The 66,111-nt window shown below is 54.0% G+C and overlaps 3 protein-coding genes and 1 pseudogene across 5 annotated transcripts; 2 read left to right on the top strand and 2 right to left on the bottom strand.

Annotated features, from left to right (window-relative positions):
- The first annotated feature begins 5,608 nt into the window (after positions 1–5,608).
- LOC119106406 (tetratricopeptide repeat protein 1) lies at positions 5,609–13,101 on the top strand. 3 transcript variants are annotated; one of them, XM_037230054.1, is made up of 2 exons: positions 5,609–5,697; positions 10,437–11,780. In XM_037230054.1, the coding sequence occupies exon 2, from the start codon at positions 10,452–10,454 to the stop codon at positions 11,646–11,648; it is 1,197 nt and encodes a 398-aa protein (XP_037085949.1). In that variant the 5' UTR covers positions 5,609–5,697; positions 10,437–10,451; the 3' UTR covers positions 11,649–11,780. The 3 variants fall into 3 exon arrangements, 2 of the variants coding, with proteins under 2 accessions (XP_037085949.1, XP_037085956.1); XR_005095135.1 differs by lacking the exon at positions 10,437–11,780 and adding an exon at positions 12,923–13,101 and having other exon boundaries at positions 5,639–5,697; XM_037230061.1 differs by having other exon boundaries at positions 5,646–5,693.
- A 160-nt stretch (positions 13,102–13,261) lies between these two features.
- Positions 13,262–14,765, top strand: LOC119099089 (methionine synthase reductase; the record flags this gene model as incomplete). Its single annotated transcript, XM_037222154.1, has 2 exons — positions 13,262–13,798; positions 13,862–14,765. Coding segments are annotated over 2 exons (1,008 nt in total), but the record flags the coding sequence as incomplete, so codon positions are not given.
- A 9,142-nt stretch (positions 14,766–23,907) lies between these two features.
- On the bottom strand, positions 23,908–52,662 carry LOC119099083 (equilibrative nucleoside transporter 1-like; annotated as a pseudogene).
- LOC119108871 (frizzled-7-B-like) lies at positions 41,322–42,469 on the bottom strand. The gene has a single exon (XM_037232417.1). It carries the CDS (start codon positions 42,446–42,448, stop codon positions 41,777–41,779), a length of 672 nt encoding a protein of 223 aa, XP_037088312.1. The 5' UTR covers positions 42,449–42,469; the 3' UTR covers positions 41,322–41,776.
- Positions 52,663–66,111: the final 13,449 nt, after the last annotated feature.

The following is a 66,111-nucleotide window of genomic DNA, read 5'->3' as shown; positions in this document are numbered from 1 at the left end:
GACGCACAACCGCCGCAAACAACCAGCAGCCCCCGAACATGCAATCGCCCCATCAAAAAGGATTGCCGGGCCACCTCCAACCCTCCCAACCTCACACCGACGCTTCATGCACGAACCACGCAGCAGGGCCCCGCCGCGCCCGCCGCCCGGGTCAGTGTACTCACACACGTCGCTGATATTGAGGTTGCCATTGCGCTGGCTCTCTGCCGTCGCCGCCGGCTCCATGCCGCTCTGGGTGCGCTGCAGCACCGGCTCTGGAAGCACGCTCCGGTCAGACGCTGGCGGCGCTGAGGCGCTGGCCGACACAGCCTACGGCGGGCCACCCGGCGGCCGGCGCTGCACGGGGCTTTTGGCGACGCCCGCTTCCGCGCTAGCGCCGCACAATAAGCTGATCGCCCGAGAGCTTACAATCCCATCGTAATACCCTCCCCCCCCCCCCCACACACACACATGAAAGCAGTGTGAATTCCCGTACCCGCATGACCTGACGTCATCAGCTGCTTGACGATTTTCTGATTGCCTGTGTCGTATGCCAGGGACACTAGTCAGCAGAGCAACAGTAAACAAACGCTTCGGAATGACGTCTTCCCCGTTCCAAATCCGTGAGGGCACGCGTCAACTGGACCACGTTCAACGCAACTGGCATGGCGCTAGAACTAATATAAGAGCGCTAAATACAACCCTGGGACGCACAGCGGCCGGCGACGGCCTCACCACTCTCGGCCGAGCAGGCGGGCGGATGCGAGGGGGGGGGGGGCACTCCATCGGAGGGGGAGGGGATGACGGAGGCGTGCCGACTCTCGGCGCGAGCGACAAGCTGGTCACGTGCCGCCCGCATGCCCTGTCGCCCCTTGGCAGCGGCGCGAGACCCACGCCAAGCCGGGACCGCTCGGGCGCAGACAAAGAGGCTCAGCGGAGGGAGGAGGCGGCGGCGCCCACCTCGTGTGGGCGTGCTAATGCTACGGAGCTCCAGCAATGACCGCGCCAGTGATGAGCAGTTACGACTACACCCTAACGACCAGCCAACACTCCGCAGGCCACTCGAGCTGTTCACTGTGTGCTGGGATCAGTGACCTATTGGGAGGGGGGGGGGGGGAACCAACCGTGTGGCGCCCCTGTCTCATCTAGGAAGAGGAAAAACGGGGGTAGAATGCCACTAGTGTGATGTCAGTTATGAACTGGGTAAAAATGATAATTCCACAAGTATCACAAGCCCCGTCACCGCCGCAATGAAAATTAGCAGCAGAGATCCAGCGCCAACCTGACCCCCGGTGCGTAAAACCAGTCGGAGTCGGGCCGACAAACAGCCAAATTACCAGACATGGAGAGCCAAGCCAGACCTCTGGCTTTGAAGCCGAGTCCGAGCTAAGGCAAAGCCATGAAGCTGAAGTGGAAGCCGATGACTGTGAAGTTTGGAACTGCGAGACCTAGACTGTAGCCAGTTAACTCGTACTTTTAAACGTGAAGCCGAAGCTGGACTCAGTGGTTTCCAACCTCGTGCATGCGAAGGTGAAGCCCAGTTAAGTGAATTCCAACTTAAAGCGAGGAGCTAAAGCCGAACGCACTAGTTTAGAATCCCAAGGCCGCCACCAAAGTGGAATTTAGCAACTTTCGTTGTTTTGCGAGACCAAAGCCATTTTTGCGCCTGTTTTAACTGTATGGAGTCGAAAAATATCACCACGGCTTTTTGGAACGACTGAAACTGTGTTGGGATTATACAAGACTTTTCGAACCGTCGTTCGCCGTCTTGTGTGTAAGTATAGACCTAACGTTTTGGACATTTCGTTCTCCGGCCGTCGGCAGTTTTTAATAAGTGACCAGAATGACATACTTGTTTGGCTCTCAACCATGTATACGTCGCAGCCCCGAAAATAGACGTCTATTTGATGATAGAACGGGCAGTGCTATTTTCGTAAAGCACAGCTGCGGCTGCGGAGAACAAATCGTCATGAAAAAGCCAACGCCAGCGGTTGAAGAGCGCATCAAGTCAAAACCATGGCTTTCGGGGTCGTCGATATATTATGCCACGCATGGGTTGGGTTTTTTATGGGACGTAGTCGAGGCGTAACAAGAGGGATGGGGGCAGCGTAATGCTACGCCCAGGTGAGGTTGCAAAGCATGCCCGTCCTCCCAAAAAATATCTTTAGACGTTTTACCGTAAGGCCGGATACCATTGGTTTTGTTGCATGGCGAGCGACACGCCCGTCTTTGCTTCGTACCTCTAGCTCAATTAAAGGCCAAACGGCCGTTACCTTTCTGGGACGTTGCGTTTAACGCAGCGTAACCAGGTGGGAGGGGGTCTCGCCCAGCGCGGCCAGTGCGTAACCAGGCAAACAGGGGATGGGTGGATTAGAAAATGACCCATTATGTATCCATCGTCGGTTCTTTAATTAAACCAGCCCAACGAATCCAGCTGTTAAAGGGAGCGTTCTACATTCATGTGAGGTTTTGAACTGAAATAGTCATCTTGAAGACCTTTCGGTGCTGTTCACAATCCTGCCGTCCCTTTTAGTTTCTACACCACACGCCCGCGAAAATGAGGAGAGTATTTCGGGAAGATTATTTCAGCCACCTTGACATTCGTGACGTTATACTAACGTCACCGAAATATTGTCACTCCATTCCCATGCGGCGATCAAGGCCAATAAAAATATACTTGTCGGGGAGTTCATATCTGGCGTTCGTGAGCACGATTTACAGATATTACAGCCGTCAAATGGCTCTCAATCACAATCAATGAGGATTGTGCTGTCTACAGCAGTGTTTCCCACTTAAAACATACCAATAATTATAAGTGAGCTTGTTTCATCAAATATGATGCTCGCTTCAATATCTTCAAATGTGAAACATTCCTTTTAAAAAGTGACGCGCACCCGATGCATGAGCCGTCGTGCGACTCCCGCGTGTGCGGCACGCTGGCTCAAAGCCGAGCCCGAACCCGAAGCCAATGGCAAAACTAAGGTTTGCAAAGCCGAGGCCGAAGCTGAAGCCGGAGCCGAGCCCGGTTTATCCTGCGCCGGCTCAGCACCGCACCACGTGACAAGCAGGCCGTCACACTGACACCCGGCAGTCCGGCGGGACCCACTACTGACCCGGCAGGACGGGACGGAAAGCCCGCGACGCACCGCGTCACGCCTCGGCGCCCGGCGAGCGCTGGACCGCGGCCAGCACCACAGCCGGCAAGCCCAGCCGCTGTTGGCTGCTGACGACAGACACGTGTACCGAGCGCAGCGCGGTCCGAAATGGCCGCCCAGTCGCATGGTCTGAGGTGTTTAGTGTGTGCGCTGCCATCTACCAACCGCACCATGCTGGTGCACTGATTGAAGGCAACTAAGATTTGCCTGATGCCAGACCTATCTGTCAAGTGAGTCACAACAATGTGCCTGGTGTTTGGTGTTCTGTGTATGCAGTGAATAAACTGGGCTGAATGGTACGGCACATCCCTTCATGACTGGCAATATATCTCACCAGCTACTGGTGTCAGTGGGTTGACATGGTTGTAAATCACACTAGCATTTTTCAAATTCAGAGCATATTATGATTTTAAAAATCCATAGCATATTTGAAATTCAGGTACAGTTGCCACCCAGGTTGGTGTTCTAACTGATATGGTGACAATGACAGTATTAGCCATACACTGGCATCTGGATGCATGCACAATAGGCATGACTTAGGAAGTGTCATCCTCCACACAACATAACCCTACAGCTGCTGCTCTCCTTTAGGTACACCACCACAGTGAAAACATTATTTTAATAGCCACTTGCATGGTGAATTGAGTCTTATATTTAAATTTTCTGACAACTTTTTTCTGACTTGCCATATTCTGTGAAGTTTTCCACTTAACTAAGCACTGCTGACAGGAGAAAGGGTTATCTTTAAAAAGTGCTTTCCTTGCATTATTTTAGTCTGAGCCAGCACCAAAAACAATATACAGAAGTGGCTGAATCTTGGGCACTCAGGGTTTGCTGGGTCAGAAATGTTTCGGCTGTGACCATAATTTGTGTTGCTTGCTTTTAAGGAGAGTAACTCATTTCTGTTTTGATAAATGTTGGTCCTAGGTCCATATGCAGATTGGGTTCATACAGAATACATGTAGTGTGAGATTTAACCATCAGATGCACTGTCTATGCTGCTTAGGCTAATAGAAGTTCCATGGGTGCCTAGTTTTTACTCCATGGTGGCCCAATACAAATAAACACTAACCCAATATCTGTATCAGTAATAGCATCCTAACCAGCAACAATATCTATACACCTGGCCTCCACCTAGAAAATCTGGTATACTTATTACAGATAGGGCACAAGCAGGCAAATACATACAATAAAGATCCCAATCCTATCAAAATCCAGCCATTTTCAGCATTTCAGATCCATACAATGTCCCAGCAACAAACAATAGGTACAGACTACTTTGCTTTATCCTAATGAAATGACCAAACTCCAGGATCGAAAGTAACACATTGCAAAGCTCCACACTGGACCTGCATGTCAATTTTAAAACCCGAGAAACGAAGAGCCCACATTCAGTCATCCACAGCAGGACACAGAATTGTTCTGATTCCAAGACACTAGCCCACATCCCAACATGCCCACACACCCATCATGTGGCAATGTGGCTGAGTCAACACCCATCTCCAACAAAACAATTTTCCCTTTGTTGTCCTGAGTATTTTTATTCATTTCACATACCTGAGTTTATCAAAAAACAATCATGGTTTACTGCATTTCAATATACATCCTACCTAGCAGGTACAGTCATTTCACCTCAGTGATTGAGAGTTATGCCACAGCTCGCCTACAAACCTGCTTCAGAACGAATAGTACAACGAGCGAAGGTCCTTAGATGGGTAATGCTTCAAATAAGATGATGCATGCTTCTTGTTGACATCACTTCCGATTATTATGATCGTGCCCAATGCACAGGACTAAGACGAGTCGACGTGGACCTACTAAGTTTTTGAGGGACGTCTGTACCCTGACGCCAAGAACACCGTTTGTCTCGTCTTCACCCTTCCCTTCAAAACCCAGCAAGGTTACAACTCCCAGGAAAAACGGGAGCACGCACCGCGCGCCCACAACCCCACAGCGTAGCTCTGAAACTGATGCCTGCGAGCGCCGGCGGGCAAACTCGACCTGATATTTTTGGCGCTATGACGACATGTGCTATCTGTGTAAAACAAGATCTCTGGGTCCGGATTGGTGGTGAGTATGACGTCATAGGAGGTCGATACCACGATGATTCATTCTGAATCACTGGGCCCCAAAAAACATTCTATCTATGCTATAATGGCTAGATATCTGATCGTAAGTATCTTCGCGTATTTCTATCTTCTAAAAATATTTTATATTAAAATTTAAAATTTCGGCACAAATACAATGAATACAATGTTGATTGATACATATTTTCGTAAACAATAATTTTTGCCAAAATAAAATAAGGAATTATCGGGGAAGTATTTTAAGGCAGCGCAGGAATACTTTTCCTTCAGCTCGCTACCATATATAATCTACAAAAACGGAGCATGTGATACAATATGTGCGCATTTTGATGCAAGCGCCCATGCCTTGGTGTGATAACGTGGACAACAAAGCACACAAATCTCGCTCACCGACCTACGCAACAGTGGCGCAGTTGGCGACGAAGCACCTTTGTGGACGTGGAGTACTGGTTGCAGCCGCTTGAAGGACTGTGTAGGTGGGTTTGCGGGCAGTCAGATCGCATTTGTGGTTGCTGATCGCGCAATCTACGAGATGCCTTGCTGTATGTCATGACTTGTAATTGCAGTCGTCCGTGAAGCCTTGGCATTTTATGCCACGAACATGTGTACCATGGCTCTAAGATTGTTTTTTGACGATGGAAAGGGTACTTCCAGCTGACGTATGATAGATCCTGGTACTTTGGGCACAAGGGCCAGAATATATGTTAGGCCAAGAACACATATTCATGAAAGTCCATATCAGTTCAGAAGCCTGAAAATGATGTAACATGATCACATATATCGACACAGATGAAATTGCAAGTAGCATGAGCAGATGATGTTACCAGCATATCAACCAATGACTCCAATGCAGACATTGCCAATTGAAGAAGACTGTTGTCATGGTCAGCAAAGCTAATGTGTGAGACCAGTATGTTGGTAACCTTATGGTGGGCAGGCAGAGGGTGACAGATTTCACTCTTAACATACTAGCACATACTAGCACAACAGCACATAGCATGTAGATAGCATACTAGGACAATTACATGTGTGTCAGATGGCCATGGAGCCATTTCAGAGTACTCAGGTATGTGGTATATATGTACCAAAGTTGCTCAAATTGTTGACATAGCATCACCCTCTACATGCAGATTCCAAAACATACCTGCTTTGCCAAACACACTTGACATATAGTGGGAATTTGTCATAGGTAGCAGTGCAGCAAAAAAATTGTGTGCACACCATTCCTCATGTGCACACACCATTATGCACCAGTTTTTGAGTGCTCTGAGTTTGTGCACATGGTTGCCATCAGCTTCAGTGCATAGGGAGCTAATGTATCAAGGAATTGTCATGTTTCTAATATAATTTTAGGCAAAATACCCTAAAAACACTTTCAGAATGTGCAGCAAATTTGAAAATTAGGCACAAGGTTACCTGACCTAAGTTCAGCATGTGAGAGCTCCAAGTTCAGCTCACAGATATTGCATAGATGTTTAGTACATTGAATGGATGTGTGCAGACTGACTCTGCACCAGACAAGACATAATCTATTGTCAACATGTTTAGTGGAACTTGTATTTTTTGCAGACTGTTAACCACTTTTTAAAGTTATTTCATGCCTATATATTATATAGACCTGATATGTCACATAGATATGTTGTGTTAATTGTTTTAACTAGCAGCACTGATATAAGGGACAATGTATTGGTAAATCTGGTGAACACATAAATTACACTCCTTGTGAGCCTAGGAGTTCCAGAATGCTCTAAGTGCCTGTCTGCATCCACTGTTCATCAGGGATTGAAACTTGGTTTTAAAAAAAACTTGAAACTTATTGTGGGCCTTGATCTTTCAAGAGTTCAGTTCAATTTTTCAGCTGCTCTGTGATAACTACTACAAGTTAGATCTTGTGGAAGGCAAAATCAAACAGGTCATTAGCAAGCACCATCAATGGGGCATATTCAGCCAATAGGACAATGTCAGTCAGGACAGTTACAGGTGTTTACCAGAACTCTATGTCATCAGCTGTTGAGAAAGCTAAATTTGTTCTGCACAAGGTCATTACAGATAATTGTACTCTGCTGGTCCCACTGACTGCCTATATTATATATGCCATGAGTGCCCACTCATCAGTCATCTGGTGAGAACAATATTGAGTCTCAAACTTACTTACTCAGGTCAACTAATGTAGGGTATGAGTTTAATTAGGCTGCTGGTGATTGTGTGTACCATCCGAGCTCTACCTACATCGGCCACGCTACAACAATGTTGGCAGATAGACAACCAGCATGTACAGGATGGAGCCACCTTGCAGCACTTGACAACAACCCATCATCAAAACCTAGGACAACCCATTATCAAATCCCCACCAGATAGATAATAACAGAAGACATGATCATCACCTGGCACTCAGCAAGAGAAAGCTTCAGATCCAGGCATTGTCTACACTGTCATACAGACCTGTCATTAATTGCCACCTGATGGTTCATGGGACACTGAAGCTCTTTGATGGAACACCTCCCCATGTAGGCTATAGATAGGAGAATGCTAAGAAAAGTTTTTGGGTTGTGTCTTTTTGGGTCCTCGTTTCAAGCTGCTGGAACTCTTCAGGAAATGTGCATTTTATATCATGAGCTGTTAATTACCTGTCTGGGTAGTGTACCTTACAAACAAGTGTAATACTTGCATCATAATTTTTTCCTCATCTCTCCTAATTGTTTGCCAACTTTACCCAGTTTTAGCAATACTATGTTCCCTTATCTAATCGCAGCTTGTTAACATAAGCACAAGTAGCCAGTTGAAAGGTGACATGCCCACTGGCCAACAAGGTCAACTGGCTGGAGGGATTAAGTTGCCCCTGTTCACAAGATTTTAAAACTAAAAGGGCTAGAAACACCAAATTCACAATGTATGCAACCATGTATGCCGACCCTTTTTGCCAAATTTTGAGATTCCTAGGCCGTGTCCTTCATCTCCAATAAGACCAGACTCCAGATTGGTATCTGAAGTTCTTCCAGAACCCCTCATGCAACCATCTGTATTCAAGATACCTGTTCTAAGTCAACATTTACTAGTGTTCATTTTGGGTCAGTGACCTTATTTGATCTTTATATGGTCACAGAGGCCAAGAATGTGGGAGATTGTTTTAAATTCTGAATTGAGATCAGCATGAAGGGTTGGGTTAGGTGGGATGTGCCTAAAAACAAAACATCAGGGTCAGGGTTGGTCTAGGTCAATGACCCTTTCTGACCTTTAATAAGCCCAAAGAAAATGTGTTGATGCTCCTGTGATGAATAAATTATAAATGAGCATACAGTACTAGCTCATGCAACAAGTTCTTCAGTGACAAAGCAATTTAGTTTTGACCTAGGTCTGACCTTTATACCTGACCCAAGGTCAACAAAATTATTTAACCTCTAGTTTAATCAGTTTATTGTCTAAGAAACTATCTCAGAGATACATGGGCTCATCAGGCACTCTGTTGTCCCCTCAGATTGAGTGGTTCCCAAGGAATTGCCTTTGCTAACAATCATGGCCTGACTGACCTGCCATGGATCATTGCCTGTATAAGGTACACCTAACTTTTGTGCTAAAAGATCCGCCATTCAATCACCTACAACTTTGCAATGCTTACCATGGCTTTGCTGCCCCAGTCGGAAGTTATTCTGGGAAAGCTGTTGGAACAGATAATTAGCCCCCATCCATCCAAGTGCATGTTTAAGTAATTCATATTCGTGATTTCCATCTGTATGTTATTATGTATATTTGTGTCCCTGTACGAGACGTTTGGGACGGCTAACGTGTAGGCCTCAATGGCCAATGGAACAACATTCTATCACTTTTGCTCATCATGGTGAAAATAGCTAGCCCCTGGAAATGTGATGTTGTTGGCTGCATATATTGGTGTGACTTTTTTAATCAAATTATCTGTTGTGACCTTGTGTTTCTATAACTCTATGTGCTTTGATATTGTAGGTCCAGTGCATTTCTAGAGATTATTGTAAGGTCCCAAAAAGCAAGCAGGCCAAAGCTCTCCATGGGATGATGATTTTGACACATCTTCATAGCATTTATGATGAACTTGCACACAAAGTGAATTGGTCAAAGTTCACATGACCACCAAAGGAGCTGACCCTGGTGCCTTTGCATTACAAAATACAGGACTACCCAGTGTCATTACTATTACCTAGCTATGAGGCAGCGAATGGAAACAAACCAGCTGAAATATCGCCATCCATTGTTGGTGAGGCATGCACCCGCTAACTTTCGGGGACCTGTGGAATGACTTGTGCAATTTTTAACTAAGGTATCTCATTTTAAATTCAGTTGACATGGTTTCCTTGTTCTTGGAGGAAGCACCATCAACTTGTTTTTGCTGGCTGTTGGACATAAACAAAATGAACTTCATGTTTCTTACCAAGTTTCACAGTTTGATATCAGTATATTATCATGTTATCAACAAGATGCATGGCCAAGATGCATGATCAAGTGTTGGACCACTATGAGATCATTTGAATTTGACCCAGCAGTAGATGTACAGCAGTTTCACCCAGAACCTCTTTTGGATCAGACTGCCACACTCCATCGCACTGCCTTACAGGCACCTGTGCTTCTGCTCATCTGGTCACAATTCTGCAATTTGGCAGATGAAGCATGACATGGCCTGCGTGTGTCCCAGGCTGTGGCGGGGTCAAATCGCATCTGCTTGTGTGGCAGTCAGGGTTGGCTGCATCACAGTGGCTCGCTTGTCATTTGGTCAGGCTGTGCGACCATACCTGTGTACCCAGGACGGGAAACTCGACATCACTGTGGTGCTCCCAGGAAGGGGCTCTACTTTGACTTAAAGAAGGAATGCCCGTTCCTGGCATGTGTTGGTGCCATTTGTTTTGTTATGTGGCTCACCTGATATGCCTGGATAATGCGCATCCTTTGCTTTGTTTGGTGAAGGAAGTTGAAAAGTTCTGATCCTTTTTTTGAGCAACGTGGTTGAGATGCCTTTTTACCATTAGCGCGATATTGATATCCTCTATGACAGAAGCGCGACTGGCGGTCTGGCAAAAAATCTGCCGCAGCAAAAAAGAACACACACAAACAAATGTGCTGGCGAGGTGTGGTCTCGCCGTAGGTGTGCTAGCATGCGATGTAGTAACCTCGGTGACTCCAGAAACGGGAGGCACCGGCGGGAAAGGGCTCAGGCAGCGAGGTGTGACGTCACCTCTGTCTGCCCCGGCAGTGACGGTGTGACGTCATGGCGTCGGAGGAGGTGTTCGAGGACTGTTGCAGCTCGGCCGACGAGCTGTACGAAGACTGTCCGAGCGGCGCGGACTTAGCGGCCGAGCGCTGCGCCAGCCGGCCCCCGGCTGCGCCTGTGGGCAGCCGCGTGTCCGCGCCTGTGGACAGCGGAGTGTCCGCACCTCTAGACAAACGAGTGACGTCCCCCGGCGGGGCCGCCGAAGAGGCGGCGGTGCTCGTCACCGCGGACGGTGCGAGCGTCGACGAGGTGCGCGACTCGTCGGCGTCGGAGGGAGAGCGCGACGCCGGCGACCGGTCGGCGCACGGCGACTGGCACGTTCTGAAGAACACCACGCCGCCTGGTGACGCCGCCTCGTCCGACGAAGGCGACGCCTCAGAGTCCGACTCGGCCAGCCGTCTGGCGGCCGGGGACTGGCACGTTCTGGCGCCCGGCGCGGGCGCCGCTTCGCCGCCGGCCGGTGACGCGCGGTCGCCACGGACCGCGGACAGCGCGGCGGACCTGAGCGTGTGCAGCGGCAGTGCACAAAAGCGGGCGGCGGACGGTGACGTCACGCGAGAGAGCGACGGCGACGACGAGGCCGAGCTTCTGCCGGATCCGGACGCTGTAGACGAGGAGGCGCTACGATTGCTGGACGAGTCGCAGCCGGCGGCCGAGCGCGAGGCGCGCCGCGCGCGAGCCGCCGACCTCAAGGCCGAGGGCAACCGGCTGTACGCGGCTGAGGGGTACGACGCGGCACGTGAGCGGTACACGGCAGCGCTGCGGCTGTGCCCGCTGGCGGCCTGCCGCGAGCGGGCCGTGCTCTTCTCCAACCGCGCCGCGTGCAGGGCGCGCGCCGCCGACGAGGCCGGCGCGATCGCCGACTGCAGCCGCGCGCTGGAGTTGGACGCCGAGTACGCGCGGCCGCTGCAGCGCCGCGCCGAGCTGCGCGAGCGCTCCGAGAAGCTGGATGAGGCGCTGGAGGACTGGAAGCGGCTGCTGACGCTGCAGCCTGGCCATGCCGAGGCGCGTCGTGCCACCGCTCGCCTGCCGGCGCAAATCGCAGAGCGCAACGAACGGCTCAAGGACGAGATGCTCGGCAAGCTCAAGGATCTGGGCAACATGCTGCTTCGGCCGTTCAACCTCTCCACGAATAACTTCCAAATGGAGGAGAACGAGGCGGGCGGGTACTCGGTCAAGTTCAACCCCACGTGAGGGGGGGGGGGGGCACGGCCGGGCGGAGCGCGTGATGACTTGAGCCCGCCCGGCGGCGGCGCTGTGTGGACGGGGACGAGTCCTGTTCCACCGCGAGCCGTGGCGGGCAGGGGTTGCCACGGAAATCTGTAGGTAGTCTCGGTGTGTGTTTGGGGTCGGATGCGCGGGTCGCACTTTCTCGGACAGTGCGGCTCACGTGTGTGTCGGCGCTTGCCGCCCGTGTGACACGGCCGCGCGCGCCGAGAGACCTGTATCAGCTGACAGCTTTGTTCGTGACGTCAGACGAGGCTGGAAGAGTGACAGGGGTCCGCGGAAAGGATATGGAACGCCTTGAGTTTGGGCTGAAGCTGGTGTTTAGGAGGTGATCAAATGTATCGTGCATATCCAGTTTAGTTTAGTGCTTAGTGCGTCGAAACGATGGTAGTCGCAGATAACGAACGTTTTGTGAACTGCGTTTGGTCAACGTGCTTAAAACCGTCTATAAATGTTTATTTTGGCATGGTTGAGCAGCAATAGGACCGCATTTTGCGACGCCAAGTCTCAGTTCGGAACGCCGAAAATATATTTGTGTGTCGTAGCGGTTAGCCTGGCTTGAGCCTGGCCACGAGGCACGAGTACTAGTCGGAAATCAGGCCCGATGTGAAAGCGGCTGTGGCGATGCGCCCGAGGCCGCTGGATTGCCGATGTTGACGATTTGTCTTCTTCGTGTGTGTCTGAGGTACTTGCATAAACAGACCATTGGTGCAAATGTGGTGTGCTTGTCGCCCGGTGGCGCTGTTTTTCGGTCATACTGGACCACCTACCCATATAGGTTCTTCTCAAGATATGCTCATGCTAGTATCCTGTCCGGTATCGTGGATATCAGCAACAGTTTGGGTGGCATGTTTCTTTCGGGTGGGCTGCCCGAATTATGTTTATGCTACCGTGAAGGAAATCATGATGCAGACCGGACGGTCGCGGGAAGGCATTAAAAACAAAAACAAAAATGAAACAAAAGGGATATTGTGCCACCACTTTGGATGGCAAGACAGGTCGCGTGGCACGAACCAACCCACCTTCCTCGTTCAGTGTGGCGCGTTGGTTCACTGAGACAAACACGGATGGTGCTGAAATGACACGCGGACGATGTCTGATAACACTCCCACCCTCTTTCCTCTGTTCGTGAGATAGACGCGGGGACAGTGAACGGTCTGTAGCCGGATGGTCTCCCAGTATGTCTCCCGCTTCCGGGGTTGTCTCGTCGCCAGATGGCTGAGCATCCGCTGCCCCGGCAGATGGTCACCGCGTTCAGCTGAGGCTTCGCAGACGCTGTCGACATGACCTCGGCGCTGGCGGAGCTGTCTGAGGCACTGGCCAATGTTGAGCTGACCGTGCCGGCCGCCCCTGCCCGCTTCCTGCGCCTCGAGTTCCTCGAGGACGCGCCTGAGGAGGCGGCCGCCGCTGCCGGGGACGCGACTGGCGGCCCGAATTCGGGCGGCGGCGCGCTGCCGCTGGCCGCCGGGCCCGTGTGCCGCGCGCCGGTGTTGGAGGCGCGACTCCTCACTGCCGCCGGCGCGCTCAAGGACGTCTGGTCGGTGACGCTGGACGTCGGCGGGCTCGACGCGGTGCCGGCCGCCGGCGACACGGTCGGCCTGCTCTGTCCGAACGCGGCCGATGAGGTGGCCGCCGCGCTCGACCTGTTGGGCGCGGAGAGCCGCGCCGACCGGCCCTGCCGCCTCTCACTGCTGCCTGGCACCACGAAGAAAGCGGCGCGCGTACCGCCCCACCTGCCGGAGCACGCCTCGCTTCGCCACCTGCTGACGCACTGCGTGGACCTGCGCGCCGTGCCCAAGAAGCCTCTGCTGCAGGCGCTGGTCGGTCACGCGGCCGACCAGCGCGAGCGGCGCCGGCTGCGCGAGCTAAGTAGCCGCCAGGGCGGCGGTGAGTACCTAGAGCTAGTACGTGGCGCCGGCCTGGGCGCCCTGCAGCTGCTGCAGGCGTTCCCGTCGTGCCGGCCGCCACCGGAGCTGCTGCTGGAGCAGCTGCCGCCGCTGGCGCCGCGACCCTACTCGGCGGCCAGTTCGGCGCTGCTGCGGCCCGGACGGCTGCGCCTGGTGTTTTCGGTGGTGGCGGCGCCGCGGCGTGGTCTCTGCACCGGCTGGCTGGACGCGCTGCTGCGCGCCGACGCGCCGCCCCCGCCGCTGCGGCTCTACCGCCGCCAGCCGGGCGGCTTCCGCCTGCCGGAGCGCGACGACGCGCCGCTGGTGATGGTGGCCGCGGGCACTGGGCTGGCGCCGCTGGCCGGCTTCCTGGAGGAGCGGCGCGCCCGTGGGCAGCGCGCGCCCGCCTGGCTGGTGTTCGGCTGTCGGCACCCGGAGCTCGACTTCCTGCTGCGCGACGAGCTGGAGGCGGCGCTTCGCGATGGCTTCCTCTCGCGACTGGACACTGTCTTCTCGCGCACCGGCGACCGGCAGCGCTACGTGCAGCACGTGCTGGCGGAGGAGCAGGCGCGCCTGGCCCGCTGGCTGGTTGACGACGGCGCCGTCATGTACGTGTGTGGCGACGCCAAGGGCATGGCAGTGGCGGTGCTGGACGAAGTGGTACAGGCCGTGGCGAAAGCTAAGGAGGTTCCTGTATCTGAGGCAAAGAAGCAGGTGCAACAAATGCAGAAGGACGGGCAGTACAGATTAGATGTTTGGTCTTGATAATGTTCCCACCGGTAGCCCGGATGGCAAGCTGTGTGGCTCGGATTATGGCTTAATCTGAACATAATGTGTGACTGCCGTAAGCTGGCTCGCAAATGCCTTACAATTTCCCGTAAGTTTTGTGGACCATCCAGCCAAGGACCGTCCAGCTTTGACATGACATTGAATCACAATGTCAACATCGATTCCGAAATACAAATCATGAATGCGGCAAATGTTTATATTCTTAAGAATGCTCTTTTCTGTCGTCATTGACAGGGTATACAATAATTCCATGAAAGAATTAATGATCTGGGAAATTAGATTGCATGACCTAGAAGCGGCGGAAGTACTACCCCGAAAATTCGCCTACGGGATTTGACTCCGTTTTCTCAAATTTTTTTGGCTGGGACCATGTTCTTGGAGGGGCGCGGAAGCTTCCTTCCCCTTTCCCAACTTAACAGGAAACTACATCGCTACTTACACCAAAATCGAACATGTACCGTTTCCCGCACCTTCAATACTTTCCATGTTTTCCTGGCGTCGTAACGAGCCAACTTCCTTACTCTGCAATCCTGCCAGGTCCCTGATAGCCTAGAGGCCCCCTAATGTCCGTACCGGTGGCTTGTTTCGTTAGAGCGACCCACCCACCCGTGGCGGGGTGGGTTGGATGCGTATTGAAACGTCCGGAGTTCACAAAGTCCAGTGCTCAAAAAGCCCAGAATCACAGCATCCAGCGTTCATAAGGTCCGGTAACGTCCAAAACCCTGGACAGAGGAGAATGATAAAGTCCAGTGTTCATAAAGTCCACCGTGCGTGAGATCCGCGGGTTGGGATCTATCCCACCTCCCCGCAACCCTTCACCTAATGGTTCGGATATTGCCCGATAGAGGGCTACCGGAACCGACTTCGCCCGCCTCAGCCGACGAGTGAAGTCATGCGGTGCAGTGCTACTCAGTTAAACCACTGTGCATGGATATGGACAACGTTTTGTTTGAACGCACAAACTTTGCCGCGTCAGCACGCCCTTGGCGGCAGGCGCATTAAATAATTCAAAACTTTGATCCCTGGCTCGTGCCATCGGAAATAGCTGGCTATTCGGCAGCGGCTGCACGGTAATCGTGGAAAGCACTTGTCGGATTGCCTGCTGTTTGGTATTATGGGCTATGGATAAGATTATCCGCGGTATTTGGTTCCGTTATTTACTGCATGTGTTGGTGATGTTTCTCATTTTTTGAAGGAAATGAAGACTGATATGTAAGGCTGACTGATTTGATATCTGCTCCAGGTAGGCGCGCGTATAGATCTCCAGCTCCTGGCATATATTGTTAGTGATTTTATTTGCCTGATTTCCCTCCCTCCTCCAATTACACATTATTTCACACGCTCCTGCAAACGGGACTTATTCTTAATTATACATGTATTTACTCTCAAAGAGATGGGGTGGGGCTGTCTCCTCAGCTGAACCCGGATACTACTCCCTGGTGAAACACGTTCAATGGCCCAGCTTACTCGTTTCTTCGATTAAGCACGTTTTAAACCGGCGTGGTTTACGAAAATAAGGTGGTTGGCTGGGCGATGAAAACACAACGAAGAGTACCGTGATAATATACCAATGAATTGGTTTCTCTCCGAATTTGGCTCAACCGCGCTCAAAGGCGCTGTTGATTCACCATCTGTGCAGCGGAGCCGAGTGTATATCACTGAGCTGGTTTGCGATAGATAAGCTGAATGAATTGGGAGAATCATGAGCTTGTATGCGCCATCCACTTCATTAATTTTGACACGCTTTCTTCCTTTTACGCTTCAGAACCTCCAAGTGTAGAATTTCGGGTTCAGCAACACCAGTCTGGAGTTTATCGAGACGGGCGCAGTTCACCCGCAGGGGGGCGATGGTGGCATGGTGGTTAGTGGTTAGGGCGCTCATCTCTTGACTTTTCTATCCTGGGATGGAGTCCTAGCCACACCACTACAGCATCCCACGTACCCAATGCCTGATAAATGCGTAAAAGAGGCGTACCACCTCGAAATAGCCATAGCAGCCGGTGAGACGTCAAGCCCCAATTAGTATTGCATGCCGCCCCGACAAACCAGCCGCCGCCCGTCAAATTTGCAGATAATGCTTCCTCTCAATCACTGTATATATGTGGGAATGATAATGTGTAATCGGTTGGACGCGGAGCTCGGACATACAGGCCTGCCCAGAGGCTGCCCAGCTCGACGGTCCGGCCGGCAGCCACGCTCGCGGCGGGCCGGCGGACGAGGCAGCCCGGCCGCCAAAAAAAGGACGCATTCACGCGCGCGCCGTCCTTCGCCCAAGAACCAAACCCTGCCACACGCGCGCGAGGCCTGTTCGTGGGGCTGCCCGTCCGCGTTCGAAACGCTGCCAGCTCAGTCGGGCAAGCCGCCATCTTTGCGTCAGAGCCCGAGGACCCTGACTCGGTTTCACTCGGTTCGTCGCGGTACACATCCCGGCGGACCGGACATCCGGACGTGTCGGACATCTCGGGATCTCGCTCGCGCTGTACCGGAGCCGTTCCCCCCTCCTCCTTCTTGACGGGCGCCTTAATGGAAGAGCCTCATGTCAGTCAAGAACCAGCACCGGACAGGGTCCCTCTGCCCGTTTTCTCTAGGGCCCAAATGCGTCGGACTGTTAACCCTGTGCTATTTATTAAACCCGCTGCTCTTGGGACCTTTTTGAAACGGTGAGTGGCCCGGCGTTGGTCCAGGCCCAACCATCCCGATCAGAGGGTTTTCGGCGTCAGAGAGGGGACTAGTGCACAATATGTAGTAACAGTAACCGATTGACAATCTGAAAGGGGACGGAAAGGTCCTTCAGCCCTAATCGGGGTCTCAAGTCTTGGCTGAAAACTCTTTTGGGGTCTGGCAGTTGAAGGGAGGGGGCGGGGGGGGGGGTGGAGGGAGAAGGTCGAGGGGTCCAGGAACCCCCTGGGAAGAGCCCTTTTCGGAACCTTGAAGTCTCATAAATGACCATACTGAATGAGAAGAACAAAAATATTGCCTAATGAAAATTCTGACAATACCGTAGCAGCGTCTAGCAGTCCAAGAAGCCCTCGCTGGTAAAGTTGTAGACTTCATCTGGCCGCTCAGTCGGGACATAAGGTTAAGTCATGCATCAGATTTCGCGCCAGGTAGTGATCCAGAATCGGCCAAGACAAAGGGCCATTGTAGGTTAAGTCGATCGGATTTGTTATCGAAAATTAGCTTCAGTGCGTGTCCTTGTTCACTGGCGATAGTCTCATGGCAGGGCACTGCGAATACACCTTAAAATATACTTATGTCTCAAAAACGCTGCCACGCCAGATGCTCACATGCATCATATGTATTTTCCTGATTGACGGTGTCAAGTTATTTCAATGACTCTTTCGGTGAAAATGACACCACAGCGTGCAATTTTCTGTTTCTTGTAAATATTGTCTAGCCTCCGGAATAGCTAGCTGAATTATGATGACCAGAGTGACATAACGGGGAGAGCTTTGGCACCCACAGATCGGAGAGCAAAAGTGTGGATTCACGTAATGTTGCGCTCAGGAAATATGTGGCTGATGGTAATATCCCTTCTGCATGTGCGTTGTGTGTATGTTTGAGCAACCTATGCTCGCTGAAATGTTCTTAGCCAATCGCCATGATTCACCGTTTTGCATATCTCGGACCGATGGGGGGAGAGGGGGCTTGATACGACCCTCCCCCGGCGTTTCCAAGCTTATAAAGATAGAGCTTGCCGAGAACAGCAGTGTATTGTTCCGTACACGATCTCACGATTGGTACTAGTTTTTATGTTGTTTACAGGTCAAAGGTCGAATTTTACAGAACAACGCACTTTGTAGCTTTATTTTATGTTGACGAGAGCAAGCCTTGCAGTGACACGAACCTTAAATTGGCGTGTGTCTTGTTTCAATTCTGAGCACGTTTGCTAGCGCTGTTCCCTTGCCGCCCGCCGCTGAGCCAGCCATAGATCGCCGTCGAGTGCCCATCACAAACTGCCGCTGCTCCGAAGCCAGAAAATCTAGGAACACGTTTTGGTATCAAAACACGTGCCATAATCTGCGCCTATCATGGCGAGGGTCAAACGTCATGTTATTGCTGTGTTGGGTATCGGCAACGATTTTTCGTGAAACTGAACCCATGGCGGGCAAACAGGAAAAATTAATGTTTACTGTTCCATAACTATTTGATCCTAGCTTGACCTCACGCTGACCCCGTCCCAAAAGACAAAGTCCCTCGCAACAAGTTGTGCTCTGTCCATGGGCTGGCGCCGAACGGTTCCGATGCTCGCGAAACTTTTCCCGTCCAAGTAGCTTCAGGCACTCGCTATTTGCCCTTGACATGTATGGCCTGCGGTCGGTTGCAGCGGTCGCGCTAAAGGTCAGTGGGCGTCAGAAGGTAGGACGGACCGCACCAAACATTGCGGCGCGTTAAGCTTTCGACACAAAATTATGTCATTGCCTGGGATCGCGGGATCGGATGGTAGTGGTCAGTGCTCACACAACAAGCATTGCTCTTGCGAGCCCTGATCCCAGAAATCTATCCATTCAAAAGGTTCGGATAAAATCTTTGAAAAAACTTCAAGTGGCCCAAGGTAATGGAAACGCCAGCTAGGAGGTGGAATAGAACACTGAACTAAGGGGTGGTTTATTGGGTTAAAATGTCGCACACAAAAATTGGGTCCGCCCATGTTTCTTTTCTTGGCCGCCCAAGCACAGTGGACTTCCTTTACTAATCCTAAATTTGGGTAGCATATTCTAAATCAGATAATGGCGCAGTAGCGACAAAATAAGAGTTTTTGCTGGCGTTGATAAAAATAGGCCGTTTATCGTAATGTCGGATGTATTTTGTCACACGCCTGCTCCAAGTCAACTATATTTAAACCTGGTTTCTTGCTGCCAGAATTCAGCAAGTGTCTTCGTGATATCAAGCCTCTTGATATATATTTCCACAATCAGATGAAATTTGTTTAGAGCATTACCCATCGATGTCAAAAATGTGCAAGCTCATCATTTTCCGCTTTATTTGACCGACGAAACCATTGACCACCAGATTTTAACCTGAGAGCTTCTTGCAGTCTCCACCAGTCTTAAAAGCTTGTGTTTAGCCGTTGACTTGTGTGAGACTGTTGGTTGCTCAGATTTTGCTGCTTCCCATTGTAGTGAAAGGTTTTGTACACTGCTGTGGATGTCAGAATTATTGCCTGATTCAATATCAATTGCACCGATATTTTCCACCCTTGCTGCATATGTAGTGTGGTATGAAGGTGTTTATTTTCCTTTACTTTTATCTCAAAAGTGTAGAGTTGAAATTTTGGGGTTCATGTTTGTGTTATTTGAAATTGGCATTTGATATTGTATTTTACTATGCTTGTCCAAAATCCACATTTGTACTTTGTTTCAAGATTTCATAGGCGATCATGGTTGGGGCCATTTCCTCTGTCCAAACTGGGAATGCTTATCATCAGGCAAATTAGTAGACCAATTGCAAACTCAATGAAGGAAAGAGCAAAAAAGAGTTACTTTTTCCGCACATATGTTTGCATGCCACCTGCTCAATGTAAGTGATGTTGGATAGACATTTAGTTTTCTAGACCTCATCTTATGTCAGCGCCTACATGTGCTGGTCTAAATTTCTGCATTCCAGCATGCACAGATGTTAGATCACAGAATGCTAGGTATTTGCAATTGGGCTTGCTTCCTTGTGAGGACTGTATATACCTAATGTATTTTTAGACATCATTGAGTGTTAGTCATGCTACATGTGTTCAAAAATGTTATGAAAATTTTCCAAACTTATTTCAGTCAGAATTCATAGATGTCAATTTGTATTCCCTCGACTAGTATAATGTCATGGTGTGTTGCATTCAGAGTCAGGCATCATGCTGATAATGCACTGTACTTACTATACTCTGGTGTGTACCAACATGTTCTTTTCTGGTTGGTGCATTTCAGTTTACCATTGGTGTGAGGTGAGAACCAGGATGTGGATCATGGGAATGGAAAGGTCTGGTGCAGTACCTAAGTTAAATGAAACAATGGCCATAGAACTGGGTGGCAACATGATTGGTGAAGGTAAGCATTTGGCTTTGCAAAACATTTAAGCACACCACCACTCTGGCTGCACCGTTATCCTTGGGTTGTTGCAACCAGCTTCATCAGGTATTTGTGAAATGTTTATTGTAAAAATTGTTCTCATCCTTGATGCCCAGATAATGCTTAAAGTCATTTATGCCCTGGTAGAAGGAGTCATTTTTTTAGGAATGCTACAGGCTTTATTTTGGTAGAATTTCATGTTGGCAAACAGTTGTAGGCTGGCCAAGTGAGTGGCAACAATCAATCTGAGCATACTTGCTCATACAATGCAGTGTCATAGTATGATCATAAATGCCATAAATCATATGGTCATAAACTGAATGGGTATGATTATGCTGGTCTTCATGCATCACCTTTGGCATGTTTTAAAGCTAATGTTAAGTAGTGCAGAGATTGTTTTCTCAGCAGAACTTTGCCTTTTGCATGTCTCAACTACACCATGCTCAGTTCATGGTGTTCTCATGAAATACTCTGTTTGTGTCTGTCAAATGTTCTGTGCCCTGTTCAAAGGCCCTGAACTCGGATCTGGGGGAGGGTGTTAGATGTATGATTCCAAATTGTGGAAACTGGAACCTGTGCTTTCATGAGGGGGCAAGTCAAGCACCATTAGGGACATACCTTGCTTCCTTCCCCCCCCCCCCCCCCCCCACTGACATTGTTTGCACCATTTCTCTCTTTGAGTCAGACTGATCCCAGTCCTGAAGTAGCCACAACTGAGCACATTCCACTTAGGGCACAGTCGTTCCATTTTGTGTCGTTCTTGCTTTTGTGGCCTCAGCATTTTCGTGTCCAGTCATCGATTTAGTTTCCCAGCTTCTTCCGTGATCCCACCGAACCCGCTGCTGACCCGGGCCGGACGTTCGGCGCTCGGCTGTCGCGCGCCCCGCAGGCATCGTGTTCGGGATCGCGGCCACCATCCTCGTGTACGAGTACAACCGGTCGGCGGCCAAGGAGGAGGCGCGCGAGGCGGACCAGCAGCAGCGTCTGCTGGAGCTGGACAGCCGGCTGGACGACCTGCGCTTCACGTGGAGGAGCAGGACGCCAAGATCCGTGAGCTGCGCCGGCTGCTGGCGGTGCCGGCCGGGCCCGGCTGGACCGAGCCCGGCCGGCGCCCGCCCAGCTGATCACGCGACGGAGCGCGCTTTAGCCGGTAGCCGTTGTGAGCGTGGCGAGCTTGTCTTGAGAGCGTGGTATACTGTTGCCAGCGAGCGAGCTGGATAGCCGGTGACGTTACGTTACGGGTGGGCGGTTTGGGTGACAGACTTGTGCGTTGGCGATGACTGTTGTTGCGGTCGGCGTCCAAAGGGTAGTGATGGAAAAATTGTCGATGATGTGACAATTTACCAGCGCGAGGTTTGCATACTGAAAGCGCTGCCGTCCTGCACATTCTTGCACAGCGACGGGGTTGAGAATGTTTGTTTATTCCTCTTCCTAAAGAGGCTGGTAGATTCTGTAAAAATGGCATTAGCTCGACGTGGAACAGCCGGTGTTTACCGTGCTTATTGATCGACTCGTGTTAGGGCGAATACCATCGAACCAGTTTTTGCATATGCGGTCTTTCGACAATGTTGTGTCCGTGAGTCGGTCACATGCGTAGCGGTAGCGACTGCCAGTGCGGGAATGGCCGGTGTTTTACACGCCGGCGTACTGTGCATACGGTGGAAGTCATCGATTCGGTTTTTGACGTTGCAGCCGTTCAGTAATGTTTTCGTCTACGGGTGCGTCATTTGCGTAGAGCCGCTGCATACACGCGGGACGTCCTGCCCCGCCGCCACCAATCTTGAAACATTGTTTGCCGCACATTGCGGCACCTATAACATTTTAAACTTGACATAGGTACGTGCTGTGTCAGCAACTTCATGGCAAATTGAAGTGATGACGTGATATGGTGTCTCGGATCTATGCGCCAGGTGCTTACGAAGTACCGCGATTCGGTGGACATCTCTGCTTAGAGATGGCTACGGTCCCGACTCGCCACGTGCGCTGGTGAGACTGTGTCGCGTGGGGCCCTCTTCCTGGCGCATATTTTACAATGGCCTTAGGCACCCAGCTGTGATTGTCGCGAGGTCCGATATTTACAAGCCGTCATTGAGAGATGCGTTGTGTACTGTGCAATACACCACAGCCAACGAGATGTGTTGTGTACCATGCCCGTACCCTGTGCAATATACCACAGCCAACGACTGCTCTAGTCTACGCTGCCCGGCCGGCGGCGCGCGCTGCTGCCGCTCGCCGCCTCTAGCCGGGCCTTGGTCACCTCCGTCCGACTGCCCAGAGCTGCACCACCGGCCGCCAACGGGGCCGCGTGCTCGTGTAGGTTTCGGGGCCAGTCGGACAACGCGCGTGCAGATTCCGCGCATCCAGCGAGGTCGTATCGCATGCAATAGGCGATTGTTGTTTTGGAGAGCACTTGCAGCCGGTGGCCACCTGTATGTACATTTCGGAACACCGCAATGCGTGCGGGCTCGCCCCTGGTATATTATAACGCATCGAAAACCTGTGGAGACAGGCTCCATAAGGCACAAGTGGTTTATGACGCACTGCACCGCACACAAGTATGAACCGGTAGCGGGAAAGGGTACTTCCCGCGTCTATCCAGTCCCGTTTCTCACTACCGAATCTCGCGCCGCGTTTTCGCTCACGATGAAACCGCAAAGCGCACGCCCGACCCCTTTGCAAGCCAGTGTGTGACAGACGCATGCCACTCGGCTTCGCCATGGTGACACCGCGTCCCATCCACTGAGGCACACGGCGCGCCGGAGGAACCGGCTGGTCGCAGCGGCGGGCCTACAGCCGCTGTCTCCGAGGCCTAGCACGTCCCCTGTGACAATGATGCCGACACATCAAGGCAGAGCTCACTAAACGCTGCCGCACCATGCAAAGCTGACGCAGAAGCAGACGCCTGCCTCAGTTCAGGCCTGCCTAGAACAGGGCGTCTGCCTGCCCGAACACGAGCGCCTGCGACGACGCACGTTTATTCTGAAAGATTGTTCGTCAGATTACTACACAACAGGAATGGAGCGTACCTGAGTATGGTGGGTACAGTGAGTCGCAGCTGTTTCGCATTCCTGACGGCCTTACAGGTCATCGACAAACGATGCAGTAGCCGGTGCACCGACGGGAAATACACGGCCAGCTGTATACAATTCAGCGAAGCCCCGTCAGCAAGTCATTTTTAAAGCAAGCTCATATTATGCCTTAGGCCTTAGCAGGCTTTGGCCTGACGCCTGCTTTCATTCCCGACCAACCGACGCCGCTCTGCAAGGAAAGACCAATTCACAGAAAGCACGTGATTTTGTGATTTGTGAGGCGTCTCGAAGTCATTCTCCACGTCAGTGCGAACATTATCATCGCCTTCGCCGCGTTGTCTGCTGACACTAGTCTCTCAATCGCTACAGTACGAAATTGAAGACAGGCAAGACGGTCACAGCACATCCAGACAGCTGTCTGCCCCGCCTCTTAAAGCTGTCTGCCTCGCCTCTTCGGTGACTGCGAGTCATGCATCGCGCGTGAAATACAGTCTGGACTGCCAGGCGACTGATACATGCACAAGCCAACCACATGGAAATCAAACGATCCCGTAAATACCTGGTCAAAACCTATGACATTGGAGCCAGTGTACGGCTTCTCCACGGCTATGCCACGTGCATTGTCGCAATATGCACATGATCATTTGAAGTCCACCTGATCAAACCTCCAGGCCAGCGAAACGGCAGCTCCTGCCATGCACAAAGGACAGGAACGACAGCAACGACACAATTAATTACAAATCGCAGTGGCTGCCTTAAAACTGCGATCCCTGCGTCCCGACATATACGACGCGATGTACAAAACTATTCCACGAGCGCTCCACACTCCAAGTGGCACTGTCGGCCGAGGGGAGGAGGCAGGGACGAGACCAGCCGGTCGGTCTCGCTGGAATGCGGTCACGTGACGCGCTCTGCTCCAGCCGGCGGTCCGTCCACCGATCAGATGATCTGGATGGAGGCGTTGCTGAGGAAGGCGCCTATGCAGAGGCCGGCACCCAGGAAGGCAGCCATCATGGAGCTGGCTGTGTTCTGCTCCTCCCGCTCCACCAAACTGGGGTAGAGGTCCGTGCGAGGTCATGTTAGAAGTTGTCCCTGGTTCAACCCGAATCGGCCTGGGCTTGGTGACATCTGACTAAGAGGTCACCCCTCGCCCTAGTTGACTGTGACAAAAGTCAAAACGAGTTCAGAACAAGGAGCATTCCCAGGCCCCGCACTGGGCAGAGGTTAGAACAAGGTCACACTAAAGACGCGCTTAAGGTGATGTGCACCGCCCAATGGCCCAGAACTGCAACCAGTCCACGTGTGCGCGTTGTGATTTTGGACACCTGAATCTTGACATGGCTCGTGATCAACTTCCTGGACATCACTCATTAGGGACACCACTCACTACCGGGTGGAGCTGAGTTCAGTACATGAATGCAGTAAAATACTGGAAAAACCTAATAGGTGTGCAGTGCAGGTTATGACTTTTAATTGTATTAAATATTTTGCGGCCTGTAACTGAAGCCAATGTGGTGCAAATGCTCCAACAGCGAATGTACCACAAATTCAAATAATTTTGTGACCACAATTTTTGCAGGAAACTCAAGAAATTGTACACTGCATTACACTGATAGCATATATGGGCCGTGAGCAAACAATTCAGCACATTCAACAGTGATCTGGTAGAAACGTTCTCGCCCGTCCTGGCCTCAAACGCACTTTTTACTTTTAGTTACAGATTCGGCAAGTTCCCTACTGAGTCACTGAGACCATGAGGCACGTCCTAGAAAAACGGGAAATTCATGGCGCACCGTACATTAGAACTTTGACCCGGCACACCATGAAAGTTTGGCTTCTCTTCTCTGGGCCAAAACAGATTAAAGGACCGGCGCAATACCATCAAATAATCTTTCTTTCGGCACCGCGTTCATCAATAGAATTCGGTTCACAGCTCGGCGAAAATCCGGCCTTCATTTAACACGTTAACCCTGTGGGCTGGCAGGAAAAGTAGGCCGTCGGGCAATCGCGCTGCCAACGTCCTTCGACGTCCGCCGGCCATACACGACTGTGTTCCCTGCTGCCTATTGCCGGTGCCAACCAACGAGCCTTTTCTACAAAGAGTGTGCTTCGGTCATGCGGAGGAAGTCTCACCCAGGCCCGTAGATCATGCACAGTGTGGACAGGTAGCCGTTGCTGAGGCCGAACAGCGTCATGAAGGCGATGTAATAGATGTCGCTGTAAAGACGGTGTCCAGGTGCTTGTGGTCCACGTTTGCAGTACATCAGCAGTGGGAAGAAGGCCAGCCGCACCACCGCCATCGCCAGCACCAGGTACCACTGGTGCTTCCTCGGCTGAGACGGCATAGGCGGCGGTTAAGGCTTGGGATGGGATAAACATCACGCAGGCTTAGTGCATGCGGGATGACATGGGCAGAACTCAGGTTAGACTGCTCGCATATAACGGGGGACGTCGCCGAGGGAGCTCTACCCCACCCCCTCCCCTGTGTCAGAAGTTTACGCACGACTGGGCGATTCAGCAGAAATTTCGTCGAAAGCCGCAGAATTTGGGAGAAAGTGCGGCATTCGTTCGCCCTATACGTCAAAACTTGGCTACGTGCCTTGCAGAAAACAGAAGAGAACAATGGTCAGGGTCACAGCGGCAAGTCGTCAGTCAAACCGAGACAACAGTACAGGGGAACTGGGAAATCGGATACAGGAACGTGTGAGAATCAAACAGAAAACTGGTGCGCAAGTGACACAGCATGAACATTTATCCGCAATCGAGGCAGCAAAAGCCACCTGGCGTAAGTTTGGAGAACTCCAGTTCAAAGGAGGACGACATGAAATTTAAAAAGTCATCCGCAGCCAACGCAGAAGCATGGCGCGACGCCGGACAACACCTTACCCAAACAGTGAATCCTCCAGCAATGCGACCGAGGTAGTCGCATCCGTTGTAAAGGAGAAAACAGCACACCGGTACAAAGTAGTTCGCTAAAAAACACAGCAGCGCCACAATGTTGATGCTCTTCGATACACAAATTCAACGAAATGATCACACTGGCATAAAATGGTATGGGAGTAAATCGAACCGCATGCGTGATGTAAATAGCGAAAAACAACTTTGAGCAAGAAGCAAAACAATATCATAACATAATATTGTAGTTTTGTCATACACTACGTCAGTGACAAAACACACCAGCCTCATTCGGTCTAACAAAAATGAGCCTTACGTAGGCGCACATCACCAATAAAGCTTTTCCTTGGACTTCGCGGCAGCTAAACTGAGTATACTTGACGCTTAAGAATTATTTGAACAGCAGTGCAGAGCGCGTCCAGTTCATACATTGCAGCAGCACGCACTGGCCCAAACCGAATGCTGGTCCGCTGGGCCGGAGCCGATCCACCTGATCTTGGCCGTGACAGCCGGGAACAGCGCCAGCGTGACGCTGTACCCAGGAACACAGAGAGCGCGTACCACTTGATCTGCGGCAGGCGGGCCAGCAGTCACACCTCCGAAGTGAGGGACATCCGGAGGGACCCGAGACTAGGGACTGGGGATGGCCAGCCGGCACAAGGGATGAGCGTTCGACTTCTCTGGCTTGGTTTGGCGAGAGCTCCTCTGGCCAGCAAAGTCCGTCTCGCAGCTATGGCTGAGGGAGGGGTGATTGGCGGGATAGCATGCCGGCCGTCTCCGCTACCGAATCCACCCCGCACTGGGACACGTCTCCGAGGCTGTGGCGGCGCTCGGACGGCACTCCCGCCGGGCCGCTCGAGAGGCCGACTCATGCCGGACGGTCGCCGCCCGCCTCAGGTGAGACGGAATGTCGGCAGGGTACAGGGGAAGCCGTGAGTGGAAACGAACGACGGGTGCGCAACCCCGTGCAATGAGCCAGACGTTGACCCACACTCGAAGCGCCTGAAAAAATCCGACAGCTGCATTTCGACCTCGCATGATAAGTACAGCTGGACGAGCACCTACGCTTTGGCAGCTGAGCTGGTAACGATCGATCACTGAAAACCCATCGAGAGTGAGTCAACTCTGGGAGCGTTCGCCTCTGAGAAATCGCAGAAGATGCTCTCAACACAAACGTCTGCGCAGGTCGTTAGATGGCGGTAGTGATGGTGGCTTCAAACAAAGCCCCAGGCACGGGTGCGCCACCATGACCACGCAGGGTCGGGTCAGGATCCACAAGCACCAGGACATGTTAGACAGTAGACTGTCTATCGGAACATACCCTGCCTTCCTCCAAGTCCTCCCCGCCGGCACGTACACAGCATTCTTCCACGTCTTTTCCGGCACGTCACTAGCATTCCTCAAAGTCCTCTCCGGCACATTCCAGCGTTTCCCTCGGCCAGCACGTACCCAGCACTCCTACAAGTACTCTCCCCGCTAGCGCACACCAGCCAGCTGGCACTCTCATCGGCAGTGCCTTTAAAGCGCAAAAAGACATAGCAGACAACGCGCATGGATTGTAACGTCGACCACCGTCGACCTTGTGCTTAAGGGAAGCAGCGGCTGCGGGCGGAGCAGGCTAAGCTCGTGATCACCGCCATGGCCACTCGGAGTGTGCCATTTAGACCACCAGGTGCAAACGTCAAATGGTGCAAATGGCGCGTGGTACAAATGTTTGGTATAGCTGTTTTACCATACCCCAGCAGTGACAAGTGACCCCAGCGGGGGCCAGTTGCCCGGATCACCCCCGTCGATCGGAGACGTGCCCGCCCCGCAGCGCACGGCGCCGCGGCCGGCTCACCTTGAGCAGGATGGCCCAGGCGGAGATCTGCGGCGCCTTGTCGACCGGGGATGGAGCGAGTGCGTCCTCGGGTCGTCGACGGCGCCGTCGACAGGGCGGTGTAGTACTCATAAAACGACTGCAACGAGACGTCGACGGTGTCAGTCGGCGGAGACGGCGCGTGACACGGCCCGCCAAAGCCAACACGGCGCGTGACAACGGCTCGCCAGAGTCCACAACGGCGCGTGACACGGGCCCGCCAGAGCCAACACGGCGCATGACAACGGCCTGCCAGAGTTCACAAGGCACGTGACACGGCCCGCCAGAGTCCACACGGCGCGTGACACGGCCCGCCAGAGTCCACAAGGCACGTGACAAACAACGGCCCGCCAGAGCCAACACGGCGCATGACACGGCCTGCCAGAGTTCACAAGGCACGTGACACGGCCCGCCAGAGCCAACACGGCGCATGACAACGGCCTGCCAGAGTTCACAAGGCACGTGACACGGCCCGCCAGAGTCCACACGGCGCATGACACACGGCCTGCCAAGAGTCCACAAGGCACGTGACACGGCCCGCCAGAGCCAACACGGGCGCATGACACGGCCTGCCAGAGTTCACAAGGCACGTGAACACGGCCCGCCAGAGCCAACACGGCGCATGACACGGCCCGCCAGAGTCCACACGGCGCGTGACACGGCCCGCCAGAGTCCACACGGCGCGTGACACGGCCCGCCAGAGCAGACACGGTGCGTGACACGATTCGCCAGAGCAGACACGGTGCGTGACACGATCGGCCAGAGCAGACACGGTGCGTGACACGGTCCGCCAGAGCAGACACGGCGCGTGACACGACCCACCAGCGCCGACAGATGCCGACAGCGTGACACACGCGGATGGGGAAGGAACCAGGTGGGCGAGGCCCGCCGGCTAGACAGGTTAAAAGGGGAAACAGGCACCGACGGACATCGAACAGTTGCCAAGCATTCAGTCGGTATGCACGCGTTCCATGCTTGGCAGCGCATGTCCCATTCGTATAGTTCAGTGTCCCGATAGCTCGGGCGAACTGTGCAGATACGACGGGTGCAGGGGTCGAGTGGGTCGCCGCGGCTCATCATATCTGCCTCACAGGTGGCCTCTTATCTAACTGCATTATCCATAGCATGAACACTGCAATCTGACAAACAAAGTGTGACTAACATGTCAAACTTTTACAATAAAAATGAAGACAGAGGCAAAAGATGACAAAATATTACCCGATGCGTTCCAAATATGTCCCATAATGATGCTCTTTTGAGTATTTTCTACTCCACGCAGAGGTCACCACAGTCATGGTAATAGTCCACGAAGCCGTTCAAACGAAGGCGATTTGGGAACCTCCCTAAGGACGCAAAAAAGCTTAAGTCCGCCCCCCCCCCCCCACTCCGATGGCATCAGCCGCGGATCAGCACACCTGACGACACAGAGGCGCGCACCCAGGTCTCATCCCATGCAACACCCCACTGATAGCACCTCAAGTGTGGCCGTTGCCCGGATCAAATCATTAGACTCGAGAGGCTGATACCGGTCCACGAGCGATCAACGGGCCGAAGGTTACGGGGGCCCGCGCTGGCACGCATATCGCAGCTCATGAACGCGCCAAGCGAGCACGAGCACCGACCGGACGACACGCTGCCACCTCTCACCAGCGCAGCGTCTGGCGGCGCTCACCGCGATACCAAACCGCGGCACGGGACGACAGCCGGCAGACGGTGGAGCCGGGAGAGCAGCGCAATTCGGGGACAGCGAGACCGAAGCGTCCTCGCCATCAGATCACAGCAAGGATGTCCGCCATGCAGACAGGTCCAACGACCGCGCGCCTGCGCACGGCGGTCCGGGCGGCGGCAGCCGTGGCCGCGTCGGACGGGCTCACCATGCGCGACATCCAGATGTAGGAGGCGATGGAGATGACGAGGGTGACGTCGGCCAGGATGAAGTAGACCAGCGCTGAGTTGACAGCCGCCGCGTCCTGGTCCTGCCCCGACACGGCTATAGAGACTATCCTGAGGCGGAAGAGGAGAGGGCTGACCGGCGGCGAAAGGAGCCGCCAGCGATGGGCAGAGGGCTGGCGCGGCGCTCTCGGCTCGCAGGCCACTCGCAGCGGAGCGTGCTGGGAGGCGTCCCAACATATCGGCACACGCGGCATCCCGTTTTGAAACCGGTCCTGATACACACGCGAAAATAGGCCCTCTGGAAACTGGACTGAATAGATGAGCACCCATAAAAACCAGGCAGATCTGGACTAACCAAACAGGGAGACGTAACCCCAGTATGGAACCCAAACATGGCGTACAACCAAAAAGCACTTCCATATCGACCAGCAATGAAAATAATCTTAACGCACAATCTAAAGCAGTTGCTGTAGATTGTGTGTTAAGGCGAGTTCATGTAAGGTGACAACCTCGACTGGGTTATCCTAAGTGCTATCCTGGGTGCTAAGTGGACGTAGGGACGAAGCCAGCTTCGGCCTCGTCTTCGTCTTCGAAAGACCGATGCACCTCCCCCCCCCCCCCCCGAGCGGCCTCCGCACCACCCTTGCCGCCCGAGTGCTGCCTCCACTGACCTGGCCACGCAGGCGAACACAGCGCCGAGCGGCCTCCGCACCACCCTTGCCGCCCGAGTGCTGCCTCCACTGACCTGGCCACGCAGGCGAACACAGCGCCGAGCGGCCTCCGCACCACCCTTGCCGCCCGATCGCTGCTCCCACTGACCTGGCCACGCAGGCGAACACAGCGCCGAGCGGCCTCCGCACCACCCTTGCCGCCCGAGTGCTGCCTCCACTGACCTGGCCACGCAGGCGAACACAGCGCCCGAGCGGCCTCCGCACCACCCTTGCCGCCCGAGTGCTGCCTCCACTGACCTGGCCACGCAGGCGAACACAGCGCCCGAGCGGCCTCCGCACCACCTCTGCTGCCCGATCGCTGCTCCCACTGACCTGGCCACGCAGGCGAACACAGCGCCGAGCGGCCTCCGCACCACCTCTGCTGCCCGATCGCTGCTCCCACTGACCTGGCCACGCAGGCGAACACAGCGCCCGAGCGGCCTCCGCACCACCTCTGCTGCCCGATCGCTGCTCCCACTGACCTGGCCACGCAGGCGAACACAGCGCCGAGCGGCCTCCGCACCACCTCTGCTGCCCGATCGCTGCTCCCACTGACCTGGCCACGCAGGCGAACACAGCGCCGAGCGGCCTCCGCACCACCCTTGCCGCCCGAGTGCTGCCTCCACTGACCTGGCCACGCAGGCGAACACAGCGCCGAGCGCCTGACCGGAGATGACGGCCGACAGGTACCTGGCTGGGAACTGAGCAGCCACGCCGAACAGGCCGCCCTGGAACACGGCCGACCCCACTACGACCGGCGCCGGCCGCACGCACAAGTCAGGTCCGGGCGCCAGTGACACGCACGAGACGCAGGTCCGAGGTGCAACGGCCGGCATCACCACAGCGCGGACGACGACATCGACAGAGGGGGGGGGGGGATCCTCATCCAGCGCGGTCGGATGGTCATCGCTCTGCGCATATCATCGAGCAGCTTCTCGGATACAGTGCGGAACGTCACAAGCAGATCGTCAGGCAGCAGCGTTGCCCCTGCTCGTGTCGCAGCCCTACTCAAATTTACATGTTTCGCGAATGCATACGGAATCATCCCCACCAGTGAAATTCACATCAAATCCTGGATATGAAATAAAGGTGATGTCTGACCCACCGTTCAAGATCACAACCATCACCATAGTGATAGAAAAGAAGGTGATTTGCCAGTCGTCTGAGTTGATGGGCACCAACACCGTGGTCAAGATGAAGAAGACGATGACGACGACCAGGGACAGGACTAGCTTCAACTGCTGGCGTATTCTGGAAAAAGGTGACACAACAAATAAGGTGCGAAAAAAAATCACGCCACTCAAAAGAAGCTGGGGCGGCAAAGAACAGGTGGACTCACCTGAGACGATAGTCATAAGGGCCGCAAGGTTCGTTCTACCGCTGTGCATGACATCGCAAAGGGAGCGCAAGCAACCACGACGAGCACTTCAACGGACCATACCGTACGAGTGGACCGGCGAGCCGGGCGGGCCGGCGGGCTGGGCGGGCCAGGGGCCGGGCGGGCCGGGCGGGCATGCGGGCTGGGCGGGCCAGGGGCCGGGCGGGCCTGCGGGCTGGGCGGGCCAGGGGCCGGGAGGGCCTGCGGGCTAGGCGGACCAGGGGCCGGGCGGGCCCGCGGGCTGGGCGGGCCAGGGGCCGGGAGGGCCTGCGGGCTGGGCGGGGCCAGGGGCCGGGAGGGCCTGCGGGCTGGGCGGGCCAGGGGCCGGGCGGGCCGGCGGGCTGGGCGGGCTGGGGGGGCCGGCGGGTCAGGGCCGGGCGGGCCGGCGGGCCGATGGGCAGGCGAGCAGGCGAGCAGGCGGGGTGTCGGGGCGTCGGGGTGTCCGGGCGTCGGGACTTCGGGGCGTCGGGACGTCGGGACGTTGAGACGTCGGGACGTCGGGACTTCGGGGCGTCGGGACGTCGGGACTTCGGGGCGTCGGGGCGTCGGGACGTCGGGATGTCGGGGGAGCGGGATGTCGGGAGAGCGGGACGGCAGGCCGACGGGCGTAGGGAACCGGGCATCGGACCACGGACCTGGTAACCCGTCGGCGATGACCTCACCCCCCCCCCCCCGACCCCAGTCAGGCAGACGTACTTGTGGCCGAAGGCGGCGTTGAGCGTCAGCATCAGCGTGTTGGGTACCATGGACGCCACGCTCAGGTAGCCGAAGAAGTTGTCTTGCAGGTCAGTCTGCGCATCCGCCGAAGAGTTGGTGGTGTTTCGAAACTTGTAGTTCCAGTACTGCCAGAGACACCGGCAGGCAGGTCAGTGGCGCTACGTCCCATCCAAAACGACGGACATGGGCACATACAAAAGAGTAAGGTCTGACCTATCAACATCTTGAACACGAGCAAGTTCTCAAGCTCTTGGTTCCCGGCATTATGAGTTGCAATGCTGAAAATAATTTATTTTGACTATCCTAACCGGTAAGAAGCAAAGGACATGGGAGCTATCATTGTGATACATGATGTGCCTGTGAGTTGATTTTTATTCATTCGTAAGGGCTCTGGTCGTTCAAATGTTTGTTTGGGCCACAGCACTTTTTTGCCCGCATATTGCAAAACTTGAGGAAGAGGTTAGGTTTATACAGGCCTGCATTCTATGGATAATGTGTGATGACAATGACTAATATGGCCTCAAATAAAGGACTAAATGAAAAATGGCACACCAATTCAAAACCAAATTTATCGGTCGCCGAAACAAAATGGTCAAGATCCATTGGTACCCGCACACATCTGGGGCACACGTTAAGTTGTCGGACTCTCAGCGCGGACACCCTCTTCGCTCCCGACGCGTCCCGTCGCCAGATCTGGCTCACTGCGACTTCCTCCTTTCCTCAAGATAAAGTTCAAGCTGAAGGACCGCCGTTTTTACACCGTGGAGATCTAGCGCGAATCGCATGCGGTGTTTGACACCCTTGGGGAGAGCGGGACTTTCCGGTACAGTCCCGGGCTTGGCAGAAGCGCTGTGGACGGCGTAGTACGGCGCAGCGTGTCGAAGGAAATGGCGGTCAAATGTAAATCGGGCACGTCTCCTGCTTTGAATCAAGATAGTCTCTGAACTTTTAGACCGCATCTCGCAAGTAAATATATATATATATATATATATATATATATATATATATATATGCACATATACAAAATAAGGTCGGCATAGGGCCTTGACCTAAGGATACGTACCAAACAAAATCAGGGTATTGACTCACCGAATCAGCTGTGATAAAGAAGTTCCATGGCAGAAGAGTGCCCATTCCAAGCAGGTAGAATATGCAGTAGACAATAGTGGACCTGAAATAGGATGGATTTAGCCAATGACTAGGCCACGTCATAAAGTAAAAACGGCGGTAAAAATATGTTCCGACGACGCATACATGACCGGTTGCGAACTGAAATGTGATCTTAAGCCGGGGTGAACATGCACATCGAAGGCGAGGTCATGAGTGAGGTTTGAACTAACCTGCTATCACGAAATTCTATATGATCGGGTACCACCCTGCCTGGTCAGCTTCGTTTGACATCATTGTCACGTAAAATGTAAATGTATGTACCAATGTTCATATCACCGATTTACCATATTTGAATGTTTGCATATTTGCAATCGATTTACCCTGTTTATGTACTGATTTGCATTAATTAGTCAGCATTGTATGTCCATGCGTGTAAAAAAATTGTCACCATTGGGACCAGACTGCGTGATCTCGTTTCGTCTAAGCTGGTCCCATCTGGTCCATCTGGTGTTACGCAGATTAGTCTCGGTCTCTGTCTCCAGGCTGACCTGGTCTAAACTTTTCTAGTTTGGCTGGACTCGGTGCCATTGTAGATAAACCGATCAAATCTGGTGCATAAAAGTTAATCTTACAGGATTCTGACACGACTCTTGCTCGGAGACTGAACGCGACGGTAAGGATTTCATTCATGATCAAAGTGTATGGTATACTCATGCGCGATCTAAATCACTTGCATTTAACATGCCGGATAGCAAAATGTTGTTACTTTCATTGGAAATTCTAAATAATGCCACAATGACTTTCCCTAAGAGATAGCCAACATAAATGCTGATAATTATATCCAGCTCACAGAATTTCATTTGAACACGACACCCATACTGAATAAGTTCTCGCAAGAACGGAGTTTCACAATGAAGGGGCGGGGTGGGACAGATGCCTATCTCTCCAGAAAAAGTCGTTTTGTCCTGTTAAGCGTTTTGAGCAATTTTTGGAGAGCTTTGGACTACAAGTGTGTGCGGGGAGGGAACAGCAAAGGGAGCGGGAGCCACAAGTGAGGTACAAAGCTTCTGTCGTGATAACTGGCGACTGAATATATATATATGTGTATATATATATATATATATATATATATATATGTGTGTGTGTGTATACATAGCGAAACGTATAATTAACATTTGGTAGTGAGTTAGTACCAGGAGAACTAAGGCTCGCCTCGTCTTGCTCTTTAGGTGCATCAGATCATTCGTTCTACATCCACTTGGATGCAGTCTTCCTCCTTACGTTTAGAGCCTCATGCTTGACAGTCAGCTCCTCCAAGTCTCACACAGAGGATGGAATCCAGGTATGTCGGGGTGAATTGGAGAGTGCTACGCGACTTAACGACTCCATTCTGACAACAATTAAACGAATCAACCCAAACAAGCCCGTCCAGGCGGCTCGTGTGCCGCCATTCGCAACCCCGCTCTCTACCAAGTGTCACCGAGCCGGGATAATCTCGCACCTGTGGTGTGCCAGACCCATATCGACAACAAAGTGAGGACGACCAGCCCTCGTCCCACAGCTTACGGTTGTTGCTGCTGGCCGGTCTCCGCTTCCTTCTGTTTGTCACGTTGCAGCGAGACGATGCTGGCTCGGCCCCAGCTGGCCGGCACCGGCGAGTCCGACAGCGCCTCCATGTCGGCGCCGACCTCAGCTCCCGCACAGCCCGACCTCGCGTCACGTACACCTGACCTCGGTCGTGTACGCCTGATCTCGGGTCACGTCCGCCTGACTTCGGGAGCGTGCAGGCGACCTTGGTTGGCGCACGCCCTGACCGCTGACCCCGCTCACGCTTCCCTCAGGTGCCGCTGGCGTTTCCAGAAGGCCACACCAGCCGCAGCGGGTCCCGTGACCACCCGAGACGCCGACGGCGGCCTGAGCTCGTACCAGCGCCGAGCTCCGGTTCCGTCCCGGGAAAAGGGAGGAGCGGCCCGGCGGCGGTGACCTGGGGCGCAGCAGTGCGTCCGTCTCAGCGCTGGCCCACCTCTTACAGATAAGGGCACGGCGCCGCCGAACAGCAGCCGGCACAGACCACCGGTCAGCGGCACGCTGCTCTTGTACTCGACAGATAGCGACTTCATGAGACAGTCTCGAGAGAGAGTCACATCTTAAGCAGATCTCTGTGTAGACCTCGCCTGTAGCCTTGGCAGGGAAGCATCAAAACGTACAAGATGTGCAGCGTGCAAGTTGCACGCATTGGTACAAGTAACAATTTTACACGCTGTACGCCAGCAGCCAGGCACGCAGCCAGGGCATTGGAAAGGGAGAGGCAAAGGGTTGACAAAGGGCTCCTTGATGACGATATGTTTTCTTTTATATTTTGCATTTTTCTTTTGGTTCCCGGAAAAGAAGCCAGGAACTAGCGCGAGATCAATACTGACGGTATCTTGTAGTCAATCAAATGAAGAAATGATGCATTAAGCTACTGTATGAAAAAGCTTACCGGCGCTGTTCAATTTTCAATGGGACAGTGGACAGAGAGAACTCAGGCATCAGAATCTTTATCAGCGCTGTGCATATATGAAGGACCACGTGCATATAGATCGAAATGGGTCAACAAATTGCATTGGCATAGCCAAGACATGTTTATGTGAAAATGTTCCACATTTAGCCAGACTTGATAAGCGATATAAGTCATGCGACGTAGTTTTGAGCATGTGTGCTCGCAAATCTTAGCAACACAAAACATCGATGCCAGGCGTTGCAGTCTCCATAAGCCCCGCCGAGTCCGTGCTGGGCTTAAAATTACGTTGTGTCCAATGGGTGGACGAAAATGATTATGCATTCCAAAGAAAAATCTCTCAACTATTTCAATTATTTCTGTCATCTACAGCCAATCCTGTGGGCACTTATGCCCTCCAACCGTGCCTTTGATAGCGTGTTCCGTTGGACCACCTCAGCCCCTCTTTAAGCCTCATCGAACCCTGTCATTTTTCGCCTCGGGGCCCCTCCGAGCGCAAAACCCTCTGTTAGGCGCTGTGGGCCTGTGACAGATGCAAGGGCCCCAGCCAGTGTAAACCACTGGCCCCGGCTTTGCAGCTGGCTGGGAAGTGCGCTCCCAGGTCCACACCGATGGGGAGTGGACTGCGCGGTATTGATGGCATCCTGACAAATATCTGGGCCCATACCGACTCAGGGTGTCGCTGATCAGCGCAAACAGCCCTCTGCCTGTGATATAAGAGCCCGTTCCCGCAGGCCGGGGCCCCTCAATAAGACTCCGACCAGGTCTTCGCGCCTTTGGACCCTCCAATCGAGCCCTTGATCGTCGGATCCGGTGGGCCCTCCAGGCTCTTTGGGCCTCCTCGAACACTATCTCTGGGCTACTACGGGGCCCTTCCCAGCACAGGGTTCCCGTTAGGCGTTGTGGGGTCGCGAAAAATTTAAGTCGCTGGCTCCGGCTTTGTACCTGCTTGGGGTTTTGAAAACAGGCCCTCTGGACCATACCACCACGAAGCCGACTGCGTGCTACTGGTGTTGTCTGACCGGCATATATAACCTTATCGACTCAGGCGGGCCCTGATCAGCGCACAGGTCCACCTGGCTGGCATAAGACCCCGAGACCTGCGGGCCAGGGCCCTTGAATACGACCTCCGGCCGGCCTCTCGGGACCTTCTGGCCTTCAAATTGGGCACTTCATCGTAGTTCCCGAGGGGCCCGAAGGCTCCTCGGAAGCCAAGGGGGCGGAGTTAGGTGCCCCCCCCCCCCCCCCATCTGTCTGCGCTATCGCCTGCAGGTTTTGGGAAGAGGTCCCCACGCACGGTACCCGTTACCGCCATCTGTCGTTGCAACCCACCTCACCATTCACCCAAACCAGCACCAGAGGGCAGGAGCACCCACGGCCCCTGCCTCACGCAGAGCCCCCCTGGCGCGTGAACTGTGCACCGTAACCCTCATCTCAAGGGATCATATCCGATAAGCGGTCGCAGTGGCAGAACCACGGGCCAGCAGCTAAGGAGAAACCGAGAATGTACATTGGAAAGGCGTTCTGCGCCGCCACACGTTAGACTCCACAAAAACAAGAACAAGGAGAAACGTCTTCCGATGTGGCGGAGCTCACGAGCGGGCCCCCTTGCCTTTACAATGCAAGGACTGCCGCTGATTGGGGCATAGCTCAACTCAAATGCGCGGACGACAACTGGCAAATGGAGCGACGGGCCGCCGTGTGTCCACGACAGCATCCCTGGTGTGCACACACCTGAACACCGCAACGCAACACCTCGAGCAACAATCGCACCAAACATCGTCTTCCACGTGCCACCGAATCCCCAACCAGCAGTTGGTAGTTGCCCTCGCATTCACCCACGGCACCCACCAACCGAGCACCGGAACAAAGCCGCAACAGACCACAGAGCAACGACCGCCACGCCAGCAATCGTCATGCCATGCATGAGCTTCGCCGCGGCACCTGCCCCGACCCATCGTGTATTGCACCGTGCCATCCCCCGACAAGGAGCGGCCGCGGCTCACACGGGCCACGGCGCTCCGCCGGCGGAGGCCGAGGGCTGCGCGGTCAGCAGCGGCGGCAGGGAAAACCCAGCCCGGATCCCGCTGGCCGCCCGACACTAACGGAACGCGGCATCTGCTGCTGGCAGCTCTGTGAGCGCCGTGCCACCGTGCTGTAATCTTCTGCTTCGTTTTGCCCTTGCATTCTTCCCTGTCCTTGTTAGTGTTGTGGTCACTAACAAATCAGGTACTGCTTGCCAGTGTCTCGCAAAGGTGCAGAGCATTTGACTATGGCTCTGACCTACGTAACTCCTCTAAAAAGATACAGATCTTGGCTTTCATGTCATCTCTGGAAGGCGTCGGTCTGGTCACATGGCATCACATAACCTGCACGTGGGTGGCCCACCACCATCCAGCTGCACCAACCGCATCCGCTAAACCTTTTCACGGTAATGGCCATACTCGGGGCTTGGCAAACCGCAGCTCTCGTCTCTCAACCCCAGACCAACGTCGAACTCGGCCTTCGCGACACGCGAAGGCAGCAGGACAGTGACCTGCCTCTACCGCCAGTGAGAACCGAAGTCGGCAGGCGGCACGTGCAGCACAACATTGACAATTCTATAGCCATCTGCCTGAAGTAGGGAACGTGACCTTGCTTTCTTCTGAACGGGTCGTGGCGGTTTCTTTAGGCTTACAGCGTATATTGACGTGGCTGGGCGCCATTGTATGCTGCGTGTTCGCACGTGGCGCATGTTGAGTGTCGTTTTCAACGCGTTTTGCCTTTTTCCGCGCTGACACGACGTCCTGGACAAATGTTACGGTGCAGCTTTGCTGGAAAATGGAAATCTAAACAAAGTCTGCGAACCTCTGCGCCACTGGTCTTCCCACCGCCACCGCCAAGCCGGTAGTTCGGGCATCGCGATGCAATCAACTTGACGTCATACAAGGTATTAAGACCCTCTAATCATGAGGTTATTACCAGTTAAATCATACCCCATCAACATACCACGCAAGAGCTCGCCCCACATCGCACGCATTCCAGCGGCCGCCATCATGCGAACGTTACGCCGACTCCGCCCGGTGGACGTCCTCCCCCTCTCCCCTCCCCCCTTCCCCGTCCGAGTCCTGCCGACGCTGCGGGCCGTCCTCGACATTCCGCCGGGCCGCTAGCCGGCCGGCGTGGAAAGCCCGGTCGCCGCCGGCCCGGCCAGCAGCGCGCCCTGCGCCCACTGCGCCGGCTGATCCCTCCCAGAAGCGGACTTAGCGGCACTGCACGTGACCTTTCCTTGTTTGAACGGTCACTTTCGGTGCCCAATGGCCGTGACATGTGTTCACCGTTGGGCAGGCATGGACCGCTGTGATGGAATGTGGCGGCTGGACGTGTGCAGCCGAAGCTCAAGGCGTCCGACATAGGCGAGAGCTGCAGGAAGTCTCTCTGGTCACAGCAAGGATCCAAAAGCCAGTCGTCTCATCGTATCGCGGCGTTATGGCAGCAGAGCGGAGGTCAGGCGGAACTTAACAAGGAAAATCGGCAACCAGAACCGGGTCAGCTGCCAACACTGTTAGCAGACTTTTGTCCCGCTCGGGGTCGGCTCGGAGTCGACTCAGGAATCCGACAAATTTTCCTTGGATCTAGGAGGCATCGATAAGTTTGAAATTGTATCCGACTAGAGTCTGCGCCGAGACAACTGTTAAGAACAAATCCCTGCGTTGACTAGGTAGCTGCTAATCACATCAAACAGGACTGTTCTGCCGTGTCATACCAGACATATCGCTGCCCTGTAACCACAATGCCTAAACACAAACGTTTGCATAAAGTCATTAAACGGGTCAGCTCAACAGACGACACGGCGGCATCGAGTCGATCGAGAACGATTCCAGATTTGAGCCGCGTCTCCTTGCGTCGGAATCGGAGTCAACTCAGATAATCCTGCGTTGCCCGAGGTCACGGACTCTGAGCCATGCGCGATGAGTCAGAGTCAGAGTCAGAGTCGCTCCGCTGAAGGGGAGTCACGCACGAGCCGGCCGTGCGCCGGCCGGCGCCGGACGGGCGAGGCACCCTCTTGTCACGCAGCACTGCGGAGCGAGCCACTCCACGATCACGCACGGGCACCTCGGCTGTCCGGCAAGACGTCATGTGACAGACCTCGACTGTCCGGCAAGACGCCATGAAATATATCTCGGCTGCCCGGCAAAACGCCACGTGACAGACCTCGACTGTCCGGCAAGACGCCACGTGACAGACCTCTACTGTCTGGCAAGATACCACGTGACAGACCTCGGCTGTCGGGCAAGACGCCACGTGACACACCTCGGTTGTCCCGCACGACGTCACGTCACAGACCTCGGCTGTCCGGCAAGGCGTCACGTCACGGACCTCGGCTGTTCGGCACGACGTCACGTGACAGACCTCGGCTACTGACAGACCTCAGCTGTCCGGCAAGACGTCACGTGACAGCGTTGACGGAAATGAAATGCTCAGCTTACAACGGCATTACAAGTGATAATTATGGCAGGTTACAGACCAAATTGAACGCCGGATGCCCATCTGCCCGATCATTTCCATCTATCTGCGTGATGCACACAGCAGCCCAGGCGAATAAGCCAAGCAGAAGCGAAGAGTTTATTCATCTCCCATCAGGCCAGTAGCAACAGCAGACGCGTCCAACACTACATAGTTGAGGGGCTAGGTTCCAAGGGCGTCACCAGGTCTCCATAAACCAAGCACAATGAGAGGAAAGTACGGTTTGTTTGACGGTATCTGGGGTCATGGATTCGTCCCCTCCCACGCCCCGCCTCCCGGATTCGCCACAGCTGAAAACTGACTGACCAATCAATATTGATCAGCTTACGTCAACCCACAAAGCAGGCTACTCGCACCCCTGTTTTCTCTCTCTTCCTCAGCCGGAGAGCACCGGGACAAACCACCGCCACCCGTCTTCCCGCGCCGGCACTACGTCCCGGTCACCGCCCACATCGTACCGCCCCACATGACCCGACACCACACCGCCCGCCGATGACCCGACACCGCACCGCCCGCCGATGGTCTGACACTGCACCGCCCACGGTCACCGCCCACATCGTACCGCCCCACATGACCCGACACCGCCCGCCACCGATGACCCGACACCGCACCGCCACCGATGGCCTAACACTGCACCGCCCGCCGATGGTCTGACACTGCACCGCCCACGGTCACCGCCCACGTCGTACCGCCCTACATGACCCGACACCGCACCGCCCGCCGATCATCTGACACTGCACCGCCCACAGTCGCTGGCGCCGCCCGCGCCTAGCCGGAGCGGAGCTGACGCTGCAGCAGCTCGATCTCCAGCTGGAGCTTCTGCTGCTCCAGCCGCAGGTTCTGTTCGTGCAGCTCCTGCAGCCGCTCCGAGTACTGCAATAGCTGGGTCAGCATGCGGTCGATGGCGGCCAGGTCGGTCAGCGGCGGCGCCGTCGCGCAGGCCGCCGGCGTCGGCCGCACGGGCTCGGCGGACGTCCCTATTGACGGCGGGGCGCTGGTGGTCCTGGCTGGCGGCGGCGGCGGCGGCGACGTAGCGACGTTAACCGGCGCCCCGGCACACAGCCCACCGGCCGCCGGGTACTGCTCGCAGGAGAACGGCCAACGGAGTCCAAACTTGTTCATCAGCGGCTCGCAGCCGTCCCTGGCTGCTTGGCACAGCTCGCGACACGGCGGCGTCGCAACGTCCAGCACTGTGCACGGAGGGAAGTACAGCAGGCAGAGGAACGACGCCAGGCTGGGGCTGCAACCGACCTTCACCAGCGGCGCGAACTGATGCGCCTCGAGCGCCGCCATATCCAACGTCGTGTGGTTCAGTATGTTGGGCATTATCGTCCTGTTGTAGGGTTGTGTGGCGCAGAACTCGCTGGTTAGTTCTTGACAGCGATCGCTGCTGGCAAACGCCAGCGGCAGCACCAGCACCAGCACTGAGGCGGAGCGCATCGCGGCGTCTCCGACGGCGCCTGCGAGAGACTGAGTTCGTTCGTGCTGTTTACCACCCGTTTAAACACGGTAAGGACGCACTCGTGACGTCACCAAGGCTGCTCACGAGGCGAATCCAGACCGTCCTTGAACCACACGCGTCGGCACGCGCCGCAGAAACGAAGAAGCTTCTTTTCTTTGGCTGCACAAGGGACTGCAAGCTGTAGGTGTGGAATGATTTGAGGACGGCACGTCGTGCGCGTAACCGTGCTTTGATCATGGGAGCGGAAGGCCTGCATTGGACCTAGATCTGCACTGGATCTGCACCTCCTCCCGGCGAGGAGGTGGAGACCAGAGCGAAGATGCGCAAACACCACTGGTGGAGAAATCTGCAGCAAAGCTACCAGATGAGAGAAGTTTTCTTGCTGGGCTGCCAGGTCCGCGAAATACCATGCGTCAACATCATACGCCGCTACGGGTGCGCAACGGGGTGGCAGACAAGGCCCTGCCATAACAGCGCCACAGCGCGGTCGTAAGAATTCTTGAAGTCAACTCGAAAATCAGAAGGCAACGATGCTGAGCGAGGTGAGCGAATCGCACATAGTCATACTTCAAGTTGTTTCAAGTGCGCGGCTCTAGGCAGGTTACCGCCACCCGATCCCTTCAAACTAAGTGACTGGAGTTTGTCATAAAAGCGCTCTCGCCTCTTTCGGTCAACAATGGGAAGGAACAGTGAGGAGAGTTGACAAAATGGCTCGGTGGCTCAAATGATTCATCAAAAACACGGACTATGTGGTCGTAGTTTCACAGAATGAGTTGGTGGAGGCGAGCTGAATCGCAAGAAATAACCCCAACTACCTACCAAATTATGACGACAAATAAGTTTCACCATGGATTTAGGCTGTGGAGAAGAGTTCTCTTTCAGTTCGTTCTCTTCTCAAAGCTCCGGTGTGGGGGGGGGGGGGGATGAGCGGGTAAACTCCATACGTGAGACATTGGCGTTTGTATTTGGGTGCGTCTAGTATCCGTCACAAGACATCAAAATATTCGTGACGGCACTCGACGCAGATAACGTGAAAGGGGTGTTCTTCGCAAAATGAGTTGATGGGGGAATGAGCAGTCAAATTTACGAGACCCATCTCAAAAGTACGTCACCAAACGAGTCTTTTCGCGGATCTGCCCACTTCCTTCTCAAAGTTGGGGAGGCATGAGTCTAAGTGTGTGGGCTGGGACTACGGCTGAAAAGAAAACTACAGCCTGCAACCTTGGGGAGGCGTGAGTCTAAGTGTGTGGGCTGGGACTACGACTGAAGAGAAAACTACGGCCTGCAACCTTGGGCACGCGTGAGTCTAAGTGTGTGGGCTGGGACTGCGACTGAAAAGAAAACTACAGCCTGCAACCTGAGGTCGCTAGATTATTGCATGCGTATGGAGTGCACATGAGCATGGCCAGTGACTTGAGAGAGCGAGAGCACCAGTTATCAATAACCCTCGCCTTGATTTGCCGTTTTTGTAAAGCAGACTGATAGCGTGAGTCGATGCGATAACACCCACCCCTCTGCCACTTTCATATTAAAAAAGAGGAAGTCTAACGGAAAACAACAGTGGATTGGTCTCAACAATACCTTGCGATGGTTAATTTTTTCTTGTTGTTTTAGGTCGATATTTGACTCAACAACATCTTCTTACTGCGACATCTTTTCTGGTTGTCGTTAGGTCGATATTTGACCCAATTATGTAAGGTCAAAGTTCGAATTTTCCTGCTCACCGTACTCATTCAGCTTTACACGTTCATATCTACTAGACCCTTCAGCGGCACGGAACTCGAACAGGCGTCTTGTGCAGTTCTAAGTACAATGGTGTCTAGTTTTGTGTTTGCAGCATGCATTCGTTACGTATGGTTCCGCCAATGCAGCAGTGCAGACCCGCCGTGTGCGGTCGGCGGAATCGTCGATGGTCACTCGCCGCCCGCGCTAGCCATGGATCGCCGCGCAGTGTTCCACATTCTGGGGAGCGGAGGGACGTTATATGTGGAGTGATGACGGCGACACTGGCCAGTGGCGGGTGGAAACAGGAGGCAAGGGTGGGACAAGAGCCGAGGTCCATATTTTAATTGGGGTAAGGATGAAATAAACATCTCGTCTCGATCTGTTTTGATAAATTTCCTTTTGCCCATACTTGTTATGTGCTGTATTATACCGTGTTTATACTCTTCTTTTCTGTCTTGTACTGTGATGCTGTGATCATTCCTGTTCCCATTTGCTTTGTCTGCTGCTCCATCTCCAGGGTGCCGAAAGTGAAGTGGTTAAAGCGGTTGCGTTAACCATTACGTTTCTGGGAAACTAGAGGCATGGGGTTCGATTCCCCGCGGCGCCCGCCCTTTCTGCCGGAGTGAGCGGCAGACGACGCCATATAGCCTCAGGAGCTGAGTGCGTCGTAAGTCCCAATGACGGCTGCTGTTTTAGGCAGTAATCTCCAGCCTTGTGTTGTTATTTTCTACTCTATTCTTCTCTACCTTGTTCTCTCTCATCCTGCCCCGAACGCTAACCTGCCTTGTTCTGTCCTGTTGCCACCGACCCTTCATCTCCTGCTTTCTGGATGTCATGTCATGCCCAGTGACGGTGGAACCGCTATGGAAATTGGGGGACGGAAAGCATGGTTTTGCCCGTTCTTTATGTGTGCTTTATGTCCGTGTGCTATTCTCCCCATCTTGCCTGTAGGATGGTTATTTTTAACATCCCCTTATTCGAAATACCTTTGTTAGTTCAGGTTATCTCTAAATTTCAGTTTCACCCGTTCAATTTTGATTGTTCCCGCGATCTCATGGTCTGATTACGTCCATGCCCAAGAAGGCCCGAAAATGTAACACAGCATGTTATCGTAAACATGTTTCCCAGTGTCCGTTAACTTATCCTATTTTGCGGATCCCTGGCCCATGGCCCCTCCAGCTTCGCTTACATGTGGACAGCACCTACTTCTTCACACGTGCAACTTTTGAGTTAAACACGCATTTTTCATGGTTGTCCATTTCATGTTTACAGAAGTAGTTGCCTGAGAGCAAGGTAAAAAACTTATCAAATTTGGTAGCTTTGCAGCGCATTTTTGCCGGAAGTGGTGTTTTTACATCCGCCGGAATCAATACGACGCATGCACCGAGACGTGCCTATGTCTGAATGTAAACATTTCCACAGCCGTTCGCTGAAGCAGTCTAAATCGAAATTGCCAGCAAGGACTAATATGACGAACTGGACTTATCTGACTGACGGGCATGCATGTACGTGGTTTACCATTGCCGAAATGGCCAAAGGCAGAACCGTACATCCACACTTCCTGCACACAGCACCAACGGCAATGCTCGCTTAACGGCCTATTCCACCACGCAAACATGCATAATTCGCCTAGTAACGATGATGGCATTACATCGTGACGATAGCAATAATGATAACTTGATAACTAATGACGTGCTCGCTGTGATCGGCCCAATTCGTGACGCCAGTTTACAGCTCGTATTATAGAAAACGACGCCATCATGCTCACATCGTCGGCGCGCAAACGTGCACCACGCCCACCCTCCAGCACTCCAGAGCAGCCATGCAAATGTGCCAGTCAGAGGACCTGCTGAACTGGCGGTCTCAGCCCGATACCGAACACGAGTCCAATGTCCGTCAATGCCCCGTCCGTGGGATGACATTACCGACCGCCGGCCAAGCAGAAACCTCCCCGATCTCATGCATGCCGGACGGGTCGAAGGTCACGGTGAGCCATTACCCGAGGCGACTAAGACGCGGACCATTCCGTTGTTGCCTGCGCAGCGGTACTGGACCGGGTTTCCCCAGCCCTCCCCCGCCAGCTCCAAAACACACCGCCAAAGCCGGCCGACACGGACCGGTCTCGGGAATGCGGCGCGCGTGCTGCGCCTGCGCCACGACCGCCACCCCCCCCCCCCCCCCGCCCGCTCCCGTCAGCTGCTCTGCACACCGGCTGACAGGCCAGCCGAGGTCATCAGGTTCGAAGCCTAGTTACGCCACAGCCTCTGCAGTCGCTGGCGCTCTATCCATAAAAGGGGCGCAACGACGTATGTCGGGTTTCCTAAAGATATAAAGCCTTACTAGCAACGCTGTAGACTTTTACAGGCTTTCGTAATGCAAGGCTCAACACGATATTGTTCTGCGACCCTGAAAAATAGTTATTATTCTTACTTGTAACGCATACCAAACTGGCCGGCTTTACCAGCAAAGATTCGATTACATCACGCTTTATTTATTCCTTAGCTATCACAATGTGTCACAGTCACTGCTCAGAAACAGCCGAGCAATAATTATCAAGTTTGTCATATCTCTAAATAATCTTCTTGCTGAAACCAATGAAATCCATCCTCGTAAAGCACACCAAATGACCCGAGGCAGAGAAAAAGCCTCAGGGGAGTTACATAAAATAGCCTGTTCAAGCTGGCAACGATAATCAAAATTTCACTGACATTCTGACTTTGTTTCAAATAAGGCGTGGCCGTGTCTAAGTGATTTCCTTACCTCATACAACAACTTTTGGGTGTAGATATTTGTTTAATCACAATCATATTTGTGTCATACTTTGTTCATTACCCGTCACATTTATAATTTTAATTATCCCACACCGACATACACACATCTATTCCAGAGGTCATGGACGCGGCCTAAGCAGTTATGGGAAGTGCGGGGTTTTAAGCCCACACGCGCATGGAATCCGCTTCACCGTACGCCATGGTAACTTGCTCTTCGTTCTAGATACTCAAACAAACAAGGAAATGCTGCGTCATGCTATCGGGCCTCCCAGAAGTCCACCATCAGCAACAGCAGGCGGCGGCTGACGAAAGCGAGATCAACCGCAGAGAGCAGAACGCAACGTCGGAGGGTGGCGCGGGGCGCACCAGCTCCTCTCGCGGTCGGCCAGCACACCAGCTGCACGACGCCAAGCCACGCCCCTCGTGTCAAGCCACCCGAGTTCGCGCTCAGGTGCACCATCGCTCAGGAGCCCGTGCTCCAGCAGCTTGAACCGAAAGCGGGAGGGGCACCCGGTCGCCGGTGCGGCCGACCCGCGCGCCGCGTGCCGCCGTCGCCGCCGCCGTCGCCGCCGCCGGGGAGACAGCCGACGTCAGCCCGCAGCGGAGCCGCTGGGCGCAGCCAACACGTCCACCACGGCGCCCCGCGCGGCGTCCTGATGCCGCGGACGCCGGCGCCGACCGGCCGGGTCATCCGCATAGTCTGGCTGGGGGCGACGAGCTGGGCGGGGCGTTCGGCCAGCGGTCGCCCGTCCTGGACCGACGGGCGATACCGGCCGGAACCTCCGGCCACAGGTCACCGCGCCGCACCGCGCTGAAGAACGCTTGGCCTCGCGGAGAAGGGGAGCGCAAGGCGACTCTGGCGGCCAGGGTGCGGCCAAGTCAGGGGCCAAGACTGGGGCGTGGTCCGCCTTCAGCAGCTAGGACCGGAGCGCGGTCGGGCCTCCAGCGTCCAGGACCTGAGTGCGGTTCGTCTCCAGCAGTCAAGGCCGCCTCCGGCACGGACGCGCCGCCGCCACGGAGCCGGAGACTGCGGCCCGGCGCCCCGCGGCCCACTCCGCCGCGGGAGCACAGGACTACGGCGGGCCGGCGGGCAGCGCGTGTCCCCCTGTCAGTGTGAATAGAGACGATGGCTCGTCCGCAGCACACCCGCTCGCAAACTGAACGATCGCAGAGGAATCCTGCAGCCGCACGCGTGGCTTCACTGGAGCACGCGCGCGTCACCTCTTTCTGAGAATCTGTCGCGCTCTGCTTCCCAGGACGCACAGCTATTTGCGTGCCTGCTAATACCGCGCCGGTTACCGCGTGCGACGGTTCGTGGAGGCACGCTGACGGCAGTGCGGTGTGGGCCGTATCCGAGGCCGTCCCAGCGGGCAAGGGCACGGCGCTGTGGTCCGTGCGCTCGCCACCGGCCAGTACACCCGCACGCCATGCACTGAGCGAGGGGCAGTCCGCCGGAGGGCTGGTTGCAGCGCCACCTCGTCAACAGGCGGCGCTCCGTCGCCCGTGGTCGAGCGCGTGGCCGTTATACTTTCCCGCAATATGGTTTGTGTGAGACCCGAATGCGCGTGTGGGACCCGGGGAAAAGAATGTGGCTGGTTACGGCAAGTTAGGACGACCTTGCACAAAGAAACCGGCCGGGTCTTCAGGTCTCAGAACCTCTGGTAAAGGTTGGAATTTCCATTCCAAACCGCATACTGCGCAAAGGCGCAATGGCGACGTTGCGAGAAAGTAATCAACAATAGCTCAGATGCACCTCAAGCATCCAACGGCCGTAGTTCACACCTTGGTGCAAGACAACCGGCTTCGGTTCCCTCGTTCCTGCTCACAACAAGACTGTACCATATGGCGTTGTATGCGAATACTTATGCAAGGTTGTGAAAATATTGGCTCGAACTAGGTTATACCGATCAGTCGCAACGGATGTTGCCGGGACGGCACGGGACAGGGCGGTAAATGATGGGACACAGAGTGAAATTGAGTGGGATGGGATGGGATGGGATGGGATGTGATGTGATTGATGTGATGTGATGTGATGTGATGTGATGTGATGCGATGCGATGCGATGCGATGCGACGCGACGCGATGCGATGCGATGCGATGCGATGCGATGGGATCGCGCAAATCGAGCGGATCAAATGAATCGAACTGATTGAACGGATCAAACAGATCCACAAATCGAATGCGTCAGGTCAGATCGCTTCGGTTCGTGTTCGTGTTCTTGTTCTCGTTTGTGTCCGTGTCCGTGTCCGTGTCCGTGTCCGTGTCCGTGTCCGTGTCCGTGTCCGTGTCCGTGTCCGTGTCCGTGTCCGTGTCCGTGTTCGTGTTCGTGTTCGTGTGTGTTCGGCTCGGGTCGGGGCAGGTTGAGTCCAGCCAGGCCTTGGTTCCACGGGTCGACTTTGTTTTTAAAGTGTGCGAATGAGCGTGATTGCTTTTCTCGTATGCGTTTTGACTGCGCTATCATGCACTAACGTGGACACCACGAAACCTAAGGTACCTAACAACCATATCTGTATCTTGAGCCACTCGGTTTCTCATTGAACGAAGCCTGCATATATCCAGAGACCCAAAACTCTTCATTGTACACACCTGAGCAAGGCAGCACGGGATGCCCCGCCTGCGAGCGTCACCTCCCTGCACACCCGGCTGGACAGAATAGGCCAGCACCTAGCCAAGCCCCTAGCTGCGGTGTGTCCTGGCCGGCAGCGGTCACTCACCGTGCCGGGGCGGCGGGGCGGGACGACGACGGCAGCAGCGCCCTCTGGTCGTCGCCGGTCGGCTCCTCCTCCTCGTCCTCCACGACCTCGGCCTCCGGCGCCGGCAGCACCGCGTCCTCGGCGGCAGCCATGCCTGCGGCGGGAGCACCGGATCAGGTCAGGTCAGGTCAGGTCACCGCGGCGTCGGTCCGGCCCGGCGACACGCACGCGTCGGCGGTGACGCGGGGTGTTTGGCTCCCGGGCCCACCACTCTGGCCGGGACAGTGGTCCGGAGATGCGCAGCGGACCGCGACTGATAGCACGTCCAGACAGCCGGAGATATCGCGAGATAACGCCCCCCGCCAAATACGCCGGCTGCACACCCACACCGTGGAGCATCTACTCTCTAACCGCAGGAAGCTTCTGACAGGCCGTGGCGGCCCTGCGACAACTAAAATGCTGCAAGAATGCCTACCAGACAGCATCATTTTGTTTGGAATTTGGGACGTACGTCGCAGTCCTGGATCTCAGTCCGCACGGCTGACTTTAGAGTTTGAGACCGGATCCCTCGCCACCCAGGTCACCTTGAAGACCACCACCCAACTCTACCTAAACGTGTCGACGATGCAGTCTGGAAAAGCAGTCTATGTCTGCGTGTCTGTCCGCAATTATCGCGCCTGGGAAACCAGCGGTATGAGTCCTCACAGTGCCAACCCTTTCTGCCATTTTGAGAGGCGGGTGATACTATATAGTCTCAGCAGCTTGCCTTGATAATAACGTGACCCGACCTTAACCTTCTCCGGCACGTCCTCCACAATCTCGGCCTCCGGCGCCGGTAGCACCGCGTCCTCGGCGGCCGCCACGCCCGCGGCGGAAGCACCGGATCAGGTCAGGTCAGGTCAGGTCACCGCGGCGTCGGCCTGGCCCGGCGACACGCACGCGTCGGCGGTGACGCGGGGTTTGGCTCCCGGGCTCACCACTCTGGCCGGGACAGTGGTCCGGAGATGCGCAGCGACCGCGACCGATATCACCTTGATAAAGTTGATAAAGCATGTTGATAAAGCCATGTCCAGGTGTTTGGATTATCTCTTAGATTGCATTGCATAGAGTAATGTCATATGATTACACCTTAGTTTTGAGCATTGTTACACCTGACGTGAAGTTCCAACTTCCTACCACTGACTTCACTGAATTATGACCTCCTTTACAAAATTATTGTTGGTGAAAATGCTCAAAACAGATACACAGCAACACATTCTTGTTTCTGTGTCTGCCATATTTTGTCCTTTGGTGGTACCAATTTAATAGAGCACATTTATCATGTGTACTGCCAATAGTAGTGACCTTCAACTGGGTCATCATGGGTTAGATTTAAATTATATGGTATTCTGAAAATACCTCTCAGCATAAAAATATCTTAAAATTGTCAGTTGACTATAACCAGCAGATGATGAATGTCTCCGCTTTATCTGTTGCACTAACCTTAGAAATGTGTTTCACATGTATAACTTTGCATGCACAATTTTGGAGCAATAACCTTGTTGGTGGAAGCTGTGGCTAAAACACATGTCATTCAGCAAGCCTAGCCAGCAAACCAGACTGCTGGTCTTGATGTTATCTGCTGGGGTTGATCATGAAGGAAAAGTTTAAAATCAGCCCTATGACATTGAATAAAAAGATAATACAGGAGTCATGTTTCTCACATCTCCTTAGGATATCTGCCATCAATGACAAAAACATACACTTCTAATGAACAACAATTATGACATTTTCATCTAGCATGCAACAATGTGTGCTCATAATGACAAATAGTTATAGAGGTATTGTGTGCAGCAAGTGTGGGGAAAGCAATGTATGTTCTGTGCTGTGCCATGTTAAAGAGTTAATGCAAAGTTTCTCCATGAAAGGTCAATTCTTGCCCTTCTCCTCTGTTCCATTCAGTTCTTCACAACATCTGAGATATTTGTTATGTACAAAGTGGGTATATTTACTAAGAGGGATTAAACGATGCTGTGCCCATTCCAGCATACATAGTTTTTCCTAACCACAAAGCAGAAACTAATTCAAAGAATGTGTGGGCATGAGTAAAACCCAATTAGTAGCAATTCAACACACAATGAAGCGATGTGGCATCCACAATCCAAAGCCAGCAGAAAAAATCATGACCATAGCTGGTTAAAGCTACATAGTGGTTGTAACACAAAACCCTTGTCACGAAGGTGCTTCTAACATGATGGCCTCAACTGGTTTGAGCAACTATATCACTGATGGTATCAACCAGGTTATCCCATATGACCATAATATTGTAACTGTTCACCTGTTGGCAGGTTGCAATTTCACAAAATGAGTTTGGGGGGAGAACTGAGTAGTGTAGTTACTCAACCTGCTCCTAAAATGTGCCAAAAGACTTTTCCCCAGATAATATGCACTTGCTTTTAAAAGATAGGGGGTGAAGTTCAAGTTGGGAGGGGGGTGAATGAGGCCCTATGCCAGTTGATCACATATTATGCCTATTATGCCTTTTGATCACATATTAGTATGCAAAACACCGAACACTTGGTGTAAATTGAGAAGTCCCAAATTTCATACCAAAAATGATAGCTATACTTGATCTCAAACTTGTAAAGAACTATTACAAGAAGTTATGAAGACCCTAGAAATACTCAAGAAATTCAGCATTAGTCTGATAGCGTTACATGGAAAGAGAGCCCATGAGAGTGACCTTTGAATCCTGAAAACTTTGATAAAGGTACGCATATGCACTTAGCTACCAAAGAAGGGGCACATTTCCTGTTTGCTGCAAGGGGTCTTCAACTTCACGTTGATGACATGACGTTGGATAAAACGTATCACTCACCGAGGCAATATCAGCAATGGTATTTCAGTCAGATCAATACATGGCAAACATTTTTGTTGCAACATAACACCAATATTCACGCCACGAAAACATAATGAGAGATAAACAATTCAGCATCTGCAAATACACAGACTGTTTCCCTACAATACCAGCCATCAAGGCCGTACAACAAGCGCAGCTATCGAAACTGTTGCGCATAAATGGCAGTTTTGGCTCAGCTGACTATCAAGAAGGATATGATTTCAGATACTTTCGATAAACGCGATGAATAAAAACTGAATAAACAACAGAAAACTGAATGAAATCAGCAATGATCATTAGAGTGAATGCTCATGCTAGCCATCATCCTAGGGGAGGGGAGGCTTGCTGCGCCCGTCTAAGGTTGTTTGTGGATACATATTCGGCATGTGCAATGGCGCCATTCAGCAGCCCGTCACTTACCTTCGTAAGTTCAAACAAGGTCAATGACCTTTAATATACATAACACAAAACATGTTCCTAGCTTTTTAGTCTCAGAGCAGCGACGGTGCTTGAGGAACACTGCACGACAATGTATGGCCTGAGAGAGCGGGCGGGGCGACAACCGACAATGCCGCTGAACGCGCACGGCCGGCTGACATGCCCGTGAGTGGGGCCAGTCTGACCCCCGGCGGATTTTCCGGATTTTTTTTTCTCCAAGCGGCGTTGTGCGGCCGTCCTAAACTTGCATAGATGTAGGTAATAGAATCACAAATCCTGCGGTATAAAACTTCAGATGTACTTTGTAAGGTCGCTGATCTGTGGCAGCCCAAAATCAGGCCAAGGCTGTCGGCGAAGGTCATTTCTAGGGAATCGTTTCAAATTTTAATCTGATGCGACAACGAAGTGTTGGACGAAGCCATTGATCTCTGATATGGTTTCTTGGGCAATAAATCAATTTCGTTAAGAATTACAGCATAATCCATTGACCTAGGGTTAGGTTTGAAGGTCAGACCCAGGTTCAAACTCACCTGGCCTTTTACTTGAGAGTTTGCTCTATGGAGCAGTTTCTGCCGCTCATTTTGAATTAACTAAATACAGAGACTGCAGCAAACATGTTGTATGGACTTTTTAAATGTCAGAGTACATCGCTGATCTAAGATGGTTCGGTTCCACATTTGGTTTTCAGGAACATACCGCCAAGCGTCATCCCTAGCGCTTATTTGAGTCTCGAAATAGGAGCAATCTCGTAAATATGTGGCCACTTGCCTTCGTAAGTTCAGACAAGGTCAATGACCTTAAATATGCATAATTGGCCTTTAGCCGAGAACAGGTTTCAAGGTTCACGTCGGTGGCATGAGGTCTGGGCGCACTGTGGACACCAATCTGGAGCTTGACCTTGTGTAATTTCATTTGACCCAAAGGTCATGGCCTATATACCTCACATTTTGACACAAGTGTGTTGACATACAGGCCAACCCACCCTGTGAATTTGGTGCATCTAGCTATCTTGATTTTTAGGTTAGGGCATCGAATTGCCCCCCCCCCCCCCCGCAGACGAGCAAAGGGTATTCAACCGGCCACCAGGGCGCTCACAAAGTATGCTTAAAATCCATGAAAATGCACACCAATGTGCTTGAAATGGAACACTGAATGCGCCTGTTTAAGTTTCGCGTCACCACAAGGCATGGTCTCGCAGGCATGACGTAAAGCTGAATAAGTGCGATTTTCTGAAAATTGGGGTCATGATGCAATGATGGGGACAATTATTGGAATATCAATGTGAAAACTAGCACCATTCACGAGATCTCGTCAAGACCAATCCACCGTTCTTTTTCTGTAAAGCTCCATCTTGATTAGTTTGGAAACGCCCTGGTTCGTATTCCGCCCCCCCCCCCCCCCCCCCCTATCAGTCTTCGTTAGGAAAAACGGCTAATCAGGGTGAGGGCAAACGTTTGGTTACAGCAGAGGGCATAGAAGTTTATCATCGTAGATCAGTGAAAAATCTTATTGCGCAATTCTGAGCAAACTGACGGTGAGCGAAACTTGGTAAATTACATTGAAGGAAACATGAGACAAGGTAGAGGAAGGGAAGGTGCATAAGGTAAGACAAGATTTGTCTAAAAGATCGGGCCCAATGAGCCACATGATACAGGCTGCAGAATTGTAGGCAAAACGTCGATTCATCCATGCAAAAATAACAAACAAAAGACGGAACCGTCAGGAGATTTTTCTAGTTTCTTGGATGCCTGGATGGCACAGGAAGTGTTCAGGGGTCTGTATATTGCATCATGCTTTGTACGTGAATTTGGAGCCACTGGGCCTAAGCCCGGAGTGTGGTTTTGCAAAATGAGTTTGAGGGCCTGAACAGTGAAAAATGACTTAACCTATCTTCAAAATATGCCAAAGACGAGTTCGTCATCTCGAATTCGGTCCATTTTTTTGCAAAGCGGGGTGGCGGTAGGGGGAGGGGATGCTGGAAGCCAAAATTGGGGGGCTGCCCCTGCCAACTGAATAAAAAACTACAGCCCTGCCACGAATATTTGTATCTTAAAAGCTCTGGTTAACTTCGCCTGCTCACCAAAATACTGTGTTTGCGACACTTTGGTTTACCGAGATTGCTTCGTACCTCTGATTATTCTGATATTTTCTTTTTTAAATTATCTCGAACTTTTTGAATGACTCGATTTCTTGGATTAGAGCTCACGCTACGCGGTGTTTCCTGTGTGAGCTCTGGCCCTTACTATTCGATCGTGCAATTCCAGGTCAACGGAAGAATTTCAAGGCGAAGGTGCCGTGTCGCAATGGTCGGTACGTTCCGTCCCGCTCTCTGACGTCGCTTGACCTTTGACGTGGCCGATGCCACCGACCGCAGACCGCATCTGTCAAGGATGAATAGCGAGCAACTAAAGCGACTCGGACCCACTCCGGCACGAATGGGTGGATCGGAAGGCAGGCGCTCTAGCCAACTGAGTCGTCGGAGCGGACTCTCCTGTGAATCATGCCAGAGCTCCGCCAATCAGCGAAAGGTTCTCGGAAGGCATGCCTGCGGTCTATTCGCATTCGAAATAGACTCATCTCATGTCGTGCACAAGACTTTCACGACACACGCTGGACGTTATGCCCCAGGAGCTTTAACACGGATGTGTTTAATTCGGAGCAATAGTTGTTATTTGCGGCACCCGTGTGACATTCAAATCGTCTTTTGATAGTTTCGTCATTACGCCTTTATTTGGATTGTTGTTTATGCACGGTCCTGGCGTACAACGCCCTGCTTCCGATCTTTTGAAGATCACATTATAACAAGGTATTGCATCTTGTCATGCTTTGCCTCATGACCATTTTTCATGCAATATTTTCGACATTATATTACTCACATGGTTCTTCCTGCCTCAGCTTGTTACATGATCTTCTACCCACCATCGATGCTGTTGTATCCTTGTGCAACACCATGCTGTGTTTCCTCTAGCTGTATCGGTGATAACGTAAGCTGAACTTGCCGGATCAAAAATAGCTTAGTTGGCAATGTTTATGTGCCCAATTATAAAGATAAATGCACTAAAATATTCGAAATAGCAAAATTATGCGGATTACCATAATAGCCATGCCATTGTAAATAATAAAGCTATCAATTGTGCCATGGAAACATCAAGGTTGCAATTATTATGGCAATAGCATGGACATAAAAGTGACGTTGACGATTTACATTATCACTTCACGTAAGAAATGGAATGAACAACACACTGGCTACTTGCTAGAACAAAGTTTTGGTCATGTATAACAAAACAACCTGGTTTGACCTGACCTCTCAGGCTACACTTAAAATATACGTGGATCTTTAAGAGAAGGAAAATACATTTCCTTCAGCATGATTGTCCCTCGGTTTACAAATTATGGAAAGATCGAAAGCTGGAATGGGGACTTTACCTAAGTGAACTAGTTGCAAATTACAACTTTTTGACACATTTATTGAGATATCATTACGTCACGATGCACCAGTTGCACACACTGCCGTTCAGACTTCATTTCTCGGAAAGCCCACCAAATAAAACCACGCGCCGATATGCATTTTCAAAACGTATGGAAGGGCTTGAAGGCTGTAAGAAGATATTTCCCAATGTTACGCCAGCTGGGTTCCATCCGGGATTGTTGATTGTTCATTGATAGCATGGACATAAAATGGACTGGATAGTCAACTTATTTTAAAGTTAGTTGACATTTGAAATGCTTTCAAAAATGCATACGTGCCTCGAAAACCACGTGACATTTGAAACCAAACACTTCTTATCTGGAAACCAATTACCGAAGTGAGCCACTGCATATGGACTCCGATATTCTATCCCTGAAGTCCCTGGTATGCTGGTATGCTCGACATTGATACAGGCTGACTAGGCCTGACCCGACTGATGTTGGAAGGGCTCACACCCCAGGGCGTGCCAATTCAGTGCACAGCGTCGCAGGGGTGTCCAGTAACTGTGGACGGACCATCCTCCCAGCGGCCACCACGGAGCCGGCTGTGGTGTGCAGCGCAGCGCTATCCGTCATCATGTGCAGTATGCAGTGTGCAGTGCAGAGCTGTCCGCCATCATGTGTAGTACGCAGTGTGCAGTACAGATCCGTCGGTCATCACGTGCAGTGTGCAGTGCAGAGTCATTGGTCGTCATGTGCGGTTTACAGTGCAGAGCCGTCGGTCATCATGTACAGTGTGCAGTATGCAGTGCAGTGCAGTGCAGCATACAGCGCAGAGCTGTCGGCCATCATGCGGACGGCGTCCGCGCTGCCACGGCGGCCTTGCAAGCCAGAGTGGCAGGCGTTGCAGCCACGGCATCCGCCCGGGCACCCTGCTGGCTGACGGCTGACAGGATTCGTGACTGTCGATTGATCCAGGCTGCCTGGTTGTTTAGGCCACTCCTGCACTGCCCAGAACCGGCGAGGCTGATCAATACCAGGCTGGCAGATGCGCTTACATCGCCCGTGGATAACGATGTCGACGCCGACGGCTTTGTCTTGCAGCAGCGGATGCATATTGCGAAATAGATGTATCGAGTAAACGTTGCTTTTGAAAAAGTCAGGGATAAGGCTTCAGATTCGCATGGCACACGTAAATTTGCATCTGGCTCTGCTAGAATGGGAAGGAAGCATGACTGCACTCATTTGCTTTCCCTGCCTTGAGACATGCGGTATGTGATTATGTCTGGCGATGTAGATTTAGTACAAAACTCCGTGCCGTGCTTTCCTTCGGACTGAACGGTAACCTCGGTGTGCACTAACGGGATGTAACATGGCCTCTACGGTATAGCATATGTCGGAATATCCATCGTTGAAAACGCTGAAGAGATGTGCTTAATAGGTTTTTGTGACAAGTCCAAAAGGAGAGCATGCCATAAGCAGAATGCGAGAAGCCCGTTTGAAGAGCCCCTTGGATATGGTAGCCAGGGACGGCGAGACACATCCCTGTGTATGGCAATGCCGGATATCCGTCAGAAGTGTTCCTAGCTCTACCGCGTGCTTTTATTGGTCGGTCAGTGACGGATATATCATTCAGCGTTGCTGCTGTTCACACCATGTGCACGGATTTTGTCGGCATTTGGGCCGCGGAGGTTGGTCGCTGACTTGCTGTTACCTACGGTCTGGACGCTCCCGGGAACATTAACGGGGCTCACGCTGAATGGGACGACGCCGACGGCGTTGGTCACTCTTGGAGGAGGTCGCCTCGTCGTGGAAGCGGTTCAAGTCCTCTTCGGCGGTCTTCAAATGGGCTAGCACAAACTGTGACAGCTGTCTGATAATGTCCTCCGGTGGGCTGCCGTGGGGGGGGGGGGGAGGGTCCACAAGCAGGGCCACTTGACCCACTGTGACTGTAGGGGAACCCCTGGCTTATCGTCGTTGGGTTGAACAGTTCTGTACAGCTCGGCTGCACGTGATGGCTGGCTAGTCAGGCCCCTGGGCTTGATAAAGTTGCGTCCACTTCATTGGGAAGAATGAACTCGATAATGTGTTCGCCATGGCTGTAACCTTCGAAGTTAGAATACTTGTTTTGTACCTGTCCGTGATGTTGCTTGCTTTGGTGGCGTCGTTCGCCTTGTTCGGAGTGGCTTGGACTAATCAGACGTTTTATGATGATGGTGCCAGCCTCTTTTAGCTCCATAGGAGCCCTTCTCTGCCAATGGGCACAATACTGCCAAGGATTCTGTAGGCGGTCAGTTGTTCAGTTCACCACCTGTTCAGTAGAGTTTCATCGAGGAGCTTCGCGGCTACTGGGCTTGACTCTTTCTTGGCGACAGCTTGATCGGGCGTGCTGGCGCCGGACGGTTCGCTGCTGTCTTCGAGGCGCTGCGCTGGTTGGTCAGAGGGTAGTAGGTATGAGCCGGTTGGTCGTAGTTACTGAGCTGCCAAATTGGGTTGCCGATCTGTTGCTGCTTGGTTGGTTGGTCGCCTTTATGTGTGTGTGCCTCTTCGTTCCAACGTAGACTGTCAGCTGTCCCCACCATTCTCAACAGTTTGATCTGTTTCGAATAAAAATCAAAAACGTCCATAAATGACCATTATGGCTACATGGAGGTTGCTCTGAGTGCTTTTAGAAATCACGCGACGGTACGCAGTTCCGCTCGGGCTGTGAAGCCTGAAGTGTGCCATTTTGCACCATGATCCAAGTCTATTCTGAAGTCTTGGGAAAAACCTGCCCCAATCTGGGCACTGCAAGTTTTTTTTAGCACATTGCCCTCCTTTCCCCGATTATGTATGTGTAAGTATGGCATAGTCCGTAACTGCGTGGCAGGGGGATCATAGCTCCTGCACCTAAGGTCCAAACTAACGGGATATTACGGCGTAGTTGTGGCAGGGGGCCGGTGCCTGTCCGCTCCAAATCTTTAGCTGATGTGGTGTTTCTTTTAACTTTTAACTTTTAAAATATGCTTTCTAGCTGTTGAAAAAAAGAAAAAAGGAGCCCAAAATAAAGTGTTTCAAAGCTTACTGGCTTTAATAGTGCCAGTGGAGAGGACACTCGTTGATCATGCACCATCAATTTCAGCATGCTTGCAGTGTTCTTTTCTCTTTTCTCTGCATTTTGTCGTGCAAAAAGACTGCCGCGAGAAGCTACCGTGAATGAGGTGACTACCATGACGGTTATCTGCCGGTTGTCGGTACATCGGGATCACATCGGGGAAAGTCACCTTATATGTGTAGGCCTTCAATTGCCGACAGCACAAAGATCTTGGTAAAGAGACAGGTTCATCTGGACTTCAGTGTGAGGGCAAATGGTCGATTTGTTGTTGAAGAAACCCTCCGAAGAGAGAACATACACCGTTTCTAATGAGTCTACAGGTCAGCGATGTGCCCGCTTTTGCCTGTGTTGCGAATTCGTGCCACGATTCATGTAGGCCTGATGCCGAAATAGTGCGTTCCGGCGGCTCACCCACTTTAAATCCCAGTAAGAAGCCTGCCTGCTATTTTTTCATGACGGCCTCGTCATCAGCTCATTATGCTCTAACGATCCTCCGTATATGAACCATCAGTTGCCCCACGGCGTGGCCGTGAACATGTATTACATCACAGGTCATCATGAAATAGCACTGCCATTCGTCGAAATACCCAACGACCCCATTTTTACACCACGATTAAGAAAATCAACATACAGGTAACACGAGTGAATATCTACAGTATTCACGGTGAGAGATGACGCATGCTACGTGAGAGGATGACGAGCGAGAATGTTCTTCCCGTGAGATCGGCTCTGGCCGGGCGGCCCTTCGTCGAGGCAGGCTTGCAGTGACAGACCAGTGACCTCCTCCAAACTGACTCAGTGACCCCAGAACATCGGCCACCACGCAACATCGCAGGAAACGTCCAACAGCCTCATCCTCACCCTCTTCCACACGCACACAGACACATCTCACTATGGCTTATCGGAGCCACGCCGTCCTCAACTGGCCTCGTCTTTCTTTAAGGGATCTGACCCTCACATGCCTGTGTTGTATGACCTGTCGGGCATGCGGCAGGCTGGGCCACACAGCCAGCAGCCAAACGACACTGCCCCGCCCCGTGCGTCCTTTCGACACAGACCCTACGGCCAGGCAGGTGTCTTCTCTGAGCAGTGAAGGGGCCTGCGTCTTCCCGCACGGCCGGTCACCGTAGGTGCATACTGGGGCACCATCTCACTCCTCAACAACGGCTGGGTCGCCACGCCACACAAGAGACAGCGCTCCTCTTCACGCCAGTACCTCTGGCGGCGCCGCCTGCCCGGTCCGCCCACGCGGCTCCCGCTAACCGCTGACGGCCGGCCGAACCAGTCCGCATGGTGGGCATACCAGCCCATCTGATTCCGTCCGCGCGGTCCGCATCACAGGTCCGTCCGCTCAGCACCAGTGGCGACCTGATTCCGTCCGCGCGGTCCGCATCACAGTTCCGTCCGCTCAGCACCAGTGGCGACCTGATTTCTTCCGCCTGGCGCGCGTTCTTGACGCCCTGAACTGTGGGGGCCGTGCAGCCTCTGCGCTGGCAGGGCTGTCCGGCGCTGCTATGTTCTGTCTGTCTCTGAGGTCGGCTCACGGCCTTGCGAGCAGCGGCTGGCCGCCTATCCGGATGTCCGAGAAGAAATCCTCCGGTTTCAGAAACAGCTGAGCCGGAAGGAAAGAAACCGGTTAGGTCAGGCATGAATGAGCGCCGCGCATGATGCTTAGCTTACATAACACACAGTCTGCTGTGCAATGTAGAGCAGCTTCACTTGCAAAAGGTCGCAACGAATCGGGCAGCGAATCGACAAACTTCCACGACAAAGACAACGCCTCCATGGCCAGTCAGCATAGGCGGAATCTACACTACCCACCACTTGTACGCACCGTGTTTGCACTAATCGACAAGAGTCAAACACACACACACATCACCAGTGTGACGCAAGCGCCCGCTCATACCGCCACCGTGTCTAGGACGATAAGTTGGAAAGAAAGTGGCGTCCTTTCCCAGCTCCTTTATCCTTCCATCCGCGCAACGCGCACCACCAGCCCCTCAGAACTCACCTCCGTCTCCGAGTCGCTGAGCTCGGGGTCCGAGTCGGCAGCTGCTCGCGCGCGGCGCCCAGCGACTCCAGCAGCTCGGCCACGTCCAGCCGCGCGTTCAGCAGCGCCAGCTGGTAGCAGGAGAGGCCGCCGTACGTGGCGGCCGTGACGTCAGCGCCGCACGCCTCGGTCAGCAGGCGCAGCATCGGGATGTTGCCGGTCTCCACCGCCAGGTGCAGCGGCGTTGCGGCCGCTCTTGCCCTCCAACACGGCCACGTCGGCGCCGTGCGAGACGAGGTGCGCCACCAGCTCCAGGTCGCCGGCCAGCGTGGCCAGATGAAGGCAGCTCAGACCTGCCGGAGGCGCAGAGGTCTGTCACGTACGCTGTCGGGTCAACGGTCAGCCAGTCACGCATGTTGTCGGATGGACAGTCGATCAGGGCAGGCACCTGCGCGTGCAGCTTCCAGCGTGGCCGTAAACTGACGTCAACGCAGACTTGGCCGCTCGCAAAAAAAAAACTGATGACGTGTGAAGATGGGCATCGGAGATCGACAGTAAGCACGCTTGGGACTGGCTTTCCAGCCGTGGGCTCGGAAGCAGCCTACGTCACATTACGCAACGTTTCTTCTGCCCGTGCTCATCCTCATTAAGATATCGAGTCGAACAGGTGACAGGAGCCGAACGGGGCCAGGGCACGCCGAGGCCGAGGTCACGTGCCCCACCCGGTCCGGGAGTACCGATCCTGTTCGGATCTCGTTGCAACCGGTCCGTCCAGGATCCTCCTGGCCGTTTCAGCCGGGCCGTCCCGGACGAGGGCAGGGCGGTGCCAGGCCCGGCGGCGGCCCGAGACCGCTGCCCGGGCCGGGAAACCCTCGTCGGAAGGATGCGAGTGGTGGGCTTCCCGCAGCCGGCGGCCGGGAGGCGCGTCCGGAGACACTCTGGACAGAATGCCACTCAGACCACCTGTGGTGTCCAGACCGCTGGCAGCTGAACTGAATGGGAGTGGCAGGGAGGTTCCGTCGAGCAGAAAAAACGCGCTCCTGATGACTACGTCCGGGCAGAAGTGCGCAAAACTTTGTTTATTTAAAAGATGCTTAAACAGGCACGGCCCTGCCAACTCCCACTGGCATCACGACGACTACAGTCGACATGTCAATGTGCAGATGTCAAGAGGTTTGGGCCCAGATCGGTGGCCATGACAACACGGAGCGTGACGTGTGCTGGGCATTTGTCATTGGCTGCTGCAGACGGCTCGTTAAGCCGGATCCGCCATCATGCCGCTGTCCAATAGTAGCAATGTCAGACTGTCCATGAATGCCCCTTAGGAGGGGGCGACCCGCGGCCTGCTGTAGATCACCCTCTATTCTTGGCGCGGATCTTGATTATCTGCTATAGCACAGGCTCAGCAGTGGCGTCGTGTCGCAGCCACCGACGTGAGAGAATAAGGCTTCAGCAGGAGAATGCGCCTCCAAATGCTGCGACGGTGTCTCCCCAATCACACGGTTCGCAAACACGCGTTTTTCGAGGAGAGCGGGCGGGGGGAGGGAGGGGGCGTTACACCGATGCACTGCCGCGACGTGACGATGAGGCGAGCCGCACCTCATGCAAAGATCGGCTCCCACCCGGCGCCCCGTCTGGCCGTGACGAAGCGCCCTCGAGCCGCCGCGCCGAGACGGTCCCGATCATGCCGGTGATCATGCCCGGGCTGGCCCAGGTCGCGCCAGCCAGGCCGACGGGCCACCCCAGCCATCCGGCCGTGTTTCCCCCGCCGCCGCAGTCGAGGCCCGCCGCGCCGCGACCGACGAGGCGCACCAGATGCCCCGAATTGGGTGCCCGTGAGAAGAGCCAGTAAGAGCGAGAGAGGCGAGCTCCAGGAACACGGAGAGGTGTGGCCGGATAGCGGTTACGCCGCCTTCACGCGCCGCCTCAGTTCGCGGAGAGGAGCTGCAGGAAATGCTGGCGGCCCTGTCGACGTTGACGGAGCGTGAAGTCACAGACTAACTTCCCCGGAAACTCCGACCGGCTCCGCACATAAACAGACCGGATAATCACAGGGTGATCTGGAACGTTGGAAACGGGATCTGGAGCGCGTTACCGCCCTTCCAACTTATGGCAGCCCACGCCTCGCCAAAATCATATGACCCTAGCGAACGTCGAAGCCTCCATTTCGTCGTCGTTATGACGATTCATTCCTTTCGTTAAGAATCACCCCAGCGTAAAGAAAGAGACAGCAAATTGCAGACGGCTAGCGGAACGAGCAAGGCAGATCACGGCCTGCAGTAGCAGGCTGCGCTGGAGTTCTGCCGAACGTCAGTCGTATTCACTATCCCGTCAGTGTCGTGGTGGTCTTCGCTGACGGTATCACGGGCAAATCTCACCCCTACAGGCGGCGAGGGGTGTGGGAGGGGAGGGGAGGGGGGGGGGGGGCCATGCGTGAGGAGCACCAGCAGAGGTTATCCCGCTGGGGTGTTTCATGACTCAGCACACTCCCACCGTCGTCAGAAACAACGCGGAGCTTCCCACGCCCGGTCACAAGCGTCGGATGCCCCCATCTCTGATTCAGCGACAGCGTGCTGTCGTATTTTGGGGCCGTCCGGCCCAGTTTAGCCACGCTGGCGGGAGACGATCGGGAAAACCGTGCCCGAAATACGGCGCCCGCCGACCCGCCGCCGCGGACCAAAACGGGAAGTTCGGCGTGGTGGCGGGCGGCCAAAAGCCTACTGCGCTACGCTCGGTGACGACGGCGGCAGTGGCGGGAAATCAGCTGATGTAGCGCCGGCCCGCTGCACGCTCCGACGAACGGATCAGCGTGCGGCGCCGGCCCGGCCGAGGGAGGGGAGGGGGGGGGGGACTGAGACCTCTGACACCGCACCGGTCCGAAGAAGTCGGAGAGTCCAGCGGCCGACTCAGGACCGGCGGACCGGTCGCCGGGTGGCCGGACTGTCCCGCCGCCGGTGACTAGTGCGGTCTGGCCAGAGAGGTCACCGTTACCACACCGGCGCCGCCGCCATGGAACGGGTGCCGGGTCAAGCCGAGACATGGTCGCGGAGAAAGCGCCGTGAAAACCCGCAGAACACTCTCCACGGCTGCAGAGACAGAGGCTGAAACCGCTGCCGCATGGCTCCCACGACTTATGGGAATTCCGCCGGCGACGGCCGCTGCACTGCGTCGTGGCGACTGCTGTGCCTTCCCGTACCTCGGCGCGAGGGTCCACTGATGTGGTACGGGGTCGTCGTGGCCTGCATGACCCCCGACATTTCCCAATGCACCTGAGAGTAATGCAGTTCGCAGCCCTGGGTAGTGTAGTGCAAACAGAACGGCAACGACGAGTGGCGCGACGGGAGACGCGCGTTGATATCGTTCTTACATGTGCAGTGAGTGTAATCCAACTGCGTTGCAGCGACCACCAAAAGAACGCGCGGCAATACTATCCCAGATTCGCAGCGCACGTCACTGGACGCCACTGCGTGGGCCACCGATTTGTGTCCGCTGAGGAATTGTATGGAAACTGCTGTTATTTGGAGCCAACCACGACTGCCTGGGGATGCATGCAGTGCGATAGCCAGACACGCCACGAACGATCAGATGAAAGAATCACGGCAACGCTCCACGCCCCCGTATGTGTGACGTTGCTCGTGGCATCAACGGCCAGCGAGGCGGCCCGGGGGCGGCCTGCCAATGACGCAGGCGGCACCGGACGCACGTCCGCGCCGCGCGCTGCCCAGTCCGCGGCCGTTCGCACAATTCGCGCACACCCTGACGCGCTGGACCGCCCGCCGGAAGCGTTCGACGGAAATGCCGGGGATGCCAGCGGCTGGCGAGGCGCGTCGACGCCGAAAACTGCCGTGGCGCGTGCGGCATCACGAGGACCGTCCAGTGCCGCCGCAGTCGCACGGCGCCACTGATCGCTGATCATTGATCGGCTGGCACCAAGCCGGCGAGGAGCCGGAACAGATAAGGCACGGGACGCGAGCCTACCGAGAGGTTTCCGGCGGCTGACGGCCCCGAGCGGCAGCCGACCGCGCCGCGGGGCGCCCCGCCCACCGGCTGACCCCTGTCGTCGCCGTTTTGAACGAGGGCCCTGGCCAGCGGTCCTCAGTGTCAGCGGAGACAGCCGCCCATCGCCCGCTGACCGCATGGGACCCCGCCGCCGTGAGTCGCGCCCGCCGCGGAAGCCGGCGGCGGGTGGCGGTCACACTCCTGTCAGGCCGCGGTGGGATCCCGCCGCGGAAGCCGGCGGCCGGCGGCGGTCACACTCCTGTCAGGCCGCGGTGGGAGCCCGCCGCCGTGAGTCGCGCCCGCCGCGGAAGCCGGCGGCGGCTGGCGGCGGCCGGCGGCGGTCACACTCCTGTCAGGCCGCGGTGGGATCCCGCCGCTTCGGCGGCGTTGGTGCGCGAGCGGGGATTCCTCGGGTTCCGGTAAACACGGACAGAGACGGCTCCGAGTCACGATCAATGACGGCGCCGACGGCGGCCAGACGAGACGGCCATTCGATGAGCACGCAGTGTCGGCAGTCAGAGCGCTGGGCGGTTTTTCACCGGCCCGCGACATGTCACCACCGGCCTCTGGCTGTTGGCTATCGTTTGCGTTATTTTGCTTGAAAGTGCGCGCAGGGATGAGTCACTAACCGCGAAATGCATGAAA

Source organism: Pollicipes pollicipes, unplaced genomic scaffold (assembly GCF_011947565.3).
Source record: "Pollicipes pollicipes isolate AB1234 unplaced genomic scaffold, Ppol_2.1 Scaffold_2555;HRSCAF=2994_pilon_pilon_pilon, whole genome shotgun sequence".
Taxonomy (NCBI): domain Eukaryota; kingdom Metazoa; phylum Arthropoda; class Thecostraca; order Pollicipedomorpha; family Pollicipedidae; genus Pollicipes; species Pollicipes pollicipes.
The sequence above is the reverse complement of the archived record's forward strand: the minus strand, read 5'-3'. Positions and strand labels throughout refer to the sequence as shown.

Excerpts from the sequence above, each read along its gene's own strand:
- LOC119106406 (XM_037230054.1), top strand. The coding sequence starts at position 10,452 with ATGGCGTCGGAGGAGGTGTTCGAGGACTGTTGCAGCTCGGCCGACGAG.
- LOC119108871 (XM_037232417.1), bottom strand. The coding sequence starts at position 42,448 with ATGCGCTCCGCCTCAGTGCTGGTGCTGGTGCTGCCGCTGGCGTTTGCC.